This window comes from Antechinus flavipes, chromosome 3, assembly GCF_016432865.1.
Source record: "Antechinus flavipes isolate AdamAnt ecotype Samford, QLD, Australia chromosome 3, AdamAnt_v2, whole genome shotgun sequence".
In the NCBI taxonomy this organism is placed as follows: Eukaryota; Metazoa; Chordata; class Mammalia; order Dasyuromorphia; family Dasyuridae; genus Antechinus; species Antechinus flavipes.
This window is the reverse complement of record NC_067400.1, coordinates 9204844-9269409: the sequence shown is the minus strand read 5'-3', so window position 1 is coordinate 9269409 and position 64566 is coordinate 9204844. Positions and strand designations below refer to the sequence as shown.

General features: G+C 44.4%; 2 protein-coding genes and 1 long non-coding RNA gene across 5 annotated transcripts; 1 reads left to right on the top strand and 2 right to left on the bottom strand.

Moving 5' to 3' along the window:
- The first annotated feature begins 4041 nt into the window (after positions 1-4041).
- On the top strand, positions 4042-40418 carry ATG4B (autophagy related 4B cysteine peptidase). 2 transcript variants are annotated; one of them, XM_051991678.1, is made up of 13 exons: positions 4042-4124; positions 18454-18555; positions 18845-18916; positions 22142-22240; positions 23948-24049; positions 24725-24797; positions 26851-26930; positions 28443-28636; positions 29888-29966; positions 30538-30683; positions 35983-36039; positions 36518-36611; positions 38205-40418. In XM_051991678.1, the coding sequence occupies exons 1-13, from the start codon at positions 4115-4117 to the stop codon at positions 38276-38278; spliced, it is 1182 nt and encodes a 393-aa protein (XP_051847638.1). In that variant the 5' UTR covers positions 4042-4114; the 3' UTR covers positions 38279-40418. The 2 variants fall into 2 exon arrangements, with proteins under 2 accessions (XP_051847638.1, XP_051847639.1); XM_051991679.1 differs by lacking the exon at positions 4042-4124 and adding an exon at positions 6059-6172.
- On the bottom strand, positions 39016-51303 carry LOC127558345 (uncharacterized). The gene is made up of 2 exons (XR_007952768.1): positions 51051-51303; positions 39016-50750 (listed from the first exon to the last, which is right to left on the bottom strand). It is a non-coding gene; the product is annotated as an uncharacterized LOC127558345 (long non-coding RNA).
- An 847-nt stretch (positions 51304-52150) lies between these two features.
- On the bottom strand, positions 52151-59712 carry DTYMK (deoxythymidylate kinase). 2 transcript variants are annotated; one of them, XR_007952767.1, is made up of 6 exons: positions 59495-59712; positions 55913-56021; positions 55548-55638; positions 54265-54462; positions 53196-53374; positions 52151-52924 (listed from the first exon to the last, which is right to left on the bottom strand). XR_007952767.1 is itself a non-coding variant. In XM_051991677.1 (5 exons), the coding sequence occupies exons 1-5, from the start codon at positions 59622-59624 to the stop codon at positions 53264-53266; spliced, it is 639 nt and encodes a 212-aa protein (XP_051847637.1). In that variant the 5' UTR covers positions 59625-59712; the 3' UTR covers positions 52945-53263. The 2 variants fall into 2 exon arrangements, 1 of the variants encoding a protein (XP_051847637.1); XM_051991677.1 differs by lacking the exon at positions 52151-52924 and having other exon boundaries at positions 52945-53374.
- Between the last annotated feature and the right edge of the window lie 4854 nt (positions 59713-64566).

Here is a 64566-nt window from a genome sequence, read left to right as displayed (position 1 = left end):
GGTGAAGCCTCCGTCATCTCTGTCGCCGCCGGCCGGGACGAGCTCGGCCCTTACGGGCTCCCCTTTCCTCCGCAGTGCCGTACATGAAAATGGCTACCGCCTCTACGGAAATCGCCACCCCGCGTGAATAACTGCGCCGGACCTCCGCCCTCGCCCCACCCGGCCCCGCCCCGCCCCGCCCTGAACAATTAACCCCTTCGGCTGGAGGGCTCTGGGCGCAGCCGGCCTCGAGGAAGCACTTGCGTAGTGCGGGGCGCTGCGGCTGCAGAATCTCCGGGAAAGGCCGTCTGCTCCGAGCCTCAGGCCCTGGGAATCGGAGGCCCTTCGAGACTCCGCGAACAACGTGGACGCAAAAAGAATACAATGTAATTTCCTCTTAATGAATTGGAGGCACGAGGTCTCGTTGCGGCCAAGACAAATCAGCCCAGGCCTGTGAGGCGGGGAGCCAGCCGCTCTTGGGCGCAGGGGGGCGCTGTACTGATGTCAGGGCCCTGGTTCTCATTGACACTGTGGTGGCTGCAAAGGCAGGAGAATGCTCCTAATACATTGAGCAGACCCTGAGATAAACCGAAGGGAAAGCATGGAGGAGGGTCACCCGGGAGGAACCGCGCAGATGGCCGCGCTCCTGCATCTCCAAAGGGAACATTCACAGCTCGAGGTCCCAGATGCCTCTGAGGACGCAGTTGTGGGGGGTGTGGCTCCCGTCTCCGGCTTTGTAGTTCCCAGGCCAGGTGCCCGGGTGCCAAGTAGCACTTAATGAAGGCCCACAAATGAAGCTGATGGAGGGTTTTAACTGTCCCCTTCCTCCCCCGTGTGCTTCCAGAAGGCGTTGTACCGGAAGCAGAGGGCATTGATGTCAAGTCAAAAATCATTACCTAGAGCTAGAGGTACCCTGGTGGCTTGTGGGAGCATCACAAGAGAAGGAATCTCAGAGGTCATCTCGTCCAACCTAGCCACCCATTCACCGTTAAACATTTATTAAGCACCTACTATTAGCCAGGCTCTGGCTAAGTGCTGAAGATCCATAAAGAGGCAAAGGCAGCTCCTGTCCTTAAGGGGCTTACGATGTGTTGGGGGAGAGGGAGAGACTGCAGACAAACAAATACATACAAAGCACACTATCACTTGTTTGATAAATGCTCTTTTGGTCTCTGCTTGAAGACCAGCTTGACATTTTGCACAAGAGGAAACTTGAGCTCCAGGAAATGGTGACTTGCTCTAATATATACAAATTGTCTAATGCCAAATTCAGCATTCTTTTAATGAACCATGCCTGTTGCAATGGGCAACCTAACAAGGCCCGGGTTCAGTTGAATAAATATCTATTCAGGATCTACGACAGATCCCAGACTGTGAGATGAACTAGGGCTACAAAGGTATAGGAAATGTCCCTCCTCTCTGGAGACTACATCCTTCTGAACATGGACAGTATAATAGAGATGAATCAAAAATATGTACAAGAGAATACAAACTGATTTCAAGAGGGATTAAGACTTCACCATTTGGGGGATGAAATAGATACCATCTTCTGGGCACTTAAACTCTGTTTTCTTATCTTCAAATGAAGACAATGGGATTTGTCAGCCCTCTAACTTTTAGGAACTTGTGGGCTCACTCCATTTTTCTGGTTAGGAAATCAAGGCACAGTCAACCAATAAATATGCATTAAGCATTTACCAAGAAAACAAGAAAAAAAAAGGTTCCTACCCACAAAGGGTCACATTTTTACAGGGAGACAAGGTATACATAATGAAAAGAGAGAATGGGCCTAACTTACATTTACATGGTTGGTTGGTTGGTGTCCTTCGTTCTTGAAGAGGATCAAAATGACTTCATTGTGTTGAGTCTAATTACAATGTGTCTGACTGTGGGTGATCAGACCAATATGGGCTCGGAACGCTGTGCAACATGTCCAGCACAAAGAGTCCATGTGAACAGTTGGGGTGAATTGTCTGTTTTGAGCACCTCCCATGTTTCTTCTGAGCTACTGCAATTCTACTTTGCTCACAGAACACAGCGCCTTCTCCGATGAAGGCCGGGCGGTCCTGTGCCAGTGTCTTCCATGTCACACAATCAATTCCAAAGTTCTTGAGAGAACTTGAGTGTTCTTTTCTGACCACTATGTGAGCACTTGCCCTGTGAATTCTCCATAACATAGTCTTTTAGCAATTCAGTGATTCAAAGCAATTTCATTTGACTTGGATTGGAAAATGCCATCCATAGTCAGAGAGAGAACTATGGAAACTGAATGTCAGTTAAAACATAGTATTTTCACTTTTTTTGTTATGTTTAGGATTTTTTCCTTTCGTGTGTTTCTTTCCCTTTTGATCTGATTTATCTTGCGCAGAATGGCTAACATGGTAATATGTTTAGAAGAATTGCATTTTTCTAACCTATATCAGATTGCCTGCTGTCTTAAAGAGGGGAGAGGGAACGTAAAGTTTTACAAAGGTGAATGTTAAAAAATATCTGTACATGTAACAGGAAAAATAAAATACTATTGAAAATAGGGTCTTTTGGCAAGTTTACATTTGACATTCAAAAATGGCCAGCCCATCAGAGTTGCACGCCTTGCAGTAGAATTTGCTTGGCATTTAGTTTGAGAAAGGACCTCAGTGTCTGGTGTTATCCTGCCAGGTGATCTTGAGAAACTTCGGAAGACAATTCTAAAGGAAGTGATTCAGTTTCTGGCATGGTACTGGGCAGGTTTCACAGGCATCCAACAATGAAGGCTCTGCAGACCTTCACTCCGGTAACCAATCTCATACCATACTTTCCCTCTGAACCTCCCAAACACCGAGCAAGGAGGAGTCAACCTCATTATCAAGGTGGACATCTCTGGGAAGTATCCTTGCAAGGTAAGTGAACTTATCCACAGCTTCAAAACTTCTCCATTTGCTGAAACGATGGTTCCACATATAGATGGTGTGGTGCTGGCTGAAGGAGGTCCTGCGTTTTCTGGGTGTTCATTATTAGACCCAAATTAGCATTAACAGCAGAGATTCCTTCCATATTTAGTTGTCTCTCAGCTTCAGAGGCTGAATTCAGTGCAAGAGCATCTGCAAACAGACCAAAGACCCCCCTGCCCCAGCACTCCCTCCCCGTTAGTTTGGGCTTGCAGCCTTTTAAGTGGAAGGATTTCCCATCGGTGCAGGAGCTGACTTGGTTCCATGTCTGTCCATCTAGAGTTCTCGCTGAATGTGTAGGCAGCCCCTCAGTCTGTGGTCTCGGAAGCCAGTTTTCTAGCCAGTGCTAAGCTGTCTTTCTCCTCGTGTGTCTGTGCAGGTCCACACCAGACGCATAGAGACGGACCGTGGACGCTTAGAGAGGAAGCCACCCGCCTCTGGAGAAGGGGGCGCCTAATCTGAAGGGAGCCTGGGGCGGTGGGGGGGGGGTCGGAGCCAGGGCAGAGCTAGAAAGGCAGGAGGGGGCAGTTCTCTGAGAGGAACACAAAGGAGCGCAGTCTAAGTAGCTTCGAATTGACCCAACAACAACTAAGCGCCTCCGATGTGCAAGGAATTGTGCTAAACGATGGAAATACAAAGACTGAGACCAAGAGCAGGCTCAAGGAGCCCGCTGTCCAACCCCACCAGGCAGCAGCTGCTTCTGCCTTTGCTTGTGTCCCAAGGCCAAAGAGTAGACGCTTTAAAACAAACGTGCATTTATTGAGCACCAGGTAAGAGCTAGCCGCGGGAGATAGAGATAAAAGGAAGATCAGGTCCTGTCCTCACGGAGATGATGTTCTCCCGGGGGTGTGCCTTTGCCAGATATCCCGGAGAAAGTCTCCACAAGAGCCCCCTCCCTCTCCCTCCACCTGCTGCGATCTCTCGACAAAAAGACCACGCCTCTCCGCCTACACGCTCCACCCCTCTAGCCGTAGTTCCGTACGGCAAGATGGCGTTCCCCATTAATTCCTCCACTGGGTCTGCGCTCCCAACTTCCTAACCTGGCCCCCTTTCCGACCCCGCCCCTTCCTCTACGCTTCCTGCTCACGCGACCCCCGTGCACGAGGCCTCATCCTGATTGGCCCCGTTTCCGCGTGACGTCACGCTGCGTCGCGTCGCGGTGCTTGTGGTAGCGACGCCGCCGGTTAGTCGGTGGGCGAGGAGGGAAGATGGATGCAGGTGAGGAGGCGTCGTCCCTCAGCTCGGGATTCGGGTCTGGCGGTGGAAAGGTTGGGGGTCGAGACCGGGCGCGCCGGAAGCGGGGGAGGCCCTGAGGAGCCAGCCTCCTCGGCCCGGGCCTGCGGGTCGCGCTTCGGACTGGCGTGCTGGGAAGACGCAGCGGCCGGGCGGGCCGGCCTTGAAGGCCGGGAAAGGGCCCCGCCCCGCCCCCAGCTACGCGGCGTCCCTGAGGTCAGGCGGCCGGCTGGGCCGGGCCAGGCAGGGTCTCCTCGCCGCCCCGAAGGGTCCCCAAGGCCTGGACCAAGGTTACTTTGTGTCCCGTGGGGCTAGGAGCCCACGCGAGGCGGTCCACGAAGCCTGGGGGATGGGCCCCAGGCTCGAGGAGGAGACGTCCCCTTCCCCTTACTCGGATAAACACAAACGTCCCTGGTTTCCGTGCGGGGGGGGGGGGGGTGGCCCGCGGGTCCTCGCCGAGCTGCGAACTATCTCTCGTGGGTTCTAGGCTGGAGCAGGAGGGGACGCAGAGCGGGCGCGTCCTCGGAGCCGGGGCGGGGAACCTCAGTCATAGAAGAGGACCGGGTGCGTGGCAAGGCCCCGAATGGCTCCATCACCCCGAGAGATCTGGGTGCGAGTTCTGCCTCAGCTCCGGGGCCCCGGCTGCCGGGGGACCCCTCGTCTGGCACTGATTCTTGGTGCGCAGCCAGAGTTAGAGAGTCGAGCCAGATGTCCCCCTGGTGGGGCGGGCGGGCGGCCGGTGACTCCCATCCCCGGGGTCGGACGGAGCCCAGCTGTGCCTGCCCAAGGGCACCCAGCCCTGCCCAACTCGGTCTGCTGCTCCCCCCCACGAGCCGAGGAGGAGTGGTCCAGCCCCGGGTGCCTTTGCCAGTGAAGCCCAAGAAGGGGCTGCAGAAGCTGCTGGACAGGGTCACAGCCACCCATTCCCCGCGGCCCCCCTGCCTGGAGCTCCTCCCTACCCCACCTAGTTTTATCTTTACCCTCGATTTTGTGTTTTGGCCTTGTACAATGAATGACCTTATCTGCAAAATAGATTAATCCTGGCTACAGTTTTCTTTGTCATTATATGATATTATTTTGTCTGTTTCTCCTGGCATTTTTAGCTTAAATAAGTTTAAAATTATGCCATTTTAACTTGGAAATAGTACTTTGAAGGTTTTTTGGTGGTTGGGAGCCTATTACTTAAAGGAATAAACGTGAAGAACTTTGGAAAAAGAGAATTCCTGGAATTATAATCATTTGAGTTCAAAATGAACACAATAAGCAAATCTAGTTTTAAATTTAGGAGTTTTGATTGATTTCTTTTTTTAATATCACTCGCTTCCTAAAGAAGCTTTCTTTCCCCAAATTGAATATTTTCCAACACATGTCCCTATAATCCATTACCTCTCTGCCAGTTGGAATCCTTTGCAGTCAAAATTGGTCATTGCATTGACCAGAGTTTTAATGTTTTTCAGTGTTTTCCTAAACATTATTGTCATTCTGCTAATTATTTTCTTGGTCCAGCTTTTCTAAGTTCTGGGTTCATGTCAATGTCCGTAAATTTCTGGGAATTTTTATCTTTATGAGCCAGTAACATTCAGTTTCATGCCTATACAATAGCTGTTTCAGCCATTCCTTGATTATTGAGCATCCATTTTGTCAAAAGTGCTGTAAGAAGTAATTTCTCCCTTGTTTTTTACTTCCTTGGGTATTTGATTCTTTTTGTGGATGAGTTGGACTGAGGGACCCCCAGGTCCCTTCCAACTCAAACTGTGAGTGTGACCAGTAGTGACATCTCCGGGGTAAGGAGAACGCACCGCTTAGTGATTTCTTTATTGGAGTTTAAAATTGTTAGACTACAGTTGTAGTATCTTCAGAGAAAATATTTTTTATTTTGAGCATTGTTTATAAACTTCTGTAATAGGATTTTTTTATTTTTTAAGGTGGTCACTAAATTGGGCTGCGCTAAGAACATTGATGAGAAGGTGGTGTGGCGTGCGCTGAAGTCAGATCTGTGTTTAAGTCCTGACTCTGGCGCTCTGTGACTATGGGCAAGTATCTCGTGTTAGAGAGCAGTTGGCCAATCTAAAGCGATTGGATCAGGGACTCTGGAGTTTGCCCCAAATGGTGAATTTGTGGCTACGGACCGTCCAGCTTCTCTCTCCCCAAAAGAGCTTTCATAGAAGTAGTGGGATAAAGAAAGGAATTAACTGTCAAAGCATTTTCTTGAAAGAGAGGCTTGGGCCTGGTGAGACCTTGAACTGCTTCCTTAGTACAGTGCTGGGCTCAAGTCTACCTAGAGGACAGACAGAAAAGGTTGTTTGACACCTTGGGAACAAAGTTTTATTATACATCCTTTGGGCTTAGAGAAGGTTCATTTGTTTTTTCCAAGGTTATATACTAGAACTTAAACCAAATGAGCCGAACCCTGTATATCAAGCAACATTTTAAACAACTACCTGTTAAAATCCCAGGGGAATGCTACATATGTAGGGCTCCTTTTGAGGCCATGAATTTGTTTAAACGGGATGGTATTTTAGCTTTTCTTGCTAAAATTATGTAATTGTTTAGGAAGTACTAATATAGTCTTCTTCAGGCTGCCCTAGCTCAAGTCCTGGAATCCATTAGCATTTTGTACATGATTACAGAGTTCAGTGCTGCGTAGTTATTTTTACATGTGCTATTAGTACATTTCAGGTCAGGGTCTCTTTTCATCTCTTTGTGTTCCATTCAACAAACGTGTGACCTCTAACAATCCTGAAAATGTCATAGATAAATAATATATAATGAATAACAAGAATAAAAAATAACAAATAAATAAAATATTTAGTGACAGTGATAGACTTCTTTATTATTGTCTAGACTCCTAAATTTCATTTTTTTTGCATGTTGTATATAACATTGATCTAATATGTTGACAGAACATATATATAAATAAAATAAAAAGGACAAAATCAATCTATGGATTAAAGAGATGTCATTGAAAAACCTCTGTACAATTTCTCAGTTGCATATTAAACTAGTTATCTTTATCCTTGAAATGCACTCAGTAGTAATTTCCCAGCATTTTAATGTAAACTGTTTGGGTGTTCTTTAAAGGAAATCCATTTCATAGCAAATATTTAACCATGTTAGAAACAGTAAACTTATACAATTTTGTAAATTTAGATCGCATCGTGTAATCTTTTAGAAGTTTTTGTAGACAATCAGGGTGAAAATGCTTTTGAAGCAGAACTGTACTATGATTTATAAATACCATCAGTGTACCTTCTTCTTGTGTGATTTTAAATTAGTCCCAGTGCTTTATTGTTTTTCCATAAAATCAAGCAGTTTTAGAGATGAAAGGACCTAACAGCTCATCAAGCATGGACCCTAATGTTTACAGATGAGGCATCAGACCCAGAAGTGAGATGACATTCAAGGTCACACAGCTGAGAAGCTAGAACTTTTAAACCAGTGTCTTGTCTGTGATGTTTTCATTGTAAGAAAGGAGTAAAAAGGGATTTCTGAAAATCTGATATTGAAACCCAGAAAATATTTAGGCTTGATTAAAAAATAATGATTTGTGAGAAATTAGAAATGGTGCTCACTGGGAACCTGTATTAGTTGACCCAAGTTGGTCCAAACTAATCTTTTTTCATTTTTTAAATTAAGTTTAAATGGGCTGACTCTTCATGTATTTCTTAATTGGTACGACAACAAACCATACAGATTTGTTGTGGTCTATTTTCTACTTTTATTTTTACTTTGTAATGTCATAAAGTCAACTAAAGAGTCATGACGTGCTGTTGCTAGAATGTGGTTGAAAAAATGAAATTTGTTAGAATGTCTCATGTTCTTCAGTTTATTGGCAAGATCTTGCCCCTTACGTAGATATTCTACTATCATTCGTTCTATATTTGGCATCCCTCAAACTATAAAATAATTGTTTAAGAATTCAGGCTGCTATTAAAAATATTCATTTAAAATTTTTTAAAAATAGAAAAAGACAGAAAAGGAAAATAAAAACAGAAAACATTGTGTGTCCAGTGGAACATCAGGGAGGACTCAAAATATGTAACAATAAATTTCCATTTCGAGGAAGCATAAATAATAATAGAAGAGATTATATTCATGACTGTCCATCTTCGCTTTCTTATAGGTTATTTGTTTGTTCTCTGCTTATTCTCCCCTCTTCCCCATCTCTTCACACACACACACACACACACACACACACATCTTCTCTCCTTTGGCCATATGTCAGAATGCACAGATTATGAATACCATTTCATCTAAAGATCATGCAATTATAGAAGAGCATGATAGAAAAGATTTCTTTATTGTTAACTTATTTTAAGAGGTGAGAGAATAAAGTTAAGCTGGAAGAGTTAATACTTTTTTTTAAATAGCTGGTTTAAGTCAAATTTATTTAATTCTATTGCTGTGTGAATTAATATTTCCTTTGTTAGAATTGGGCAGATTGATAGAAATAATTTGTTCATATAAATACCACTGTTAATATTAGAAATTTTGCTTAAGGTGTAAGGAAGCTTCAAGCTCAGCAAGGCCACCCCGCCAGTGTTATAGATAAGAAGAGGTTGGGATGGGCAACTGGCTAGGGATGTAACTAAGCAGTAAACCCAGGATTTAGGACTCCTTGCCTCCAGTATTCTTCCTGCTGTACTGCAGTATCCACTTCATACACCAGAAGGCATTGTTTGGGACCCCATCTTCCCTGTGTCACTGAGATGAGTTAAACTGGAATTTTCCCAAGATATTCCTGATAAACCATCTTTTTCCTGAATCCAAAACCTTGCATAGTCGTGCATATTAAGGAAGTCTTTATCCTTTAATTATGTTCACATTGGTTTTTTTACCTTTTGAAATTTAATTTTGACTCAGAATAGAGCTAGTTGGGTTCACACATATAAATAGGAAAAATTCTCATGTCTAAGAAAAATAAAAATTTAAGTGGAAAATTAGATGACTGAGCACAAATGAAAACTTGCACTATGATGACATAACAAAGGTGATATTTTAAAGTGCAGCATATATATATATATATCTATTCCCAGTGCATAATAGTTAGAAAAACTGCAAATAGCAGGGGTCCCCAATCTACGGCTGTGAGCCCGTGAGCCAGATGCGGCAGCTGAATCCCCCTCACGCAGGGCTATGAAGTTTCTTTATTTAAAGGCCCACAAAACAAAGTTTTTGTTTTTACTATAGTCCGGCCCTCCAGCAGTCTTGACGGACAATGAACTGGCCCCCTATTTAAAAAGTTTGAGGGACCCTACAATCCATAGGTGAAAGGTATCCCTACTGTAACATGTCTGATAGGTGATTATCCCACCTAGGACAAGAATTCTGTCAGTTATTCTCTTTGAAGTATATATATTAACGTGAGTAAGATTATTGAGTCCCATTTTCTCTTATTTCCACATATTTATTCTCTTCCCTAGGATTGTTTCTTGAATTTTCATTCTTCATTTAACCTGTTTTTTAAATCTTAGTTCCATGTTGTCACTTTTCTTGGAAAGCAGAAAGTTTCCTCTACACCTACAACTTTTCCTTTTTGTACCTTGTCTTATTTCAAATAGTTGTAATTTTCCAGATAATCTTTTAACATGATTTTATAATACTAGATAACATATCTTAGGGATCTGGGCAATGGTTTTCACCAAGCTTATTATTATTAGCTTTAAATTATAGATAAGAGTTTTCTATTTGAGTTTTTATTTTCTATTACAACTCAGAGAATGGGTTGTCCAGTGTTGCTGTGAGGATGGAATACAGATTGGTCACAAGAGTGTAAGCAGAAGTTGGTCTTTGGAAATGACTAGATTGCTAGTGTTGCATCAGAAGCAAGCATATGAATAGTGTATTTGACTCAAATCTGGATGGGGGGGGAGGCAGGGAGGGCATAGAACCCTTAAGGTTTCAGTGGAGAATGGTTTTTTAAGACTGTAAGAGAGGGTGAAATCATCCTCGTGGAACTTTGCCAGCTGCCAGCTGTTTTCTGTTTATCTTACTATCATTATAGATCATTGAGATGTCTTGGACTGAGGTCTTTGCCAAGGGCTTGTAAAACATTCTGCCTGGTACTCAAGGAGTAGAGAAGGAGACAGCTAGTACCTAATATAGTTAAATCTTTTCATTAAGTAAAATCAAGTAAGTTGAGAATAATTTGATTTCATTTATTGTTTAGTTTGTTTTCATTAGTTGTTGCGTTCTCACCTTGAGTAGATGCTTTAAGGAAAAAATCTGTCTTTTATTCCTTTCTTAGTAATTCCAATTTTAATAATTCGCCAAAATATTATATTTGTCATTTTAATACTATGATAAGCTACTGAGAATTTGACCTTCATGATTTTAATTGGTTCATTTTAGTAGCTTTTCTCACATCTAGGTTGTCTTCATCTCTTTGGAGTCTTTTGTACTTGTCTATTTAAGTGGCTAAGTAGGTTTCAGTAACCCATAAATTTCTTAGTTACAGCAGAAGACAGGTGTGATAGATTTGAACTTATTTATTAAGACTGACTAACCAGTACTGTGCTGGCTATAAAGTTGGCTTCCTGACCTATAAAATTTCATAAGAAATATGTCTGCTCTGCATTTCTCTACTCCATTAACTTAAGTAATTTTACTTCAGAGTAATCTTGTTTTGTCTTTTTTTTTTTTTTTTTTTTTTTTTTTTAGGCACTTGGGGTTTAGTGACTTGCCCAGGTTCAGGAAGGGAATGGTAAATGCTGATTTAAACTCAGGATTTTGCGCCTCCAGGACAGTGTCGAAAAAATCTTGGAGTGACAGAGTTGGAACTTGGTTTAAAAATAAATATTTGCTCTGATAGTTGTATGCTTTTTACTTTTCTCTCTGATATTTTTCTTAAATGGAAAGCGATGACATTTTCTTAATGATTAACAGTTTGTCATCATTTCATGGTAATAAGCTCAAGAAAAATGTTCAGGTTCAAATAAAGCCTCTTGTCGAGAGTGCAATGGTTGTGTGTTTGCTAGGCCATCAAATAACTTCTCTTGTGAGCCCCTGGTCACTTTGTGATTCTGTAGGAAATGAAGCCAATCCAAAGGAGAGTCTTATTGATAATGGGATCAAATATTCTGAAATTAGAAATTATTATGCTACAGTGTTCTATAACTAAGGCTTAGGTGGTTTTTGTTCCTTTCAACAGCAAACTCTGAATTCAGGGCAGTATCTTGAATAAAGAGAAAATGGCATGCAGTTTAGTCACTTCCCAGACTCTCATATTGTTTTCATGATGGTATGAAGTGACAGGTACTATTACCAGGCTATAAAAATGGTCAACGAGGCTTATAATTGAGATGATTTGTTCCCAGGCCATATGGCAGGTTAGTGGAGATAAAAGAAAGCATTTAAGTGTGTGATGATTCTTTGATCTTTTCCTTCCAGAATGATCTGCAGGAAATAGAGAATTTCAAAGCTGGAAGGGACCTTAGAAATCACCTGGTTCGGCCCTGTCATTTCACAGATAAGGAGCTGGCCTAGAGCAGGGAAGTGACTCGCCCCAGTCAAGCAGCTAGTTAGGAGCTAGTCCTGGACTGGAACTGGGCTTTCTCCCACACAGGAGAAGTGTTTCTTAAGCACCCACCCCGTGGCAGACACTGTTAAGTGTTTTTACAAATATTATCTAATTTGATCCTCACAACATCCCTGGCAGGTAAGCACTATGATTTTTCCCATTTTACAGTTGAGGAAACTTTAAATAGATAGAAGTATACCGTGCTGGCTCACAGGGCTAGTGTCTGAGGCTGGGTCCAGGACCCCCGAGTGCCTCCAAGCTCACAGCGTTGTCTATGAACAGCCTCTCTGTGCACATTGTTTCTTAGGTGTTTCTTTATCTTTTTGTGAGGAGAATTAGCATGTTTAGCTAGGATTTGTAATGTAAATCACTGTAAAAAAAGAAAGATTGAGTTGTTGATCTAAAAATGTTTCCTTAGAGAGGTTTCAGGCGGAGACCGCATTGGGATGGTCATTGACAAAGACCAGACATGGATTCCAATATTCAAGGGCCCAGTGCGTACAAGTGTTAACACTGCACTAGCTAGAGTGAAAAGCTTAATTATACTGTGAGATTAATACCTCATAAAGGCATAGTATCATTCGATGCCATTGAAAAAGGAAGCCAGTCCAGCTTTTGTTGAAAGGCAACTGGAGAATATGGACACCTGTTGCAAAGAGTGAGGTTTACTTTCTGATGTTTCTGAAAGGAACTAATTTTTTTTTCTTTTTTTTGGCTGAATGATTCTGGGTTTAGTTACTGTTTTTGGCCAAATGATTGCTGTGTAAAGCATGTTGAGAAGCCAGCAAAGCCACTTTACTTTTTCTGTCCTTGGCTAAATGGTCTCCCTTGAATTCAAGGGAAGTGGGGCTGATTCCAAATGAGCAGTTGTCATGTATGCTTCCCTAAAAGTGGCGACCCTACCATTCCCCTGCAGTCTTTGCTGTTTCCTGAAGCTTCGCTTCCTTTGGGTTTTGCTTGAACACCACTAGAGGAACATCTTAGCCAAGGGAGGAAATGTTTCATTCGCCGGCTTTCTTGTCTTCCATAAACTTCATCTTCTGTTTGAAAGGCTAATCATGGGCTTGGAGAACAGCAGGGCCTCTTTCTGTGATTGATGCCAGTGGAAATCTGCTTTCCCCAGCAGAAGCACAAGCTCGTCCTCTGGTGTTCCTTTGCTGTCAGTGTAGATGGGTGGCTCTTCCTGGCACTTATGAGTCCAGATGGAGCTGAGATCTGCTTGAGGAGCGGGGAGGCTGAGAGTGCAGGAGTTCTCAGCCTGATAGGGGGGACCCTGCTTAGATTTCACATAAAATCTAACAGAGTGTAATGTGTGCCAGAGTGGGAGCAGCTTGGAGAGGAGATGGCCTTCCTTAGTTTCCAAGGACCTTTGGTGTCCCCCACCCCAGCACTCTTAGCATTGTCAGTCTCCAGTTGTTCGTATTGCTGCCGATGTCCTGTGCTGGCCTGGGCTAACTTGATCCCAGCTGAGTTCTTTTTCCCTGCCTTTTGGCACCTCCTGAGCTGCATCAGCACAGGGAACTTCCTTATTCATTTGTTCTCAGCCCCTAGCACAGTGTCTGGTGCCCAGTAGGAACTTGTGGATTGATAAATAGGGCAAACACTTCACAAGGTGGTTAGAAAAAGCAATGCAAGACATTCACAAGATCTTTCAAGAACATTAGAATTGGTTGTATAACATGGGAGACAGTCTCACAAAACTGCCCAAGGTGCTGTGCTCTATGAACAGAGCAAGATTGAACTAGCGCAGAAGCGCGAGATGCACAAAGTTATGAGTCCACCCCAAATGTTCATAGAAACTGTGTCTGACCGGGGCAGAGCACTCCGAGCTCGTATTGCTCTGATCAGCTCAATTGGACTCTCTGTAACTTGACTGTAACATAGTCATGCCAATTTAGTCCTCTTCAAGAACAGAGAACAGTCAACTGTCATATAAAACACATTTCCATGTTAATGTGAAAGAAGAAACAGATCAAAAGGAAAAAAAGAATAAGTGAAAAAAGTATGCTGTCTGTATTCAAGGTCCGTCAGTTCCGTCAGTTCTTTATTTGGATGTGGATATCATTTTCTTTTGTATTTGTCTTATATCTTTGTATTGCTGAGAACTGAGTCAAATCATCACTGAGGTTGATCATCACAAAATGTTGTTGATACTGTGTACAATGTTTTCCTCCTTCTCATTCATACAAGTCTTTCCAGGTTTTCTGAAATCTGCCTATTTATCATTTCTTTTTTCCTCAATAGTATTTTATTTTTCTCAATAACCTGTTTGTCATTTCTTACTACATAATAGTGTTCCATTACATTCATATACCACAGCTTTGTTCAGCCATTCTCCAGTTGATGAAAATTTCCAATATTTTGTTACCGTGAAAAGGGCTGCTATAGGTTCTTTCCTCTGTTTTATGATCTCTTTGGCATATAGACTTAATCAAAGGGTATGCACAATTTGGTTGGCCTTTGGACATAGTTCCAAATTGTTCTTCAGAATGATTAGATCAGTTCACAACCCTAAGATTAGTGTTCCAAATTTTCCTACATTTTTCATTTTCCTTTTGTGTCGTATCAACCGTTCTAATTGTTGTGACCTGGTATCTCAAAGTTGCTTTAATTTTCATTTCTCTAATCAAAAATGATTCAGAGACCTTTATATGCCTATAGATAGCTTTGTCTGAAAACTGCCTGTTCATATCCTTTGACTATTTATCAATTGGGATTTAGCTTGCATTCTTACAAATTTCACTCAGTTTTCTACATATTTGTGAAATGAGGCCTTTATCAGAGACAGTTGTATGTATAATGGTTGTTTGCCAGCTTTCTGTTTTCCTTCTTATCTTGGTTACATTTTGTTTGGGCAAGCCTTTTAATTTAATAAAAATATTTATTTTACATTTCTTGATGCTCTATCCCTTGTTTGGTTATGGACTTGTAATTAATTCATTTAACTTCTTTAAGAAATTGGACACCAGCCCTTTTTGTGGTGGCAAGGAACTGGAAATTAAGTGGATGTCCATCAGTTGGGGAATGGTTGAATAAGTTATGGTATGTGAACAAAATAGAATCTATTCTTGTCCTATAAGGACCGATCAGCAGGCTGGATTCAGAAAGGCCTGGAAAAACTTACATGAACCTAATGCTAAGTGAAGTGAATGTGGAACCAAGAGAACATTTATATAGCAGCAGGAAGATTATATAATCAACTGTGATGGACATGGCTCTTTTCAACAATGAGGTGATCTAAGACAATTCCAGTAGATTTGTGATGGAAAGTGCCATCTGCGTGCAGAGAAAACTGGAGACTAAATGTAGATCAAAGCATACTATTTTCATCTTTTTGTTGTTTGTTTTTCTCAGTGTTTTTTTCCCTTTTGATCAATTTTTTTGTGTGTGTAGCATGATGAAAAAGGAAATATGTTTAGAAGAATTGCACATGTTTGTAACATTAGGTTTCTTGCTGTCTTGGGGAGGGAAAGGAGAAGACTTTGTTTAGAACACAAGGTTTTGCAAAGGTAAATGAATGTTGAAAGCTGTCTTTGCATGTATATGGAAAAAATTAATACTGCTAATAAATTTTTTTAAAGTGTGATGATCAACTATGATAGAGTTAGCTCTTCTCAGCAATATAGTGATCCAAGACAATTCCAATATGCTTTGGAAGGAAATGCTGACCATCCAAAGAACTATGGAGACTGAATGCAAATTGAAGCATTTTTTTGTCACTTGTGGTTTTTCCTTTTTTTTTCTGATTTTTCCTTTCCTAACATGACTCATATGGAAATATGTTAAAAATTGATTGTCCGAAGCGAGTGCAAGGGATAATGTTGTAAAAAAAAAAAAAAAAAAAATTACCCTGGCATGGGTTCTGTCAATAAAAAATTATCATAAAGTAAAAATAAATAAATAAATAAATAAAATAAAAAATGATTGTCCATGTATAATCTATGTCAGATTTCCTGCTGTTTTTAGAGAGGGAAGGGAAGGAGTGGGGGGGAAATTGAAACTCAAAATCTTACAAAAATGAACATTAAAAATCATCTTTACTTGTAAATATACCACTAAAATAAAATTAAAAAAAAAAGAATTTGGATGTTTTACTGCTTGGTGCATATATATTTAGTATTGATGTTATTTCATTGTCTTGAACCTTTTAGCAAAGTGTGGTTTCCTTCCTTTTATTTAATTAGGGCTGTTTTTGTTTTTGCTTTGTCTGAGATCAGGATTGCTACCCCTGCTTTTTTATTTCAGTTGAAATAGATTCCACTCCAACCTCTTACCTTTTACTCTGTATTTTCTTGTAAACATTATATGGTAGGATTCTGGGTTTTGATCTACTCTGCTTTCTACTTCTGTGGGAGAGTTCATCCCACATTCACAGCTACAATGACTAAATGTGTATTTTCCACCATCCTCTTTTTCCTCCTGTTTGTTCTCTCTCTTCCCTTTCATCCTTCCCCTCTTTGACAACATTTTGCTTCTCTCTACCTCATTGTCATTCTCCTCTTCCTTCAGTCTGCCCTCTCTTCTTTCAGTGTCTCTCCTTTCCATCTCCTTTACTTAAACTCCTCTCCGTGTACTTTCCTGTTGGGTAAGACAGATTTCTGTATTCAACTTACTATGTCTATTTTTTTCCCTCTTTGAGCCAATACTGGTGAGAGTGCCCTTGCATCTTTCCCTTCACTGTAATGTTTTTTTATGCCTCTTCCTGTGAAATAATTTACCTTCTCCCTTTCTTCTATACCCATCCCTTAATTTTTTTTTTTTTTTTTTTGGTCATTCCCTTTGGTTCATCTTATGCCCATACTCTAGCTGTACTAATAGAGGTATAAATCTTGAGAATTAAAATTAACATCTTATGTAAGGATATTGGCAATTTAGCTCCATTGAATCCCTTATGTTTTCTTTTCCCCTTTTAACTTTTTTTAGGCTTCTTAGGTATTGATTTTGAAAATGAGGTTTTTTTTTTCCAATTCTGATTTTCTCTCTATGAAAGCCTGAAATACATCTACTTCATTGAATGACTATTTTTTTCCCCTTGTGGTATTATGCTTAATTTTGTCAGGTAAGTGATACTTGGTTGTAGTCTTAGCGCCTTTGATTTCTGGAATATCATGTTCCAATACCTCTGATCCTTTAATATGGCAGCTGCTAAATCCTAGGCAATCCTGATTGTGGCTTCTTGATGTTTGAATTGTTTCTTTCTGGCCATTTGTGGTGTTTTTTCCTTGACTTGTTACTTCTGTAGTTTGGCTATAATGTACCTTGAAGTTTTTATTTGGGGGTGTTTTTCCTGAGGTTATGGATGGGATCTTTTGATCCCTATTTTGCTTCCTGGCTCTAGGATATTGAGGCACTTTTACTTGATAATTTCTTAAAAGATGTTGTCCAGGTCCTCCTTTTGATTATGACTTTCAGGTAGTCCAGTGATTCTGATATTCTCTCTTCCTGGATCTGTTTTCGAAGTCATTTGTTTTTCCAATGGAGTATTTTATTTTCTTCCATTTTTTCATTCTTTTGAATTTCTTTGATTGATTCTTGATGTCTCAAAGAGTCATTAGCTTCCACATTTTGACTTTTAAGAAATTGTTTTCCTCAGTTAGCTTTTGTCTCCTTTTCCATTTGCCCCAGTCTACTTTTTAAGCAGTTAGTTGCTTTTTTTCCCCAAGCTGTTCTGTTGACTTTACTTTCATAATTCTCTTGCATCTCTCTGCTTCTTCTTCTCTTCTCTTCTTGTGTGATTTTTTAAAGTTCTTCCATAAGTTCTTTCTGGACTTAAAACTACTTCCCATTTGGGAGTAGTGGGGATATTTGCCCATGAGGTGTTTTGACATCCATTCTCTTCGGAGTTTGTGTTTTGATCTTCCCTGTCACCATAATAACTTTATATGGTCAGATGCTTGTTTGTTTCCTGCTCATCTTTTTTGGTCCTTTTCCTTTCTTTTAAATTTAATCTCTTCCCCTGGGGTGGGAAGGACATTGTCTCAGGCTTCTTGTGCCAGGGTCTGTAGAACATTTACCTGGTGCTGTGTTGATGTTGCGCTGAGGTCCTTGGGGTCCTTCATGGGGATGCTGTGCTGAGGGCTTGGGGTGGGGGTGTCTAGTGCTGCCAAAAGCTGTTGGTGGCTGGCAGCTTCCCTGGGACTGAGCCATGGTCCTAGTGCTGAGGTCTGTGGGTGCTTTGGGCATTTAGGGTTAGGGTCGGAAGTGCCCTGCCCTGGACGATGCTGAAGTGCTGAGCTGTTCTCAGAGCTGGAGTCTGCCATTCCCCCGGTTATGCTGATGCACCTGGGGGTCCTAGTGTTGGCCTTTGCCTGTGCTGGGGTTCGGGATCTTTGGCAGATTTGCTGAGGTGAGGCTTGATGCTGACTTTCTGGGAAGCTTCTTGTATTGGACTTTGTTTCCCATTAACTGAGTGAAACGGTCCTTTCAAGTTTCTTGGGCCCTCTTTTTGCTAGTTCTTCTATTCCAGGATTTGTTTTGGAGTACTATTTTATGAATGTTTACAGGTAAATATAGGAGAGATATAACAATTGACGACTTATTCTGCTTAGGTTCCTGAAAGTTCTAAGACATTATACTTTTTAAGCTAGGGAAAGGGAAGACTTTCCAGTGAGCTAGTATAACGTCTGTAAAATATTTGTAAAGTTTATGGTGGACTAGATGGACATTTCTCCCAGTTCTTTCTAAATAAACCTTTGCTGCACTGTATATCGTGTTATGGAAGTATTATAGACTAAGCATATTGTTTACTTTGTGATTTATTAAATATATTTATCATATCGTCTTTGATTTCAACAGCAACTCTTACCTACGATACTCTCAGATTTGCTGAATTTGAAGATTTCCCTGAGACTACAGAACCAGTCTGGATATTGGGTAGAAAATATACCATCTTCACAGGTAATAAACCATTATAGAATCTTGTCTGCCTGAGATAATGCTATATTTTGTAGAGTAGTTTCTAGCTAATCAGTTTTTGAATATCAGTGAATCATTTAAAAAGTATAGAAAGGGTTAATAAAATCTTTTACAAGCCAGATGTGTTAATTTTGGAAACTTTGTATGTAACAGAGTTGTAATTCCAGATAATTTGAGTTCAAACTAAACCATGTTACTCATGAAGCTTTATGGAGAACTTTGTTTTGTGGTTATTTTGGTTTTTTATTAAGAAATCATAATGTTCTTTCAGAAAAAGAAGAGATCCTTTCAGATGTGACTTCTCGGCTTTGGTTCACATATAGGAAAAATTTTCCAGCCATTGGTAAGCAAAGCAATTTAATATGCATACCTTAATATTGTTCATGCAACATGCTGGCAAGGGGAATCTTTTCAAGCTTCTAAATGTCTTAGCTGACACTTGCTAAGTGCTAATGGCTGTTGCTTCTGGGAGTTGCCTCATTGTGGGTTCCCTATTCCCATGAAATCTCAGGTGCAGAAATTCCCTCCATCTTTTTTCTTCCCCTCCCCCCAAAAAATTCATGTTCCTGCGTTAGTCTTACTTTATTTCTTTCCTCAAGAATATATTTTAAAATACATGTAAAACATAAAAATGTGATATTTTTATAAAGTATTTAATCTTATATTTTGGAGAACAAATATATACAAAGTACAGTGCCAAGTCCTGGCTGGGATGCTAAGTTAGGTAGTGGCCAGACTAGGAATGTATTTCACAGCTCCTCTAAAACTGTGGAGTTTCCCATCTCTGAGATGGAACATTCCTTGGATGTTAAATCATAGAACTTAATTTTCTTCTACAATTAATCTCCAAATTTCAGAACTGGAAGGTGCCTGAAAGGTAATGGAGCTCAATCCTTTTCCTTTTTAACAGCCTGCAACATCATGCTAAAAATGCCCTTTCTGCCTCAGAGTTCTAGGTGCCTTTAGATAGCGGGCTCTGCTAGGTGACTTTTTCAGTTGAGGCAATAAAAACAAAGCTGCCATTCTCCATATTACAAAATAAGAGAATGATAGCATCTTTGTGGTGCTTTAAGGTGTGTGCTCTACAAATGGTGCCTCATTTTGATCTCACACGATCCTAGGAAGCAACTGCTATACCCAGGGTTACATAACTAGTAAGTGATACCAGAGCTTTTCTGATTGGAGGTCCAGCATTCTATCCACTATGCTGCTTAACTGGAAATAATTCCCAGCTTATCATTGCACCTCGTAAAATGTTAGAATTGATCACAGCCCTCTAGATATGCCGGGGCCAAGACTGAATAAAAAGAACTATCACCTCTCTTGTCCTAGACACTTGGGTAAACCCAAGGAATCTTTATTTGATCAAGAGGGTATGGAGGGGAGAGCCTTTTTACCTGACTAGAAACCTAAATATCAGAAAGAATAGGCTTGAAGTGGCCCCAGGGAAGGCTCTGTCCATTGGATTGATTATGAACTCTACTAGAACTTAAACATCCAGAGAAGGATTGTTCCTTTCCAAATTATTCCTATGATGGACGGATTGGCTTTCAAAACAGTCATACAGCAAAGCCCATTTCAATATACGGTATAGCCATCTCTCTTTAAAAGTTTTATTCTTTTTAGTCAAGATCAATATTGTTGGCTCCAGTCCATCCTCAAAGGATGAAGATTTGCCATTGCTGATTTTCTTGGATTACAGGCTCTGAAATCACAATTATTCTAGAATTACAGCATCATGGAATAAAGCCCTCTAAAGGGGACTTTTGCTTAAAGTTCTGTTTTGCTTAAAAATTTAGTCTCTTAATTCAACAGTCCGATCTTTTACGACAGGTACAGTTAAGTTAGCACAGAAAGCCTAGACATCCTAGGCAGGACTTGAGGAAATGACTTCTTTTGGGGGAGGGCCTTCTGATAAAGAATATGTCTCTTTGCCCCCCCTCCCCCGCCCAACTGCTAAAGGAACTCTTGCTATTTTGTTTTTATTTGCTCTAATTTCTACACTGAAAGACATTTCAGTATGGAAAGCACATGCTTAAAGACATAACTAACCCACTGATGGCTTTAATGGGAGAGACAAAAGTAAGATTGTTAAGATAGAGGACCAGCCAGGTTGGAAGGGAGCGGGGATGTATTGAGGAGTCTTAAACCCAGAGATGGGGAGACCTTGAATGGCCCTCAATAGGATACTTGTACAATATAGTAGCATGCAAACTGCATTCACTTGGCCAATTTTGAACCTTTGACAGACATAGTACTCAGTTAGCAAATTTCTTCTTGATTCTCATTCCTAAGGTTACAAATAGTTCCTGACAGTTCTTGCCAGTGGATGCAGAATCCATAATATATTTTTGTTTAAATTGGTATTGTGATGTTCTTTAAGTATTTGACTTTAATCTTCTTTAAACAAAATATTAGTTAGTATATAAGTTATTATATTTATTTTAGCACTTGATATTAGTTTGACTAATTCTAGTAAATTCTCTGAAATTGATAAACACAGTTACTAGAACCTAGGATTGTGAAGCACAAGTTATTCACGTAATTCTTGGGAGCCAGAGAATTTTGCTTTCTTCCATCTATCATTACAGACTTTTAAAATGCAAACTGTTAGAAATATAGGAGACAAGGATATAACTGTTACTCAAACAGTTCAGACTAGATGCCCTCTGATTAGTTTTATATGTAAAAGTGTCCATCTCTTACATCTGTTTTAAATTACATTTTAATAAACAACACATTTTTGGTCCTTCTTGGAGCCTTTCTTCCAATTCCTGTAGCCACAAAGTAGTCATCATTATTATGTTAGTGATATACATGAGTGCATGTGTGCATAGAAGCATTTCTCAAAACTTTTTGGCCTTAGGACCTCTTAACACTATTAAAAAGTCACCACAGAGTTTTTGTTTATGTGTATTTTAGCTCTCGGTATCATATTAGAAATTAAAGTCCGTTAGTAGTTTTATTAAGAGTTCAAATCTGGCCTCAAACTTACGTGATCCCGGGCAAGTTACTTAATTTCAGTCTGCCTCAATTTCCTCTTCTGTAAAATAGGAATAACAATAACACTTAAATTTTTTTTAATATATTTTGGTTTATTTAATATTGGGAGAGAAAAATCAGAGCAAAAGGGGAAAATCATGGGAGAGATTAAACAGAAAAAAAGAAGTGAACATAACATGTATTGATTTACATTCAGTCTCCTTAGTGCTTTTTCTGGATGCAGATGGCATTTTCTGTCCAAAGTGTATGGGAATTGCTTTGGCTCACTGAACCACTGAGAAGAACCAAACCTTTCATAGTTGATCCCCGCACTATCTTGCTGTTATTGTGCACAATGTATTCCTGGTTCTGCTTGTTTCAGTAGCACTTGCTTAAAATAGTACAGTCTTCTGAGGAGTCTGAGTCCCAAGGGGTTCCCATAGCACATTATGAAAAGTGCTAATATATTATGCTACTAGAAGTACCTTTCAACTGGACAGAATACACAAAAGGAGCAAGATTCATTTACTTGTGTAATTTATCACTTCTACTGGGCTTATTGATGGATTTCTCTTTGTAATAACAGGAGGGACAGGCCCAACATCAGATACTGGCTGGGGCTGCATGTTGCGGTGTGGGCAGATGATCTTTGCTCAAGCCCTAGTCTGCAGACACTTAGGCAGAGGTGAGCTACAAAAATCCATGGTTGGTTTGGGGTTTTTTGGTTTTCAGTTTATATCTTGGGAAGGAGATACAGAGTTGTTCTAATGCTGAAAGAGAATCACTTGCAAATATGACAGATCTAACTTGGGGCTGTTTTTCTTACTAAGAAGTGTAGCACATAGTATCACATAAAATTTACTATGAAGCATTCGGAGATTTCAGATTAAGTCAGCATGTTTTAAAATTAAATTGATAGCTATTAATTTGTTTTTTAAGACATTCTAAACTGATAAAATTATGCACCTTTGGGTTTGGATTTGTTTTTATCTCTGAGTGTAAGTTTTGAAATATTTTCATGTTTGTGTAATTTTTTCTCTTGGCTGTTGGTATATAATTTGAATTTATATTAAAATTAGCCTATCTTTGAAGTACTAGAAGCTTTGTAAATTTTTTCTCATATCTGCTTGTCTCACCTCTGCTTTAATGATCTCCACAAGTGCTTTGTTTAAAGGAAAGTTAGATGCATATCACAGACAGCAACCATATCATAAGGTACTTGAAAATAAGGGTGGGTGGGCACGGGTGTGACTGAGCACATGGGTGTGACAGGGTGTGAGCTTGCCCTGAAGAGTCAGCCCTTAACTTCTGAAAAAGGGAGAACCCCCTGCCAGACAGCAGCCCTGGACCTTTGATGGTTTGGGTTTTTTTTTTGTTTTTTGTTTTTTGTTTTTTTTTAGTTTCCTTTTCAGAGACCATCTCTTTCATCTAGATATGCTAGTGCTAAAAGCAGTTGTGGGTTTTATATTTTGTGCATTGGGCAATCAACACAAATCAATGCTTGCTGTTTGTTACAAGCAAGTTACAACTGGTAATCAGGTGCCAGGGAGTCGCTGTTCATGATTAGAGGAAGCCTTAGGTGGTTTGGCTTGCAAGATCTACCTGCTTGTCTCTTTGTATCCATCAGCTGATGATTTTCACAAACATGGATATTGAGAGACAGAAAAGTGATGTCACATTTGACTCTGCTTGGCCCAGCTCTCTTTTGTCATGAAAAGTGCTCACCCTGGGCAGCTGGGTGGCGCAGTGGATAGAGCACCAGCCCTGAAGTTGGGAGGACCTGAGTTCAAATCTGCCCCCAGACACTTAATACTTCCTAGCTATGTGACCTGGCCAAGTCACTTAACTCCATTTGCCTCAGCAAAAAAAAAAAAAAAAAGAAAGAAAAAGAAGAAGAAAAAAGAAAAGTGCTTACCCTGTAGCCAGGCAGGCTTTTTACCCTTTGCCTTCTTCCTCTCCATGACCTGAATTTCAATTCTGGGCCCCATTTGTTGTCCCATAGAAATATTCTCACTATCCACCTCGGTTGAGTCCCTTCCTTTGGGTCCCAGAATTCCATGGAGGTGATTTGGGCATGAAGTCATAGGGTGAAGTCATCCCTATTTCTGGTGTTTGTTCTGCCTAGTGGTCATTGACCTCTTTAGGGACTGAGTGGCCAGTTTGCCTCTTTTTATCCCTCTTTCTCCTGTTGCTTCTCTTCTGGTCATTTTATTGCTTACTGATATTTTTGAGGTGGATAGAGGAGTTTGAGGTAAAATGTTCACTGTTTCATGTTCTTGTTATGTTATGGTTGCCCGCTGTTAATATAGCCATTTATAACTGGTAAGTGTCACAAAATGAAGAATCTCAGTCCATCCCAAGTAACTCTGACTGATTTGTGTATTTCTAATAGATTGGAGATGGAAGCAAGGGAGGAGGCAGACAGACAACTACTTCAACGTCCTCAACGCCTTCATTGACAAAAAGGATAGCTATTACTCTATCCACCAAATAGGTAGGAGGGGCATCCGGGGGATTGGTGGTATCTTGGGAAGGGCCAGCAAGTTTTCTGTCCTCTTCTAGGAATGTCTTTAACTTTCTGGGCTGGATGATGGGATTATTGAGATGGTGTAATGGAGGCGTATAGGATTGGAAGTTGTAAGACTGGTATTCAGGTGCCAGTTCTGATTGGTATTAACTTTGTGGCCTTGTACAAGGCGCAACATGCCTCTGTGTCTCAGTTTCCTCTTCTGTAAAATGAGAATATCTGTGCTCCTGTCTCATAGAAGAAGGAGGTTCTGATCTACAAACTCTCTGTAAATATTACCTCAGAAGGTAGAACCTTCTGGAGGGGGAGGATATTGCTATTTGAAAGGAAGACACATAGATAAAGTGCAGCCTTTGAGGGTGAGGACAATCGAGTTAATTTGGCTTTGTTTTATATGAGATTGACAAAGTCCCTAAGAAATTATGCTTTGCTACAACCTGTGCCTCCTGCAGGACAGCCTTTCTCTTTGAGTAGAAATAAAGCAGCTCTGGCCTGTCCCTTTCTTTTGCCTAATCGTTTTTGTATGATGTTTGTTATTTCCTCATTCCAAATAAGACTAGATGTGTTCTTAAGAGATGATATAAATAAGGTTATAAATGTGAATAACTTGATGGGCTTTTTTTGTTTTGTTTTTTGATACAGCTCAAATGGGAGTTGGAGAGGGCAAATCTATAGGCCAGTGGTACGGACCAAACACAGTTGCACAAGTACTCAAGTATGTATTGCACTCCTAGTTTTTCATTTCTTTTAGGAAAAGCAGTAGTAAAACTCAAATTTGGAAAGTACTTAAGAGCATCATAAAACAGGCTCAACTATTAGTATAATTTGGAGATGATTTTTAAAAATGATTATCCTTAACATTTTTGGAAAGGTCCCTTTCTATGCTTTTTAAAGTGATAAATCAATTATTCCTAAAAGATTTTCCAGTGAAAAAATAAAAACAAAATTGAAATTCTACAATATTTTGTCTACTGGCTCTTGGTACTATGATTTTCTCCCCTCACCACAGATTCCCCCCCTCTGTTGGCTAATATCTAAAATTTCATTGTTAAAACTATATCTAACAGCATAAAACTTTTCAAAGCTAATTTGGTCACGGAGCCCTTGGGTTTGGACTTTATTGAAATTACCCACAAATACAGGTTAGTGGCAGGAGGTCTAAGTAAAGGGTAGGAACTATATAAGTGTCATTGTCATATATGTTCAGTGTTTGTCTTTTGTGTTTGTGGACACGAAGATTTTGGACAAAAAGATTTGAAAGGCAGAGAGAACCACTTCAACTTAGCCTGTGCTGAGAGCATGAGTACCGAGTGAGATCCTATTTGGTTTCTGTAGAAACTGGCCTGAGATTGTTTGTAAGCAAAGTCAGTCTGGGCTTCTTCCCTTTCTCTGGAATTGAATTGCCAGTAAGAAGTAGAAGCAAAGAGGATGTTGAATTCACAGGCTCATAAGGAGGCACAATAATTCTCAAATGGAGTCAAGAAACTACATCTACTTTTTTTTTTTAATCACCTCCTTTCCCCCAACTTAATCTATTCAGTCTGACCTGGCCCTTCCTCTCTGAAGCTTTTCTTATTCATTCATTCTCCACCAAATCTTGTGCTTTGGATCCTGTTTACAGACTGTCTGCTCTGTCTACTGGTGTTATGAGCCAGAACTTTGAAACAAGGATTCTTACAAAATGCTAACTGGGTGGAATTAATGAGACAGTGGTGATCTAGTTTAGCATGGTTCAGTATGATAGATTTAATCTTATAATAAATAATGGTTTCCCAGTGATATAATGATTAGTTTATACTCGGTGTAGAGCATATAAACTGGGATTGAGAAGACAAAGGCCTGGAGACTCAAGCTCTTGGAGCCAAGGAGAGAGATTCATTCCATCTCGGTCAGGCTCCTGATGACTCTCCTGGGGGACTGAGAGACAGATTCATTCATCCCATCTCACACCGTGTGGGGACAAGCCTGTCCTCCTGCATTTTCTCCACTGAAACCAAGTTCCCTCTGAAGGCCACGAGAAAGCTAATAAGACTGGTATTCAGGTGCCAGCTCTGATTGGTATTAATTTTATGACCTTGTACAAGGTGCAACCAAGGTGAAAGAGACAATAAAGACTTTTGGACTTTAACACCTGTCTATTCTTGTGGTGATGACTACTGAAATGAAGGCTGCAGCAATAATTACCAGGAGAAAGTAAATTTAAAAATTGGGGGCTTTAGAAAGTGTTGCAGTTATCTGTGAAAATTGTCACTTCTGCTTAATTACCATGCAGTAAGTGATTTTGCATGTCATTGAAATGTGTCAAGTTAAATTTAAAAGTAAAACAGTGAGTCTAATTTAGGTATTTGACTTAGGGCTCAGTCTAATGCCTCATGGCCAACTCCATATGTTCCTTTTTCACCATTTTGCTTCTGTGATGTGATCACTTACTTATGGCCTGAACAGGGTTGGAAGCCGCCGGTCACTCCTACAGCAGTGATGGGAATGGGAATTGGCAAACAGGTTGTGTTAGGCTGAGGGAGGCTGAGTTCCAAGACAAAGGGGGCTCGAAAAGGTAAAGGCCAGAGACCCAAGCCAGATACTGGTGGCCCTGCCGGCAATGGGGGCCACCCCGAAATATAGAGGGACTTGCCGCATGGCGCGTTTTTGTCTTCTGTTACACTTGGTCATTCCGGCTTCTCGAAGCTTATAGAATTGAAGGGAAGAGAAACACGATTAATGGTGAACTTCCAAGAGCCTGCTGACCTGCTTGTTTCTCTTACTTTTAGGAAACTTGCTGTTTTTGACACGTGGAGTTCACTGGCTGTCCACATAGCAATGGACAACACTGTGGTGATGGAGGAGATAAGTAAGTCATTGAAATGTTGAGAGAGAGCAGAGGGGAAAGTAACTGCAGGAAGCCTCAGATTAATCAGAACCAAATCCGTGTGGTTGACAAATCTTAATTTCATCTTGGAGCCTATGGATTACAGAACATGAAGGGAAAACTGCTCTTTGCAGCGCGGGGTGGGTGACCAGAGGAGGCGGCGGTTACTTTGGAGGAATATGGGTCAGCAAAACAGGGGTGTGAGGGTGGCAGCCTGGGGGCCCCCTCCCCCAGCGTGAGAGTAAGGATGGGATCAGAGTAGGGCATCTGGGTAGTGGAACTCTGCGGGGTACCAGTGATGAACTGTGACAGAGAGAAGTGCCCATGGCTGCCCGAGCCTCCTGGGAGAGGAGGCAGGACCTGTCCATGGACCCTCCTTATAAATTATCTTTGAAGATTAGGGAGGAGAGAGAGTGGAAAAGGATAATTCAGAGTGGCCTGTGCTTTGTTGTATCTTTGAGATACTCTGTCAGAGAAGAACACCTGGCCCAAGGTTAGGCCACGTTCTATCCAATAAATGTCGGAGGTGGGGCGCCTCGTTGGCCACGGACATCCCACTATAAACGTCTTCAGTCCCTCACAGCTGTCCTTTGTTTCCCAGTGCTCTGAAGGGCAAGTTTCCTAAAAAATAATTTGAAAATACAGAGTGCCTCCTTTGCACGGACTTAAAGCCTTAAATCTTGAAAAGGGCCTAGATGAGTGCTTTTCATGGTTGCCTGAAGACTGTTGTTTGTGCTTCAGACTCCAGAAGCCACTGTCTGAGACTCTGGCATGTGGGTTGGCAAAGCCCGTGGAGGCGATCTTGTGTGCTCGGTCCCGGCAGGTCAGCGTCTGACCTTTGGTTGGACACCTCAAGGGAAGAGGAGCCCAACTCATTTCCCTTTGAGTAGCTCTTAAATTATGTCCATTTTAGGCATTTAGGTCAGTTTTAGGGAATGGAAGGAAGAGAAAGTAGCTGTGCTGAGGCCCGAGGAGCTCTCCACGGGGATACCTCATCTCTTGGGCTGTTCAGTGTTGACCTTTGCCTTAGGAAGATTATTTAGTAAATAAGAAGTGAGCAGTGTGGAGATGGGAGAGACTGGACACAGGCAGAGCTCGGCCATGGCTGTGGGAAGAAGGGAGAGCCACTAGGGTGTCCTGGATTGGGTGCCTTGGAGGCTGATGGGTCATAGAGAATCGGCGGAGAAGAAAGTTGGGGGGGAGGGGTCAGAGCTGTGGGAGGAGCACAGGACGATGGATGTGGCCGTCCCTGGTCACTAAGCATGTGTCATGACCAGGTCTTGGGCTGGGGACCTGTCCTCTGGGGGCAGATGCGATCACCAAGGGGGACAGTGAGTCAGAAGAGGCAGACAAACCGCGGGCAGAGGCTGGGTCAGGAGGCTTGCCCAGGAGGAGTGCCCTGAAACAGGAAGCTCGTCCAGTGCTTCAGACTGACTTTGGGGCTCCGAGACCCTCACCTTCGTGCTGCTCACGTGGCGATCTCCCCTTCTCCAGAGAGGCTGTGCAAGGCCGGTTTCCCGTGTGCAGATGGTGCCGCCTTTCCTGCAGACTCGGAGCCGCTCTCCAATGGGTACCCCCCTGCAGCCGAGGTCACGGACAGGGCATCACCATGGAGACCACTAGTGCTGCTGATCCCTCTCCGCCTCGGACTCACGGACATCAATGAAGCTTACACTGAGACCCTAAAGGTAGGCCTGGAGCCGGAGCCCCGGAGGTGCCGGCGATTTATGCAGCTTTCCTGCTGTGCTTGGAGCAGAGGGCGTGGGTCCGTGTGCCATGGGACGCCTCGTCCTGCTCACTTCCCTTACTGGGGTGACCTCACAAGAGGAGAGAAACACGGGGTGAAAGGTGTTCTCTCTTCCCATCCCTCATTTTGCAGAGGGGGAATAGGGGGAAGTGACCCCAGGTCACACTGAAAGTCAGGGATAAGTGAGGAGCGCAGGGCTGCATTAGGAAGCTCCTGCCTGGTCAGCTTGGGGGCAGAACAGCACAGGGCCCAGGCCCGGGATTCACTGAACTTGGAAACAGTCTCTTCCTCTTCCCCAGAGCCAAGCCGTCCAAGCTCAAGACCTGGGAGGGGGTTTGGAGTGTTCGTTTTTCTCTTTGGGGAGTTCTGCATCACTTCCCACTTGGGGGATCTTCTCTCTTCTCTGTCCTTTTGTCTCCAACTTCATTCCCAAACATGGAGCCCATCTTGATCTCAGTGTCCTCAGGAGGGCCATGCTCTTTGTGTTCCCCCCACCCTGGGCCAAACTAATAGCACTTTGGTCCGGATCCCCAAAGGAGCCTCCCAATAAGTCACAGTCACAGGGAGCCTCTGGTGCGGCCCCCCTCATTTTTACAGATCAGGAAACTGAGGCTCAACGAGGCTGCACCCCTTGCCCACAGTCTGTATGGCTTGAATTTCTTCCAGTTCCAAACCTCTTACATGTCCTGGACAGGTGGAGGTTCCCCAGATGCCACCTTGTCGTGGCTGTCCTGAAACAGAGGCTGCCCATGACCTGTCAGGAGCCTGTGCTTCTCCCCCAGCTCTGCCACCTTCCATTGGCTGCTCACTGGGCTCAAATCCCTCTGCCTCCAAGTTGGGCTGGGCTCCAGGTCTTCTGTGTCCGGAGGGTACGGGGGGGTGGCGGGGAGGACTTCTTGTGCTGCTTTCCTTCCCTCCATTTCTCTCAGGCACTTTCTCCAAGGCTTCCCTTTTCTAGGAAGCCTTCCCGAGCTTCCCCTCTGGATCTTGGTCCCCTGATAGGCTGTGCCTTCCCCTTAGCGTGACCTTCTTGTGATGGTCTCGAGGTGTGTGTGTGTCTATGTGTATATCTGTGTCTGTGTGTCCGTCCTCCCCCGGCACTGCCGTGTCCGTGTTCGTGTCTCCTCCCTGACGCCCATCAGCGTATCGTGTCTCAGTGGTTCTCTCTCTCTCCCCCCTGTTTCTTCTGCAGCACTGTTTTATGATGCCCCAGTCCCTGGGAGTAATTGGAGGGAAGCCCAACAGTGCTCACTACTTCATTGGATATGTAGGTGAGTCGTCCACAGTGCTGGGTTCCTGTGGTATCCAAATTGCCTTGAAATTTAAAATGGAGAAAAAAAGTGCTCAGTGTGTCCCCGTGACTTGAACTTCATCCCATGGAGCAATGCTGCAGTCTTTTCCCTGTCCTCCTCCCACAGGCCACGCCACACCTCTCTCCGTCCTGTTCCCTTTGGAGCGCTCGGCCTCCACGCCCTTGGCTTCCCTGTGAGGGGGTCACCCGGGGTGGGTCTGGTTCAGGTGGGCAGAGCTGGGACACTCGCTCTGCCTTGAACTTCTGAGAGGAGACACTTCCTTCTGCATTTCTGTCTCCCTATTTTGGGCCCCGCTTTGTGTGGGGCCTTCTTTTTTCAGTCCAAAGCTGCTTGCCCACCTATCAAACAGTCTGTAGTTGTAATGGCGTGTGCTTTCTTACCCCCGTTCCATTTCCACTGTCTTTATTCTTTCCCCTTTTCCCCTTGAGTTGGTTTTGTTGGATCAAGGAGGGCAGGGCCCTTGCCCGCTCCCTTCCCTCTTTGTAAGGGTTCTCTACTCACTCTCGTTTCCCTCTCTCTGCTTGCCCAGGGGAGGAGCTGATCTACCTGGACCCACATACAACCCAGCCTGCCGTGGAGTCGACCGAAGGTGGCGTTTTCCCCGATGAGACCTTCCACTGCCAGCACCCTCCGTGCCGCATGAACATCGGGGAGCTCGACCCCTCCATCGCAGTGGTGTGTATCCAGCACCCCGTTCCGTGTTCCTCCTGTCCAGCCCCGTTTTTGTGTTTTGTCTTTATGGGTTACAGTTGTTATTATTCTCCCCCCATCCCATCCCTTTGCTGAAATCTTATGTGGAAGGTACCTCCAGTTTATTCCTGGTGGACCCCTTGACTCCCTGCTGTGAAGTAGGACATATACTTGCTTGCATCTTTGACAGGTCCCACTCTAGGTTTTTTCTCAGGAGGTCAGTTTCCTTTGGGGATCCCATTGTGTTGTTGGATTCCTCCCCATCTGCTTCATGTCACTGAATTCCTCTTAATCATCATTTTTGATACATAGTGTCGCAATTTTCATTTGTTCCCCAGTCAATGATTCTTGGTTTCTTCTCAGTCTTTTTTTTTCTTTTTTTTTTTTTAAGCTTTTTATTTTCAAAACACATGCATAGTTTTCAACATTCTTTCTTGCAAAGCCTTGTGTTCAAATTTTTTTCTCTCTCCCCTAAAAGGCAAGTAATCCAATATATGTTAAACATGTGCAATTCTTGAGGCAGCTAGGTGGCTCAGTGGATAGAACACCAGGCCTGAAGTCAGAAGGACCTGAATTCAGATATGGTGTCAGACAATTAATACTTCCTACCGGTGTGACCCTGGGCAAATCACTTAATCTCTCCAGGGCTTCCCTTTTCTAGGAAGCCTTCCCGAGCTTCCCCTCTGAATCTTGGCCCCCTGATTGGCTGTGCCTTCCCCTTAGCGTGACCTCCTTGTGATGGGTCACAATTGCCTCAGCAAAAACCAAATCATGTACAATTCTTCTGTACATATCTCCACAATTATCTTGCTGCACAAGAAAAATCAGATCAAAAAGGGGGAAAAATAGGAGATCATTATATACTTTTATACTTATTTATGTACTTATATACATTATATACAACGGTACTATATGATGATCAATTCTGATGGACGGACCTGGCCCTCTTCAACAATGAGGTGAACCAAATCTGTTCCAGTAGAGCAGTAATGAACTGAACCAGCTACATCCAGCAAAAGAACTCTGGAAGATGACTTTGAACCACTACATAGAATTCCCAGTCTCTCTGTTTTTGTCCACCTACATTTTTGATTTCCTTCACAGGCTAATTGTACACTATTCCAAAGTTTGATTCTTTATGTACAGCAAAAATTACTGTATGGACATATATACTTAGATTATATTTAATTTATACTTTAACATATTTAACATGTATTGGTCACTCTGCCATGTGGGGGAAGGGGTGGAGGGAAGGAGGGGAAAAATTGGAACAAAAGGTTTTGCAACTGTCAATACTGAAAAATTACCTATGCATATATCTTGTTTTTAAAAAAAAAGTGAAAAAATGAGAAAGAAAACAAAATGCAAGCAGACATCAAAAAGTGAAAATGCTATGTTGGGATCCACACTCGGTTCCCACAGTCCTCTCTATTGAAACTTAGGGTGTTCTCTCTTCAGATATGTAACTGGAGTCTTACCTCTTGATGTAGTGGTGGTCTGGAAGATGATTCTTCCCTTCTCTTAGATATTTTTCTTTCTTGATGGTCCTTAGAATCACTTTGGTCCAGAGTACAGTTCTTTTTTTTTTTTTTTTTTTTTTTTTGACATTGATAACTTTTTATTGACAGAGCCCATGCCTGGGTAATTTTTTACAGCATTATCCCTTACACTCACTTCTGTTCCGATTTTTCCCTTCCCTCCCTCCACCCCCTCCCCCAGATGGCAAGCAATCCTTTACATGTTAAATAGGTTACAGTATATCCTAGGTACAATATCTGTGTGCAGAACCGAACAGTTCTCTTGTTGCACAGGGAGAATTGGATTCAGAAGGTAGAAATAACCCAGGAAGAAAAACAAAAATGCCAGCAGTTTATATTCATTTCCCAGTGTTCTTTCTTTGGATGTAGCTGCTTCTGTCCATCCTTGATCAATTGAAATTGTTGAGGTATATAATGATCTCCTGGTTCTGCTCATTTCCCTCAGCATCAGTTCATGTAAGTCTAGCCAGGCCTCTCTAAAGTCATCTCCTGATCATTTCTTGCAGAACAATAATATTCCATAACATTCATATACCACAATTTACTCAATCATTCTCCAATTGATGGGTAACCATTCAATTTCCAGTTTCTAGCCACTACAAACAGGGCTGCCACAAACATTTTGGCACATACAGGTCAGGATACAGTTCTTGCTAAAGCATCTTAAAAGTAAAAGGAAACCCTTGAAGTTGAAATGAACGTGCCTACTTAAGAATGGATCTGACTGGAATGCCTTATGCTGTTGTGGGGGTGACCCTGGATTTCTTAACCTTTGCCTGTTGTAGCCTTCCTTTGCCTGGAGACTGAGACCAAGGCAAGCTTAAAAGCTCCCACAGGCTGCTCTCCCGGTCCCACAGGACAATCTCCACACCTCTTAGCAGCCAAAAGGTGTCCACATTGCCAAAATCACAGGCTGAGATTTGCTTTTCTCTTACTTGGAAATTCTTGCAACTTTTGTCTTAAATTAATTTCTGAACCCAGAGATTGTCCTTGCCCCTGACCCCGAGAGACCGTTCCTTACAACAGATGTAAATTTAAAAAACAAAACCTAAATTTAACCAAACCAGGTACATTCTCCTCTCCTGGCAGCACGGACAACATTGTCCCCTTTTCAGTTACAGGAGAAGGCACGTTTTTGGATCTGTAAGGCCAGGCTTGGTCACTTTAATTGTTTAGTTGTTTTATTCATATTTCTTTATACATTATATGATATATGATAAAATGTCTTTTTCCTAAACCTGCTTGCTACCACCAGTTTTGCATAGAGATTATAGGAAGAAAAACACTTGGCTACTTGGTAACTCCCTCATTGAAGTGATTCCTCTATTTCCCTGACTTGGAACCATGTACATAGGCATTTAGGGTAATTCCTAGTTATACTTTAACCATCTTTTGGTTCCTAGACATATTGATCTTTTCTGAGTCTAAGTTGGTAAACACCATTATTTCTTAGACCTTTGGATTCTCTCTGATAGTGACAATGCTTTCCATGGTGTTCTCTCCTTTATCATTTGTCTCAGTGAGAGATTAGTTTTATTAGGACAGAATATGCATGTGGAATCATTTCTAATTAACTTGCCCAAATTCCCCTTGTCACCAGATTTTTTTAGATAATTTTAGTGTTATAATCAAGCCAATTATAAACAATATAGGAAATAGTAGTCCACTAATGAGAATCATAGAAGGAAATGTTCCTGCATGAGTGCTGTGCACATTCGATCTCCGTGCTGGGCTTTGCCAATCAGCTTAGAGATTGCGGCTTCCAACACTTGTGCCTTGCAGCTTGGGGCCAAGCAGGAGCCCAGTCCCTCTTTGCCATGACAGTCTTGCAGACATCGGGCAGCTCTCGTGCTTCTTTTCCTGTAGCCTGCAGGTATATTAGGGACACTAATAACATGGAATTTGAGAGTTCACAAGAATTATTTGAGTTTTTTTCAGTCAAGGATGCCTCCTGATCATCTTGTATTTGAGGAAGCTGGATTTCAACATTAAGCCTTGATTTCATTAGTTTCATTAGTTTTTTTCTTAAGTTGATCATTGACTACCTGGTATATCCAAAGAGACAATTCTCCTTTTTCTTTCTCAGGATTGTTCATCATTGTCTTCAGAATTTAATTGTAGAGAGTTTCTTAAGCTTCCTTCTTTAGGCCACAGAATTGTTCCTGTCCTTTAAACCTGGAAGAATCTGGAGTCCCCAAATCTCAGGACATAGATCACTTTTCTCCTTTCTGTCACTCTCTGGAATGATCCATCTTTTTTCACACAAATTTATCAAGCACCTGCTTTGTTTGGTAAGGTGTTCAAGATCTATGGTAACAAAAGCCAAAAGTTCCTGCCCTTTTAGAAACTTCTATTTTACTTTAGGGGGTGATTCCCATTTTGTCCAGAGACATAAATGAGTGATGGGGAATCCCTAGTGAGAAGTTACCATGTGCTTCTGGTTTGGAGCAAAGACATATGAGATCAAGATTGGATGTTAAAATTATTGAGCTGATAATTAGATGGGGCCTGACTGAGGTCCCTCCTCTCTGAAGGAATTTGAGAAAGTTCAGAGAGCTAGCAGAGGAAAGAGATAGAAGAAAAAGGGTGTCCTGAAAAGGGGATATGATCTGGCAGAGCTCAGCACCCAGAACAGAGAGAGGATTAGCTGGCCCTGCCAACTGAGCTGCCCACTGCTGAAGAGACCATCCCCCTCTCTAGCTTCTCTCCCTTCTGAATAATGGAATGGCCATTGAGGCAAGGCATTTCTGCTTCATGACATCGTCTCGGTGCCATGTTTGTGATCTGTTTAGTATTCAAGCTGAGATCCATAAAGGTTTGAGTTAATTTTGCTAAGTTGAAGGATTATTTCAAATATTTTGTCATTGAAAAGCAATATTTGCTCTAATAATTAATAGAAATGAAGTCTAGATTCGTAAAATAATTTGTGTAGTCAGCCACCATGTTTCTTCTTGAGTTTTTTGTTTGTTTTTTGGGCAAGATAATGAGGATTTAAGTGACATTGATTTACCCAGGGTCACACAGCTTAGTAAATGTTAAGTGGAGTCCTCTTGAGTTCAGGCTTCAGAGCAGATTTTTTTCCAATTACACGTAAAAACCATTTTAAACATTTGAGTTAGAAATTTTTCCCCTTCCTAACATGCTAAGCTATTTGATAATAAATTTAACACATGCAGTCATTGACATCTATTTGTTAAACATGAACTGTGTGTCATGCACTTATGTTGACCCCTGAATTTAGCTTCTCATTAATGTTTTTTAGATTTTAAGTGAAATGATTTTGCTTGATTTTTCTTTTAGTTTTCTCTTTTGATGCTGTTTCAGCTGTATATGTTAATTAAAATATTTGTAGGGTTTAAGATTTTGATTTGATTGTTAGTAGATTTGAAAAACCATTCATCATTCATAGGCAGCACTCATTTAAGAAAGCAAGTTACCAAATTTTAATCTTTTGGCTTTTGTATTTTAGTGACTTTTTCCTTAAAGCATTTCAACTAACACAGTTGCTGGAACCAAAACCTGGGTCCTCCCTAAGTATTTCAGTAATGGGTGCAAACAAAACAGAATTGAGAAAGGGGAAGAGTCTGAGGTTGTTTAAGAAGGAAGAAGGGAAAAAAGAGGGACTAGAGGGTGGCAAGACTGACTGTTTCCACTGTTCCTTTTGCCACATTGACCAATGGGAGCCATTTCAGTGCCGTCTTGGTTTGTGTTTGCATATTTCCATTTAAAATAAATTTATCTTTTAGGGTTTTTTCTGCAAAACTGAGGAAGACTTCAATGACTGGTGCCAACAAGTCAAAAAGGTTTGTCTTTATTCTCTTCAGTCCTGCACAAGACAAGCCTTTTATAAAATTAGAATCTATAGTTCTTAAGAAATGGGGAATACTGGGAACAGCTTTTTTGCATTATGTTTTAAAGAAAGTTTCAAGATGGTTTTGAGTCTTGGGTTGATTTAGAGATGATGGTGATGATAATGATGAAGATAATTACATTTGCTCTGAATTGGGGTTATATTTTTACATTAAAGTTTTGTCTCAAATTTATAGTGTATCATATTTTTCTTTCTATATTCAAATCTATAAATTATAAACATCTGAAGAGATCTGACAAAAGATTGTCCTTGTGCAAAACAATGAAGTTTTTCCAATGGGAAACACCACCTAGAACCTTTCCCTCCAGGTGTCGGGTGGCTGGTATACCTTTAGCTTAGGAGTGTTGTGGGTGGGACTGTTATGAGCACCGGGTTTATCTTCAAGCTGCTTTGTGGGGTTTTCTTCGCAGTTATCTCGAATCCCAGGAGCCCTGCCGATGTTTGAGCTGGTTGAGCGGCAGCCTTCCCACTTCTCGTGCCCAGATGTGCTGAATCTTTCACTAGGTAACATCCCCGTTATCTCTGGAAGAGACATGAAATGCCCCCTTTTCTATTCCCTTTTTGCTTTCTGATAGTAATTGCCCACTTGAGTTTCTACTTGAACACTACAGCCAGGAAGACCCAAGACACTGAGAAATTTGAAAGCTTAAGCCCATATTCTTTCCTAGTTTCTCCCTGCATATTTTTTCTTTTCAATATTCATCGTGTTTTTTGTCCAGAAGTAAAAGCAGTATCTTTTTTTTTTCTTTGTCTAGTCTTATATAAATATTGAAGAAAGTTAGATCTCTAGTAAGTTTTTGTGGGATTTTTGGTTTTTTCATTTTATTATAAACTCTTCTATAGACTCATTATTTTGTAGTCTGTGTTGTGGCCCATGATACCTGTTGTCATTAAAATTTTTAACTTATCCAGACACTTGGAGTAATTGACTGAATTTAAATACATGTGTTGGTAAATGCATTTATTAATCCTAAACTACTGCTGGTGTTTTCACATTAATCTATAATGTCTAAGATTATCTGGCACATTATGCTTTAATTCAACCTTGGGTCTAGTAGAGAACATCCATAAGGTTACCATATGCCTCTTTTGTTCTATTTAGTTAGTGGTGATACTTATATCAACTATTAGAATTAGGGTGGATTGTGTGTTTTGGTTTTTTTTTCAATTTACCTTTTATTTCTAGATTTTCAAAAAGAGAGATTTTGCTGCTTCTGATTTTTATCAGTTCCCTTCTGTACTCTTTCCTAATCCTTCTCAGTCTTAGCATTTCATCCCTTTGAACCCTGTCAGAAGCAGCACAGCCTAGTGCACAGAGGTTGTAGTTCGAGAAGCCCCCCGGGGCCCTCCCTTATTAAATGAGAGGGCAGTGAGCCAGCCTCTGACCATGGCTAGCAGCTTTCCCACTGCCTGCCCCTTAGGCTCATGCCAGGACTCTTTTAAGTTCTGGCCCAGCCCTCGCCGCTGCCTTCGGGCTTCTCCTGACTGCCATTCAGAAGCCCAGGCTAGTGCCGATGGTGACGCTCCCAGGTACCCGTGGGCTCGGTCCCCAGTTTGGGAAGCAGTTGTGCCCCGATCTGTCAGTTTGAAGGGCTTCTCTGGGGGTAATGATTGCAGATTGGGTGTTAGGCCCCGGAGCTGGGGGCACAGATTCTGGGTTCTCACGTAACCGCAGGAAGTTAAGTCAAGGCCCTCTCCCCGTGTTTTTCCTTGTCATGGTGACCAACTCAGGGTGCCAGAGGAAGCTCCATAAGTCCTTCCCTTTATTTTTAAGCCCCTGAATCATTCTCTGATGGTGGCCATTGGTCACTGGGGACTCACTGTCCCGCCAACTCGCAGACTTCACCAGTCTCAGTGCCCAGAAGAAGGGGGCATCTCCACTGGGGAAGAGTGCCCAAGAGCCACTTCATAGGGCACTGCTTCGGTCTCTTACTGGTGCGGGGCGGTTTTGATCTTGCCTTAAGGCAGCCTGGGTTTGAAAGTGGGCACCCCTGGGGTGGCCCTTGACCCATAATGAGGACTCAGGGAGCACCTGTTGGCTTTGGTAGGACTCCTCCCCGAGCATTCCACTGACACAGCTGCTTTTCTCTCCCCTAGATTCTTCCGACGTGGAGAGACTGGAAAGGTTCTTTGACTCTGAAGACGAAGACTTTGAAATTTTGTCCCTTTGAAAAGGCTAGGCGGCGGACTCGCCTGATCTGTGTTGCGTGGGGGGTGGGGGGTGGGGAGGGAAGCCCCTCTGAGAGCCCGGCTCCGCGGTTTTCACAGGCGCTTGATGACATCCCAGTGTTTCATCCATCCCGGCGCGCACGGCCTCCGAGCAGAGGGGGCACTGCCTGCATTCGGTCCTTGGATCAAGAATGTTTTCATGGAAGCCTTAATGCTTGGAGTCAGGATCCTCAGCACAAAACACTTTTTCAGGAAATGGAGACGGTGTCGCCTCAGTGTCGAAAGGTCCCGCGTGAGCAGCGGAGCCAGGACTGGCGTGCTTCACACCGGGAGGCCAGGCCCTCCACCTCCTAACCCTCTAGGCTTTGGTTTGCTTTGGACACTGGTTCTTTTTAGTTACGCAGCGGGAGCAAAGTGGGCTGGACATCCTCAGGTCCAAGTGGGGGAAGCTGAGCCGAGCCTGTGGTACGGGAATGGCCTGGACCCTCCCACCCAGTTCACCTCCTTCTCCACAGGGGGTGCTGCTCGTGCTCCATATGCAGTGCTTTCTTGCAGACACGTGATTGTCTTTCTTTGTCTTCTTTCAGTTCTCTGCTACTCCTTCATTATTTTTAAGGGCTACCCTCGGGGGCTGGGAATTGGACTGACTGGATTTTACCATGACAAGGTTTCTCATTTAAAAAAAAAAAAAAAAGTAAAATTGGTTCTTTAAGACCACTACACACACACATTTTCTTTCTCTCTCTCTCTCTCTCTTTCTCCGCCTCCCCCTTTCCCCTTCCTTCCCTCCTTCTCTGCTTCTCTCTCTCTTACACACACACACACACACACACACACACACACACACACTTTCCAGAAAAAATTCTCCATAGTTATAGACAGTGTATTTAAACCAAGAGAAAGCAAAAAAAAAAGAAGGATTTTGCCCCTGGTATGGTGAACATGCCCCGAGGTCATATATATATTTAACGGGTAAATTTTCTGAGTGGTTGATGGTGTTATAGGAAGTGTTCAGTGTATAAAAACTCAAGGACTGCCCATCTCTTCAGTAATACTGCATCATCACAAATCTAGGACAGTACAACAGGTTGTTTTTCTAAGAGGGGGAAGAGATTAAGAAAGAATATTTCTCCCAATGAACCAAGAATCAAACACTGGCCTTTGACAGGCAAGAACATTAGCAAAAAGTCTTTGAAGTTGTGTCCTACCTTGGGCCCGGTCTCTGCCATTAGCGGTGTGAAAAGCCATGAAGGAGAAGAGATGGGCTTGAGAGTAATGCGTTGGGTGATTTGACTTCTAGTAACGGCCCACAAACAGGATTTCCTCCGTGGTTTCCGCGCTTGGTGCAGCATTAGCTGTGACGGCCCTGGCTTTATGCTAGCTTCAGCTGGAGCATTGGGAGGTTGGCTGTCCGGTGCAGGGATGGTCTTAGAAACCAACGGCAGGTCACCGTTGTGATGATCCACTTAGGCCGGCCTGGGATGTTCTCTGGGCCCTCAAAAACCGCCTGCTTGGTTTTCTTTGGCTGTTGGGTTCTATCATTGTACCCTAATCTGCACTGCTAGACCAATTCAAATCATTTTAGTCCTTAGCTGACTGGCTCTTCAGCCCCATTCAAGTATAAAGCTGCCATTTTTCCTGCAAGTGTTGTCAGTTCTTTAGGAAACATTTAAAGGGAGAGGGATTTTTGTGGACCATCTGTTAATCATGCATCTAAGGAATATGGGTGAAGAAATGGCCCTTCTCCGACAAAGAACATTTCCTATACTTCGTTCCTAGGAAAGAGAAATTGGTATTTGCCAAAATACTAAGGGCCAGCGTTGGCCACTTTTTTGACTCCCGCTTCTGTCCTGGCAAGTAAAGGAGAGTAAACTGTTAGGAAGGAAACACTTGAATATTCAGTTCTGTAATGGCAAGTGAAATGGATTCGGTGGTTTGACTCCAGTGCTGTGTGTCATGCCGAAGAGCTTCCAAGGCACCCTGCTGAAGTCGAGAAGAAGCAACTACTCCATTTCCTTTTCCTTTTCTTATCCATTCCTTGTCTTTCACATATATTTGGGGGTGGTTAAGGAGAGTGGGGATAATTCTCCATTTAGTGCTTTATGTTTTTATCTGAATAAATAACTGACAAGCTTCTTAAAAGCCCTTTGATTTCTGAAACATCACTCTGAATTCCAACTGAGATTGATTTGTCTGCCTAAAGTGGATGGCTTGGGTTGAAGATGGTTTCTTTGAGATCAAAACCTTAGCAGGAAGTGCTTTATTTAGGTGTAACTTTTTCCCTTAATGGGTGGATTTATATCCTGAATCACTGAGTCTCCATCCTCTATTTCTCTGTGGAGTGCAGCAGCACACCAAATGATAATGGGGGTGTTCTTGGGCCATTGATACTGTTGAATGATGTTGTGTTCCCCCTGCTACCAGAGTCTGACCCACGTGACAGAAAGCTGCTTGTAAAATCAAGGGAACCAGGATGACGGTGCCCCCAAATGGGGATTTTTCCCCTGTTCTTCACATTCTCTTGCCCTTACTATGTATTACGTCTCTTAACTGGGAGGAACAGTCAAGTATTCTTCATACATTCACTGACTTAATCCTATTTGGAATATTAACTCTCCATAGGGTCACAGAGTCTTCAGGCATAGAACCACCCAAAGTTGGGCATTGAACCTTTGTAGTGCTAAGTTGGTCCTGGAGTGCTAGTTAAATTGCCACTGTACAGATCCCACAAGTGTGTTATATCCCTCACTCGCTGATACTGTCTTGAAATAATGGAAATGCTTCCCCCAAGTTCAAGAAAAATGTGACAAGTTTTGTACATTGATGGCATTACATATGCAGAGAATATTCTCACCGCTTGTATGCAGGATGGTGGTTTCTGATTGGTTCTGTTCCCTGACTTTATGTTGCTGTGTCACCAACTTCTTGCAGTACCTCGTGGAGCTCATCAGTGATCAATCTGATGAATATTAATCTAGGACTGTCCAGATGGAAGAGTTCCCTCCATTCCAAATCCATGAAAGCTCTTCCAATTTTCAGTGAGTTCTTGGGTTTTTCAATCCCCTGTTTTCTGTTATCTGGATGGGTCCAAAAAAACAACCCAACTAGTGCAGAAATATATATGGCATCTTGGGTGGAACTTTTTAAAATGGAGAAGTTAATTAGGAGGTAATTGAAGTATACCTTCTTTTGAGTTCAGTGTGCCTTGAACCCTTGTCTGACAGCAGCATAAAAATGAACAAAACAGTTTGGCCTTTGACTTGTCACTATTTGGATGTGCTTTTTATGGGGAATTGAACTTTTTAAAAATTTTAGCTAATAGCCTTAAAGAATAGTTATCTAACTAGTTTATCTTGAGCTTAGGTATGTGTTGTCTCAGGTTTGGGGACATTTCTGTAGTTCATCTATATTTTACCCTGCATTCTATGTGCTTAATGAAAACTTTAGCCTAGAAAAATATAGGAAAATGATCAATATATTAATTTCTTGAATAGCAGAATGTGCAATTCATCTGCATTAAGAACTTAAAGGTTTCTAGAGAGAACCTCCTAACAGCTTGAATGTACCTTTATTCTTTAAAAAAAAAAAAAAAAAAAAACGCCTTCTGTTTCTGTGAACGCCCTCATTAAATTTGCGGTGTTGGTAGGTGGAGGACAGCTGGTTGGGAGTTGGTCTGAGCCTACTGTCTCTGGATCTGGAGATAAAAAGTTAGGCTCCTGGTACATCCATATCCTTGTTGATTGCCCTCTTAAGAGTGTGACATAGCAACAAGCTATTGGGCAAAGTAAGCTGAGCTTAGCTGATTATTGCCATTAAGTTTGGCCTTGTTCTGTAAGGCTTTTTCGGTGCGTTTGCTGTCGGTCCGGTTTGAACTCCGTCTGGTAGATGGCAACTCTAAGAATAAAACTCTGATGTCCAATAGAGACACAGAAGAGGGTTTCAGTGAAGCCTTGATGTGTTCGACTTTGTTTCCCCTCCTGCTTCTCTTGCCACTTGGGCCCTTTGCTGGGTGATGTTTTGTTTTCGGTGTTCTTCCCCTGGTAGAGCTGCATGTAAAGGAGGAAAGGGCCAAATGGGAAAGAGGAATAGAAAGCTTAAGTCTCTGTGGTTTCTCAAAAACAGGGAAGAAACATCACAGAAAGGCAAAGAAATGGGCTGCTAGGAAGGAGGATGCTGGGAAGAAACGTCACAGAAAGGCAAAGAAATGGGCTGCTAGAAAGGAGGATGCTGTTCTTTCATGCTCGTTATGTTTACTGGGTTAACCTCCGTGTCTGGAAATGGCTTAAAGGTGTTACGTCTGTTAACTGGAAACAGAACTTAGTTTCTACACGTGCTTTTAAAAAAAACGTGGCACGCCAGCAGCGTTTGTGACTGGAGTGTCGGGCTCCGGATGTGCCGTGAGTGCTTGGGGGAACCGGCCCTTTCCTGGTATGCTGTGACAGCGGCCTGGTTTCCTGTGGCTGTTGTCCCTAGCCCAGTTTTGCCGAGGGTTATCAGTGGCACATGTCAGGAACTGGGCCATCCGATAACTGTCATTGGTAAAGCCCTCCTGTAACTGTCATGCTGTGGAGGGGAGGATGCAGACAGGGTGCCTGCTGGCCCGGGCTCCTGGCTGGGTCACCTGTACTGAAGGCCAGGGAAGAAGTATTTCCCAGGTGGGGTGGGTCGCCTCCTGCAGTGAAGAACAGTGTGGAATGGAACAGCCTGGGGGGAAATCTAATCTCTGCTTCATTGCCTGACTGACTTTAACCTTCCTAGCCTCAGTTGCCTCATCTGTAAAATGATTCCGATTCTGATGACTCTTCCAGTTCTCAGTCTGTTGTGATCCTATGACTTTTTCAAAATGAAGTTTATCAGTGATGAGCATTTTGGAAAGTGGTGATCCCATTTCGGAAACCCACCCCCTCTAAAAGATGAGTGATTCTGACTCATTCCCCCCTTTCCTCCCTGTCAAGCCTTCTGGGTCTTGTCCGTCCTCCCTCCCATCTCTCTCTCCCATGCTGAGTTGAACTAATCTGCTGTTCACGGTCTTTATTACCTTGGGGACTTGGGTGGATGTGCTCCCATGACCGGCTGCCTTTTACAGCCTCATTCTGGGTGCCTGGGTCCTTGCGCCACATGCAGTGGGCATGGCTTTGGCTTTGCCCATTCGATATCCTTGCATTGCCCTGGAATTGTTTACGTTCTTGTTTGGAGAACAAGAGCCATGATCTTCAGGCCCAGAGCCTCACTTCAGAGAGATTGGGATTAGAGATGGGCTTCTGCCTTAGAAGGCCGTTGGGATCAGGCCCCGGCACTTCGTGGTGTCCCCTTGCAATCTGGAGCATCCCTTCTGATGGATTAGTGGCCCTTGGGAGGAGGGTGGAAAAGCTTTAGGTAACGATCTTTATCTTGGTCTGGGATATGGGGAGTCTTGGAATGGCTGCCAACCTTCTCTAGCCAAGTGCACCTTATTGAATGAGCTCTCTTGTTGGGGTTTGGAGGTGTGCTCTTGGACAATGAACTCCTGAGGCCTCTGTGAAAGAATTGTTTGTTCCTGAGATTAGCTGCTTAGGTCAGTGTGATGGGACTGACTAATCTGTATTGATTGAGAAAAGTAATCTGTGCTTTTCTGAACATCTTATATGTGTGCTCTTAAGATGAACAACTGTTTTCAGTTTTGTGAGAGCACAAGACTTGTTTAGGGAAAAGTCCTTTTATTGCATAATAAGGCATCACTCTTTAATACTGGTTCTGGCCCCAAGATTTGTCTTTGCAATTCAGTTAGCAATGGCAGAGAAGCAGATGGATTGTTGTTGGCGCCCTCAAATGACCAAAGCTGTGAGTATGTGCCTCTAGCTCCTCTGATGCTACAGGAAGCCTTAGTTAAGCTAAGAGGATGGTGTAGACCATTCTGGTTTCCTTTCTAGCTTTTAACTCTTGGTACTGGCAAACAGATTTTTAATAAGTGTTTTTCAGCTGACTGATTTTTGCCTCTGACAAAGCAAAAGCCAACTTCCTTCTAGAAGCTTTTTGTTTTTCCTTGTGTTCTTGAAGCCTTGCATTTCTCCACATTGCGAAAGGAAAATGTCCAGGTCTCACTTCCTTCTTAATTATCTTAGTCTTTTCATCCAGTAGAAATCTTCATTTTCACTTCTGTTCTGACTGTCTTGAGCCATGAAATCTTAAAACTGTAAGTTTAGAGATGGAAAGAACCAAAGGGAATTAGTCCAGTTGTCTCATCATTCAGAAGTGGACACAGGAGTGAAGGGGCTTGTCCTGGGAGACACAGAGTAGTACCTCTGGGAGTTGGACCTTGGAGGCTTTGGTCTTGTGAGTAGACGAGCTACGATTGCCGGTAGTGGTTTTGTGCAGAAAGCACTGCCTTCACTTCTCCAGTGCGGATGGGATGTGGGACTGTTTTGGAAGGGTTGTTTTCAGCTCTCGTGAATGGTTCTTTGTTCTTGGAGTGACAACTCTAGTTTACCTTTGGATTGTGTGAAAACCAGAGGTCTTTGCAGATAATAGTTTGCACACTTTAAAAGGGTTGTGTATGTCAAATCATCATTGACACCTGCAATATTGCAGTCTCAGAGAGGTGAGACAACAGTATTCAGGTTTAACATTTTAGTTTGTGGATTTGGCTTTTAAAGGATTCTTGAACATTACTTTTTTTTGGGGGGGGTTCTTATAAAGTAGGTGAAGTCACTTTCATTTTGTTTCTGCTAATGGCTAGTTTGTTTAGCTTTATCTGTACTTATAATTACAGTCTGAGACCGTGAGAGTTGAGAGTTTGCTTGCTTTATGTTGCAAGATACAGAGCAGATATTTTAACTTGAAATCCTTGATAGTCATGGAACAGACAAGGAAGCAGGTAAAAGAGAATGAAAGTGATGTACAGCAGATCAACCAGTTGTCCAAAACTGGCAAAGCCAGAATTGGATCCTGACCAACTCCAAGTCCACTCTTCTACCTCCCTCCATTAAGTCACTCTGTGTATGCCTTTCTACAGATTTATTTACCCAAATTCTCTTTGGAAAAAGTAGTCAGAAATAAATTTTGTAGAATATTTGGGTTCTTATTGTGAAGGGCAGATAATTATGATTTTCTTAACTGAATTATGTTAATACGGGGGGGGGATCTTCATTAAAGAAAAAGGACATTATGGAAATGAAAAAAAATGTTATTTGCTTACAGAATATGTTGTGTTCAGGGTCCAGTTGGAGTTGGTATAAATTGATGAATATGAGTTTGTATTCATACTGAAACCTTCTGACAACAGGATGTGACATTTCTTTTGAGGACGTCCTCTGAGACGCTCCCGAAGTGCAAATGAACTCGTGTTGGGCAGCACCTGGGTGACATGCTTTCCCACATCTGGAGCTTGGCTGGCTTCTTGGCCCTGTTCTCTCTGGTTTCCAAGTGAAGTTGAGCTCACCGCTTAGAGCTGGTGCATTCCCCACCCCCACCACTGTCCAGTACTGACCTTGTTTTCTGTCCTATGTCGCTGTAATATTGAACAGATGTTCACATTAGGTTCTTCAGCAGGGGGTGGGGAGGAAATTGGCCAGGAAAAGATGCAAATAACGGCCTTGTTATCCAGCCTCAAAATGGCGATTTCACATTAGGCCAAAGATTGCCATTTTTAGATAAAGAAACATTGCGATTGGAATGACCTAAGGACTTTTGTTTTAAAACTGTAACCTAGAACTTAAATTTGTGAGGTGATTGAGAGTAAAATAAGGACAGTCTATGGGATAGCTTTATAGCTTTTTGTATGTTTGTTTTGAGTTGATTTGTTTAATCAAAATCATAACCTTAGTCCCTTTTGTGCCACAATCTGATTGAACCATCTGATCACGGTCTTCATAAGTATCAAGATGAGGATCTGGGGCTTATGCTCCCAGAACACTAGGAAGATGGGGAAGTCTTCCCAGGTTCCCATATGATCCAATGAAGAGAAAATGATGGAATGGCTATCTACTATCCTCCCTGATTTCCCCATTTCGTTCCCCAAATTCTATTGCTCTTGTTATGGCCAAGAAATGACTCATGGGGGAGCCTCAGTATCCCTTCCCTCGCATGATAGACTGAGGTATCTAATCCAGATTCTTTGAACTTTTGTGCCATGGACCCTTGAGCAGTCTGGTAAAAACAGCTAGGTTTTTGTAATGTTTTTAAATTTTAAAAATGTTTTTAAATAAAATACTTAAGAAACTATAAAATCTAAAATTCATAGACCCCCTGATCTAGTCGAGCACCTCATTTTACAAATGATTTCCCACTTAAAGAGATTTAATAAATTATTTTTTTGGTGCACTCTCAGTTTTCCCTGTTCCACAAATCTTTCACTTTCCTGTCTTTCCACACCACTGTGCTTGCCTTTGGCCACCATCCTTCCAGGACCTAGGACAGCTCTGAGGGTTTTCTAAGGCACTTAGGAAACCTTAACCAGCTCAGAACTGACATCTGTCTCTACATTCTAATCTGTAAAAAATGGAAGCCCCTCGAGGGCAGATCTGGCTGAGCCCCAAGTCAATACAATTTTTTTTTAATCTGACTCTCCAGCTCCTCAAACATTTAAGTTTGTGAAGAGTGGCAGTTCACATATGATCCCCATTTCATGTGGGTTTCATTCAGTGACGGGCTGTTCTTGAGCTTGTTCTGTTCTGCAGAACCCAGAGAGAAATTGGATCCTTTTAAGCTTAATCCCATTAGACTAATTAAGTAATTAAGAGTAATCCCATTAGAACAAGTCAAGAAACTAGGTCTGTGTATATAATGCCTAGGCACATGCTTACCCAAAATCTGCTTTCACTTTGTGCCTTCACAGTGTAAAGCTTTCAGGGAGAGATGGGAGTGTGGGGGGGCAAGAATGGCAAGAGGGATGGGCCCAGTGTTGGTGAGCTTGGTTAACTCCCCCCCAAATGTGCTTTCTCTGTAATGTGATGGGTTTCCTGTCTCACCTGACTTCTTGGGACCTTTGGAAATTCTCAGCTAAATGCTTGAGGTATAAGGACAACTTCTGAGATCTTTTAGATAGCTGAGGATGGGCTCTCGTCAGCTTTGGTGAGCCTCCATTTTCTCCCGTTAGGAACATCATTCTCATACATGGTGGCTGTAGGGAATATATTTTATGAACCACATGCTATTTATAAGGTCCCTGTTCTAAAATTATGACTATGGCTTTAACATCCAGACTTCCAATCAAGTCTCAGTGGTTTGTCTGAGGGTGTTTTAAAAATAGATGTATTAAAGCCCTCGATCTTTTATGTATCTTGAGATTTGATTTTTTTTTTTTATTTTGTTTTGACATCGGGTGTCATGAGATGATTTAGGGCAGGATAAAAATCTGTTTTGTGTGTTCAAGAGACAACACATGGCAGGGGCTCAAGAAAGTTTGCAATAAGTTGAAATATAAAACCACATGAGTGAAATAGTTTGGTTTGCCTTCCACACTTACTCTTTGGAAAGAAATTTTCTTAGTCCACTTTTCCACAGAAGGTTGTTGGGTTAAAACTAGAGTAAATATAATTGGAAAGGGAGCAGGACAGCTCTCAAGTGAGAATCCTGTATTCCTGATTAATCATTCCAATATTAAGGGCAGCAGCAAATAAATGCTGCAGGCCTGTGCCTCCAACAGATCTCCAGCCTGATTCTCAGACTCTTCTTCCTAACCAAATTGAGTCAGCAGAAGCTCATTCTGCCTGGTGCTCAGCTAGCCATGGTTTCCCAGAATCCAAGAGATGGAGGAAACACGTAAGCCACGTGTGTTAGATGTATCACATATAAGGAGCACTGTGTATTGTCTTCCTAGGAGGCCCTTCTGGAGTGACGAAGGACCGGGAGAATGGGATCTCCATTTCCGCCTCTCTCTCCAGTGTAAGCCATCAGAACTGGAAAAGCCTGGTTTTTAAAAGTTTACTAACAATTCTGCATTTTCTTGGTGGAATTTTCTTGTCCCAGTTTTGTTATCTATAAAGTGGGAATAATAGCCCCTACTTATGTTAATTGATCATTCTTGTCCCAGCTCCACCTCGTGGCTTAGGCTAATTCCCAAGTTGGTAAGTCTGACCTGTTTCTACCCCAACCAACTGACTAAAAACAGGACGCTCAACTTTGTGACTGCTGGGCTGATGCCCCACTGCCCCCTCGTAACCAGAGGGGCCTTCTCATTCTGGCCTTGGCGCCATTCATGTTGAGTCATTTTGATCACATCCAACTTTATGACCCTTTTTGGGGTTTTCTGGGCAGAGATTCTGAGTGGTTTGTGCAGTTTAGTTCTTTGGCTCATTTTATAAATGAGCAAACTGAGGCAAACAGGATTCAGTGATTGGGAAGTGTCTGAGGCCATATTTGAGCTCAGGGAGAGGAGGAGTCTAATTGCTCCTGGGCTCCTTTACACTTCTCCAAAAAGGGCTCATGAATGATCTCTTTCCGCTAATACCAAAAAGCCTGGACTCCAGTGAGCCTGTAAGAAAGCTGGGCTCCAGTGATGGAGGGGCCCGAGGTGAAAGCTTGTCTGAGTCTTGAGCTAGAAGGAACCAAAATGTCTCTGGCGTGGTCTTTATTAGCCAACAGCCCGGGGATCCTTGAGGGATTCTTGGGCAGAAGTCGGCTGGAAGCACAAACGGTGGCCATCTGCACATCCACAGCGGAAAGTCCAATTTTCAGGGCTGTTTTCTGACGAGGTGAGTGTATCGGCTAAGGGGCAGAGCCCCCAGAGACAGAGTGCTGAGATTCCCAAGGAGAAGGGACTCCGATGGAAAGGCACTTCTCAGGAGCTCTACCAAAAATCGGTGTTAAAGTCCCTCTAGCTGGAGCTTCCATGAATCAAGTGCACCCAACACTAGGGCCGGCCCCAGACAACATTACCTCAGATTCCTCTCTGCTCTGGTAGCTCAGGGTCAAGGTTAGCATTAGAAATCGGCCATTTCTGGGGAAAGACTTAGTGTTCTGTGTCCAGCAAACTATTTTAAACAAGCTTACGTAAACGGGGGTGGTGATGTGCTGCCATTACAAGACGCCACGAAAGATTTGGGGCTAGTAAACATGGGTTATTTTATGTGGATAAAGCACTTGTTAAGCATTGGCTGGGTGCACTGTTCTAAAGAAAACGCTTCTTGGAAGAGTTCTGGTTGGCCCTAACATTCTCACATCTGATCTTCAAAGGTATTTAGAAATAGAGTTCTTTGCGTAAAGTTTTCTTAGTTCCAGGAAGAGTCTCCCCCCAAATTTTATTTGTTATGGATATATAAGTTGTTTTTCCAAAGATTCTCCTTCGTGGAACTTATTAAATTTTCAGATAATAGTGTTAATCACTTGCACAGCCTTATTTTTTCTTAAGGCAGGTGATAATCATCCCGAATGAGGATAGAAGGTGTGTGACAGGGGGTTACTACTATCAAGGGGCAGTTTCAGTACCAGTGGGCAGCCCATCTCAGGGGCTTGGAGAGCATTTCTTTTCCAACAAGGACCCCACAAGTACTGCTGGAACTCTGAAGGGATTGCCCCAGGTGAGAACAGGAAGAAGGAAGCAGAACAAGGTCCTGGGAATGGGCTAGCAGAAATGGCTTCAAAAGTATTTCCCCTGCGGCTGTGCAGCTGTGCAGCCAGTCACCAGAACCAAGCAGTCTGCTGGAGAAGGGAAGCAAAAGCAAATGTTCTCATCTCGGAGCGATGGGGGAGAGCACTTGGTAAGGATCAAGGGATTGTGGATGCCCTGGTGCTGTTCATCTCCCTTAACTGAGCTGTCACACTGGCAGGCCCATTGAAGCAGCAGCGTCCAAGTCCAGGTTTGGTTCTGTGGAGCTGTGGGGACCAGTTTTCCTTCGGTCTCGGCCACGAGTGAGTCTTTGGCCGGGGTCTGGAGCCTCTTCCTGTGTGGCTTTAAGGGGTTCCTGATGCCAGAAACAAACACTGATCAGTCTGTCTGGCCCTACTTGCAGACTTCTCACAGACAGCCATCGGTTCTGCTCATCCCAGTGTGGAAAGGTACCGTTCTGCCATTTAGAAAGTTGGACCAGATGATTTCGGACCCCCCAACTCCCAATGTGTCTTTGTTCCCGACCACCCTCAGGAGCCGGGCTTTCCTGGGCCGTGACTTTGTTTCAATCACTCCACGTTTCCAGGACTGGGCTTCGTGGGGCCTTTTACTACTGTAAAAGTTCTTAACAGAACCCAATTCCTGTAAACCAAAGCCAAACCTCCACACGCTAAGTTCCTGCTTAAAAAACTGGCGCACTCCCTTTCTGAGAAGAGTCGTCGGTTCACTCAGAATTCAGAGTATTGTAATCAGGCTACTTGGGACTTAATTTTTAATAAGGACACAAAAATCCGATTTCATTTGATGTCGGTGTGGGGGCCGCGTTGCCCTTTCCTGCCGACCTTGCCTGGATCTGTCAGAGGGTCCGTGAACATTCAGTCTGCAGCCGGTGCCCCCCCGGGTTCTGCCCTTGTTTCTTACTGTCCGGGCCCGTGCTTTCTGGGCATGGCCTGGAAGCAGGAAAGGTTAAGGTTTCTGGGGGCTGCCCTTCCAGAGCTGGTGCCCTAAGCAGCAGCTTGTCCCCCAAAGCAAGGGGGCGGTGTCCCTCCTTTCTGTAGCAGGGCCGTGCAGTGGTCAGAGCTCAAGCCCAAGACCTGCAGAGGTCTGTGGGCCCCTGAGCACATTAGCTCGGGGTTTCGTCACTGGCTGAAACCAGTTGGGAGCTTTTTAGTAAATGAGCCATCAGCACACGGGCTGTTGAAGGGAATCCCAACGTTCTTGTAGTTCAGGTTTGTAATTGGTACAATTACCTACAAAATGTCAAATTCTGCAACAAGACCAGATGCTGGTAGAGGGGATGGCCCGAAGAGGGCCACAGCCATGGCATTTCTGGAAATTACCGGCCACCCTGAGGTCGGCTAGCACCAGGGTCCACAAAGAAGGGGGCTGTTATCAGACTTTGAAGCCCCTGTAGTTTTTTTTTTTTTTTCCTTTAAAAGGGGGAAAAAGTGAAAGGTTAGTCTTGATTTCATCCTTAAAACTATCACCTGCTGAATTTAGTTGTGACAAAATTTTAATAAATTTATAAAATAGATTTTTATTATATATTAAATTAATAAAATAAAAATTTAAAAATAAAATTATGTAATAAAATATAATTTAAAAATGGTTCCCATAGTGGACTCCTCACCCTAACAGGCCTTTTGTGGGCCCTGGACACTTCACTGCCTGCAGGGGCCAAAGGTGAAGCCCAATATCCCAATGAGGAGCTAGGAACCAGGGGATAACAGGTCAGCTCGGGGCCAGCCCCTGGTTCTCCTCACAGTCCAAGTCTTTTCACATTAATTTCCAACTTAACAGCCTGATGGGGTTTGCACACAACAGTGGGAGATTTTCCATTGAAAATGCCTGTGGTCTTGGTCCCCAGCCCTGCTTGGCCCAGCACTGCCCTGACTGACCAGAGGCTTTCTGGAGGAGGTAAAAAGGTGCTGGTTCCTGAGCCCGTTACCCAAGTCGGCAAACTTCAGAAAAGCTGTCGCTAAGGTAGCAGTGTCCTGCAATATCCGCTTCCACCCTTGGGAAATCTGAACAAATTATGTGTTTGTGTGTGTCCATCATAAACTGCAACATGTGGATGGTTGAAAAGGAGCACTCCTTATTCAAAGGGGATCCCTGTCGTTCCTAAAGGAAAGGAACCATCTCCTTCCCCATGGGGGATCCCGTTGCAGTGGCCAGCTTTGAGTTCCTCCCTTCTAATTGTGGCTCCATTACCTCAAGCCATTTTCTTCCTCCCTAGTTTTCAACCCAGAGTCAAGGAGAGTGTTTCATATTCAGGCAGAATAAGCCAGCCTCAGTGCAGGGCACATGGAACAATGAGGAGTTTCAGGGGCATCAGTAGCCACCCTTCTCACCAAAAGCTGCCTGATGAGTTTCTTGAATGTCCAGTCACTGCAATGTTTGGCTAGCTTCCTACTGAATGCCAGTCACGGCATCTCTCCTGCTTGCCAACTCAATTTCTCTTTTCTCTACCCCTGCTGAGAGAATCGTGAAGAAATAACCCTTGACCTTGAACCCTTGACAAGTTTTCAGCCTAGCATGAAGATGTCCATCCCCAATAATTAACATTTCCTGAATCCTAATGATTTCCCTGTGAGCCACGGATCCCAGCTTTCTCCTCACTTTTCAGATACAGATACAGGTCACAGAGGTGACCTAATGTCACTTGGCCAAGGCCAGCTCTCCCACCGTTCCCAAGAGTCCTGCAGGCTGCTCTCCTCCCTCGTGTGGACAGTACGTTTCAAGTCACTTTTCATTCTACTTAAGAAATCTGGCCCTGCTGGCGCGTTCCCAGTGGAGACAGGTGGTTGTGACTGACACTACCTAATAGCAGCATTCAGGTGCTTCTCCTTCCAATTTAGGGTTTAAGGGTCCTCATTTTGACAAAGGGGCAGGACACATTAAGTTTCTCACAGCTATTTTCCCAATTGATTATACATTTTTACTGAAAAGAATTGTTTGTAGGTCTTCCTGTTGTTTCTATTTTAATAGAAAGGATGAATTTTAAATGAGGACACCAGAATGGAAAGTTAAGACAGCTGAGTTTTTCCAAAAGAACACCATTACATTTCAGGTTAACAGTGGGGCTGAAGTCGGCCTAGATGATTATGCACATTTAGTACCAATCCTAAAAAACAAACAAACACATCAAATAATTCATTTATTTTTGCTGATATTTCTATGATTCCATTTAAAAATAAGGCTGAAAAAGGAAACTGTAGGGTTAAAAAGAAAGGACAATGGGTTTTCTCTAGTCCTAGAAAAGGGACAAAATCTGAAATTATTCTTCTGGCTCTGCAAAAACCTCTTTCCCATCCACTGGCCTGAAAGGTGATTCTGGTTTCCCGAGGCGGCTGCGGCCCCCAATGCCTTGGTCCCTTTCCGCCTCCCAGACACACCGTTTCCTTCCAGGGCTGGGCCGAGGCGCTCTCCCGCTCCCTGTGTGCCAGAGGGACGGCAGCCGGCTCTATTTCCACAACTCGCCCATGGGCCTCTCCTGGACCATCTGGATCGTCTCTTCAGCGAGGGAGTAAATCTCTCTGTGTAAGTCTTCTATGCTTTGGGAAGCATCGATGGTCTGATTCCCGGCCAGGATGTGAAGAAGCAAAGAAGAAATGGGGTTAGATTTTCCCAAAAGGACGGTCCAGAGCGGGGGTTGGGAGGGGAACACCCCCAGGAAAGGAGCCAGAGTCGCTCACTGAGTCGGGGGCTCCCTAGTCCATCATGCTCTGGCAGAAGAAATACCTTCAGGGTGGGAGGAGACTAAAATAGCCCCGCCCTCCCCAGCACCCCGTGCTCTCAGGCCTCTGGGCGAAAGGCCTGAACCACAGACACGCCCCCGGACCACAAGGTCACAGAAGGAACCAGGACAGGGAACCTTGTCCTGGGAACAAGATATTGCTCCCCTCTGCATGCTTCACACACAAATATGAGAGAGTCTATAGTTTACACATTCACGTGATAGACGGCATTTTCCAGGTGGGGAGTGGAATCTAGGAAAGAGGTCAGGGCTTGATAGAACGTCCGGGGAGTCCTACACATGGAGACCTAACGAGATCACCGAGCATTGACCCCTGGGGGGACCCACTCAGGACAGAGACGAGAAGGACGGTGGGACAGAAGGCTGCAAGGAGGCTGAGAAAAGGGCAGGAGTCCACAATTAGAACCCGCCAGCCCCCTGGGAACAAGCCGTCTCCCCCAAGGTGGGTGGTTGGCAGCCAGACGGAAGGAGGTGGGGAGGACACGGGCCGAGGAGGTTCCCGTTAAGTGTCGGCTGTAACAGGGAACAAGGGGGGCTGGATGGGGTTGAAGGGAGAGCTTCTTGTTTTGTTAATGCCAAGGAGCGGGCGCACTCACGGACAGGATGGCCGGGTACCCCCATGAGAGCGGGGAAGCCGCGGCCCGAGGGAAAGGGGGAGAAGCGGCCACTCAGACCGGAGGGCGGCCGGCCCCCTGTCCCCCGCTCACCTTCCAGTTCAAGGAGTCGTCTTTCATTAGCTGGTAGAAGCGCTGCAAGGCTTTCTCCTGGAAGGCGTTGTTCTCGTAGCGCTCGGTGCCGAAGTTGCCCCGTTTGGCGGCTTCCAGGGAGCTCAGCTGGAGGAAGAGGATCAGGTCCGGCTTCGGGAGCCCCACATCGGGCTGCTTGCACCAGTTGAGTGAAAAATTCTGGCGAGAAAGGGAAAACCCAGAAATCCCCACAGACACAGGGCCTGGGCCTTTTAATCCAAAAGAGAAGCCAGGGAGGGACGCTTCCCTGGGAAAGTCACATTTTTATGACTGATAGAGACTTCTATCAAACAGACAGGTCCCCCTCGAGCCCTAATTCTTTGAAGAGGGCTGCCATTCAGCCATTCTAGGCTTATCATCCTAGTATCTGGTTATCTAACAGCCAAAATATTGTGCAAGAAAAACCGGAGCAAAAGGGGGAAAGTGAGAAAGAAAAAAAAAAAGCAAATCAAAAAAGGTGAAAATGCTCTGCTGTGATCCACCTTCTATCTCATCTCTTTGGAGGTACATGGCTCTTTCTACCCCAAGTCTTGGAATTCCCTTGAATCACCTCATTTGAACCTGCTTCCTTTACACCTTTTTTCTCTGGTTATTTTAACGTTCCTGTCCTTTTGTTCTTCCGAATTAATTTAGGATTTTTCTAACTCAATAAATAAGTTTTTAGTAATTTAATTGGACTGACTTTGAAAAGATTAGTTAGGTAAAACTGACATTTTAGAAATAAGGTGTTTTACATTTCTGTTCACATAGTTCCAGTGTCTGTTTTGGTAGTCTGCATGGGATTGCTGACACATGGTGGAGGAGCTTTATTTTTTTCACTGTGGATTAAATCTCTTTCTCTTTGTCAGAGATGGTTACTACCCCTGTTTTTTTTTTTACATATTACATTCTACTCCTGCCCTTTATTTTATCATATCTCTCATCTTCATAATGTTTCCTAAAAGCAACATATTACTGAAATCAGATTTTTAATCAGCTATCCACTCCGTTTTACAGGTAATTTGTCCCATTCTCATTCTGAACTACAATTACTTAGGTGTTTTCCTTCTTCCCATTTTTCCTCCCTAAGCTTCTCACCCATGAGTACTTTGACTGTCCCCTCTAGGCCCCGTCTCAGGCAGTTCTCAGGAAGCTCCCGGCCTGCCCAGCCCAGCTTCCTCGCCCCAGGCCGGTCCCTCCGTCTCTACAGGGAGTGTGTGTGTGGGGGGGGTTATGTCCCAATGTCCCCCAGCCGGGGCACTCACCTCCTTGGCGCTGGTGAAGGCCACGCCGGAGAAGGCGTACCTGTCTACCACGAGGGTGATTCCTTGGCTTAGCTTCTCCTTGATCAGCGGTCTAGATGACAAAGAAGGAAGAGAGGGCTCACTTTCTGTGGCAAATGTCCGCACGGACGCCCGGAGGAGGGCACCCTGAAGGGGATTATGGACAAGTCTTGGGGGAGGGGCTGCCGGGTCCAGGCGGCCCAGGCCCAGATCCGAGGCCTTTGGAAGGCCCGGATCCAGACTAATGCGCAGAACAGGACATGAGCTCTCCTGAAGCTGCGGCCCAAACAGGGCCCGCCAGTCCAGCACAACACCGGGGGGAGGGGGAGAAGGTCCCTGGGCCTTACACCTGCTCCCAGCGGTTTGCGGAGAAGAGGAGATGCACCGTGTGGTCCTCCATGTTGCTCTTCTTCTCCAGGTAGGCACTCAGCAGCTTGCCGATTTCTGTGGATCTGTCTGCCAGGAAGAGAATCGGGGAGAAGGGAGCTCAGCCAGGCCCAGGCCGCCGGACGGACTCTGCCCCGACAGGCCCTGCTCCAACGGTACCAGCCTTGGGAGCCGCCACGAGAACGTGGGAGACAGGGGGAAGGGTTAACTCAGGTGTGGGAAAAGCGGCCGAGCCGTGGGCGGTCAGGCCAGGGATCGTCCTCTCCGTGAGCAGGTCGTCCTGAGCGCCTGGCGAGGTTCGAGGCACTGAAAAGCAACACGCGCTCTGGTGCTCCGTCCCAGAATCTTCCCCTCCACGTGGACACACACACACACACACACACACACACACTCTCACACACTCGCAATACACTCACACACACTCACAGACACAATACACACATGTGCGCACACACATACTCACCACACACACATACACAGTACGCTCACACACTCACACATACAGCACACACACAGACAGACACACACTCTCCCCACAAAACAACAAAGGCGAAACCTGGCACAAAACGAACGGTACAAATAAAAGATATACCATTTTTAACAGCCAAGCCTGGCCCCGTAGGAGAGATGGGAGGAGACCCCTCCTGAAACTTCTTGGTCTGCAAAGTCAGATTGTTTAATAATGTGGATTAGTTTTGCGAGATCGTTTTCCTTCTTTCCGGCCCTGTACTATAGGGGACGGCCTGCGGAAGGGAGTGGCGGGCGGGCCATAATCATGAATGAGAAACCAGAGGTTTCTGGGAGATGCCCGAGGACCATAAAAGAGGGCCCGGCCTCGGGAGAGACACATCCGATGGGAATTCACAATTCTGAATCTGAGAACTCTGGCTCATACACTCACACACACTCACAGATACAATACACTCCCATATACACACAATACATTCACACACACACTCGTTCACACAATACATTCACATACACAATACACACATGCGCGCACACACATACTCACCACACACCACTCCCATCCCGCCCGCACTCCCTTCCGCAGCCGTCCCCTATAGTCAGGGCCGGAAAGAAAGAAAACCATCTCGCACTCAACACTTCCACAAAGCTCTCTACGCGTGGCAGCTCAGGCCGGCAGGGAGCAGGTGATCTCACGGGCAGGCGGCGTCCACGCAGGAAGGCTGCCCTTTACCAGAGCCACCCCGAGCACAGAGCTGGCTTGCAAGGGATCCTCAGGCCTTCCCGACCGAATGCTGAAGCTGAAGGAGAGGAAGAGTCCGGGACCACCCCAAGGTTTCACAGCAAGGGAGGCTGGCAGTACAGCGGAGGCTTCAGGAGGCGGGAGAAGGCAGCAGGGAGAGTCTGACCATATGGAAAGCAGCCACAGTGAGGACAGAACCATAAATATATGCCCCCCACCCCCTCCCCCCTCCCTGACTGACTCCAGATTCCTCTGCAGAGCTCGACATTAAAAGGCCTGAGTCAAGCCTGGGGAGCCATTTTGTTCATGGTCTAAGGATAAGCCCAGAAAGGCTCATTCTGTGAGAGACAATTTTTTTGCTTTAGAGAGGCTGTAATTTCTATTCCTGTTCAGTGTGAACCCCAACTAATAACACCGTAATTACTTGAAAGACTGATGTAAATATGTGTGTACATACACATAGTAATTAAATGTGCCCATATTTGGTGCCTTCCTTTGATCATAGACTGAATTCCAGCCAAACTTTCCAGAATCTGGCGGCTCCTAAACAAAAGGGGGGCACGGAAAGGGTGGGAAGGTCGTGTTCACAGTGCACCTGCCTCGGCATATCTGCTATGACAAAGGGCTGGGCACAGTGGCATGTACAGCACCGAAAGCCAGATTTCTCCTAGGGGTCTATTCCAACATCTCTCTTTGGAAAGGCCTAAGGCCCAAGGGTCTGACCCGGCTCCCACAGTCTACCAGGGGAAGGGAGTGGAGGGTCTCACAGGACCCCCAGCAGTAGCGCTACAGCGCCTGCGCGGAGCCCTCCGGGGATGGAGCAGCCCATCCTCCACTGGCACAGCCCTGTTGGGGAGTCTTTCCTTCCACGGAAGGTCACTGCCCTCCTGGTTCTGTCTCTCTCTGCTGATACTTTCCATCCTCTCCCTGGCCCGCCTCCCTCTCTGTAAATTATCTGAGGATGGAGGAAGGAGAAGAAAGGGTTAAGACCGGAAGGGGAGAATGCATTTCGCTCCTTCACAGAGATGCACGGGCGGGGACGCGGCTCATTTTGCTCAGTTGCTGGTCCCCTTTCCACAACTGCGCTCTCTGGGAAGTGAAGGATGGACCAAAATCTAAAATCAGGGAGATGAAACCATGCGGGGAGCGGGGATTCCAGGGAAACGAATGTGCTGCCCTCCTGCCAGAGGCGGGAGGCGGCGGGGAAAAAGGGCGCCAGGACCCAGCATCCTCTCCGGGCTGGCACCTGTGGGCGTTCACCTTCCTGGGCCATTTCCTGTGCTGCAGGAGGAAGCTCCAGCGCTCCGAGGCAGCCCCGAGGTGCCCGAGCCCCAGGAGCCTGCCTTCTCAGGGGGGCTGGGCTGCAGGAGCTTGTTCTCCTAGGGGCGGTTACTCTAGGAGTCTGTTTTCTTGGAGGGCTGCCCCCGCCCCCAGGAGCGGGTTTCTGGGCTTTGGGAGCACGGTTTCTCCAGGGGGCTGCTCCCTAGGAGCTTGTTCTCCTAGGGGCGATGACTCTAGGAGTCTCTTTTCCTGGAGGGCTGCCCCCCCCTGCCCCCAGGAGCGGGTTTCTGGGCTTTGGGAACACGGTTTCTCCAGGGGGCTGCTCCCTAGCAGCTTGTTCTCTTAGGGGCGGTGACTCTAGGAGTCTGTTTTCCTGGAGGGCGCGCATGTAGGGGTTTCTGGGCTTTGGGAACACGGTTTCTCCAGGGGGCTGCTCCCTAGGAGCTTGTTCTCTTAGGGGCGATGACTCTAGGAGTCTCTTTTCCTGGAGGGCTGCCCCCCCCTGCCCCCAGGAACGGGTTTCTGGGCTTTGGGAACACGGTTTCTCCAGGGGGCTGCTCCCTAGCAGCTTGTTCTCTTAGGGGCGGTGACTCTAGGAGTCTGTTTTCCTGGAGGGCGCGCATGTAGGGGTTTCTGGGCTTTGGGAACACGGTTTCTCCAGGGGGCTGCCCTCTAGGAGCTTGTTTACTTGGGGAGGGGGTCTGCGCTCCAGGAGCTGCTTTTCTGAGGGCTGAGGAGGCAGATCCCAGGGACAGCCGCCACTTGGCGGTCTGCCCAGCGCCTTGGCTCCCTTCGCTTCTCTGCGCCTCCCAACAACCCTGCGGCGGGAGCCATTACTATTCCCAACTGACCACGGCGGAAGCCACTCAACTACCTACTGGCAGCCCCGGAGCTAGAACGCGAGTCTCCCTCTCCCCCACGTGAGGAAGGCCTCGGACCAATCACGGCCCTGGTGGGCGTGGCTCTGCCCCTCCTCCTTCTCATTACCGCCTAATACGCAGGCGCGGTATCTCCCGCCCCGCCTCTCTCCAGGCCTGGCTCTGCCCCCTACCCGGGAATCGGAGAAGTTCTGCACGGTGTCCCGACTCCAGCAGCGTCGTCACGAGCTTCCGGCACTGGGTAGTCTTCCCAGCGCGATCCATGCCTTCCAACACGATGAGGGCACCACGCCGTCCCGCCATGGCCTCACGGCTGTGTCTTTAGCTCAGGGACGTCTGTCCTTCCCGCCAAATAGCAATCGCCTGACGAAGGGGCGGGGCGAAGGGAATGCACATGCTCAGTGTTCTGCAGGCGCTTGGGGGTCGGTGGGGGGTAGGTATCATTGACTTCGCGCATGCTCACGACTCCTGCTCCTCCCCTCCCCTGCCTCCTAAGGGGGGGGGTGAGCTGAGAGAGTCGGCACATTGTGCACATGCTCGGTCCCTCCTTTCTCGCCTTGGGCGCTTAAGGTTTGAGAGCCCGGGGATGCAAAGGACAAGTAGATTGTGCGCATGCTCCCTCCCTGAGCCCCGGGGTCACCCAGAGGGAGTTGGCGAAAGTGGCTCCAGAGCTTTGGAAACGTGAGGGTGCATTTCCGTGCTGCCCCGCCGCCTTCCCCTTCCCCCTCCCGGACGTCTCTTTGCTTAACCGAGACAGAAAAAGATAGCCCCTCAGAGGCGGCGGAAACGCCCCAGGTGGGGGCAGCTGCGGACATCGTGTCCCAAATGCGGTGACTTCCGGGAGCCGGTCAGGGAGCCGGGCGGCGGGGTCACCTGGCAAGCCGAAGAACAGGGCCTGCCTTCAGGGAGCTCCCCTCTAATGGGGGCCGGCCCGCAAAAGGAGCGGCAGGGCGGGATGGAGGGGCCAGAGCCCGGTGGCAAACGAGCCTCTAGCCCTCGGCGGCGGTGCCCCCGTGGTCCCCTCCCTCCCCTCACTTCCGCTGCACGGAGCGGCCATCCAACCTTGGCCTGAGCACGAGTTGCGAAGCCTCTAATGGGCAGATGGTCCATCCTAGATTACAGCCGCCCTTTAGTGTCTCCTTATTAGCGCCCTCGGGGCCCGACACCGGGGGTGGGAAGTCCTACCTCCTCTTCCAGATGGCAGCAAATACTTGGGGAAGCTTTGGGATCTTCCAACTCTTCTCCAACCTCAACTGCTTTGCATCTGAAGAGAGGGCAGAAGCTTCCTTACTTGCAGACACTGTTAGGAGCATTGCCGGCTCGACCCGGTTCCACGTAGTCTTGCTCTTGCCATGGACCCTGATTGGTAAAGAAAAGGACTTTTTGCACAGTAAATCAAACGTTAGACTAAGCTCAGGATGTGTAGGTCAGGCAGTCGGTCAAAAAGCGGTTCTACAGCATTTTTCAAAGAGTTGGGGATGTTGGTCATTTTTAAAGAGTCCGGATTATACGCCTGCCTCAAATCCAATTCCTGAGCAAAGAGCTCCTGGCCCTCGAGTAACTCGTAGGCTACTTGGGGAGGCCCCAGATCAAGGTGTAATTGCTTACCCCAGGAGTGTCAAACTCAAATAGAAACTGGGGCTGCTGATCCCCACGTAAAGGTCCTTCCCGGCCTCTCGTGGCCAGTTTTAAAATGTAAATTATTTCTGAATTTTTAGTTACTTTGTTAAATATTTCCCAGCTACATTTTAGTCTGGTTTGCTGCACTTGGGAGTGTTGCTTTGACTGGTGGGCCTCATGTTTGGCACTTCCGGCTAACGTCAATTGGAAGGAGTTGAGAATTGAAGGATTATAATGATTTTTGCTCTATTTCTGAAGTATTTTTTATTCCCCATGTTTCCCTTCACAGCGCTTAAATAGCTATGCTATGAAGGGACCGATATTTTAGCTAGAACGCACACAGATGCTACTCTATTGTAACAGCAGAGGTGTAGATACACACAGGATAAACTGAGGAGACGCTGGAGGTGAGTCATGAGTTTTGGAAGGAGGGGAAGGATGCTGGCAGAAAATGGAAATTGAGCTGAATTCAGGGAGAATCAGAGGAATAAGAAAGACTGGGGAGCTTGGGAAGGCTAGGGAAGCCTGGAGTTTGAATCACAAAAGAACGAGACAGCCTCGAGCCCAAATGCTAAAAGAACCCACGCTACCCTCCTTCCCCTCAGCCCAGGTGGGGGGCGGGTGGAGGGAAAAGGGGAAAAGGCTGCCGAGCAGCTAAGCTCCAGCAGGTGGCAGCAGAGTAGTCCAGCCCGGGAGGCTCCTGAGATGCCCAGAGAATGGAGAGCAGGGCCGGGCAGTGCCCACAGCTGTCTGCGGACCTCCACGACACGCCACCTCCCAGCTCTGGGCATGTTCCCTTGTCTCCCCTGCCTGGGATGCCCTCCCTCCTCACGTGGGCCTCCTGGCTTCCCCAGCTTCCTAAAAGCTGACATCTCACCTTCCCCAGAAAATCCTTTTCTGGCCTCCCTAAGTTCCAGGGCCTTTCCTCTGTTGATAATCTCCAATTTCTCCTGCCAGCGACTTCCTTGTACAGAATTGCTTGCACGTTGCTCTCCTCTCCTTTAGAGTTCAAGCTCCTTGAAAACAGGATCTGTCTTTTGCCCTTCTTTGTACCCCTAGCACTCAGCTCAATGTTTGCCACACAGTCGGTGCTTAATAAAGGTTTACTGTCTCTGACTGATATTAGATATTTAAACAGCAATGACCCAAGGAAGATTCTATCTGGGATAAAGTCTGAGTGTTATCCTAGCTACCTTGGGGTGGGCCTTCCACTTGCTCTCCCTAATCAGAGGTATTCCTTAAATAAGCAGAGCAATTGAAGTCAAGTATCTAGTAAGTACCTGCTGTATACCGGCCAAAGGAAGAAGTGCGTCCCAGCCCTACACAAACACACAAAAAAAGGAAGAGAGAATGTCTGATCTGATGGATGGCAAATGACCACTATTACTCAATGGTAAGAATACAAAATGGTCAGCTGGAAAAGATTGGCTGGAGTCATATTTTAAAGGGGTTTAAACACCAAACAAAAGGTTTGTATTCCATTCTAAGCAGGGAAAGAGAGCCGGCTGCACCTTCTTGAATAGCAGTGGGATATGGTCCGAAGCGTACTTTGGAAATAGGGATTGGGCAGCTGTGGAATCTGGATTAGAGAGGAGAGAAGCAGGATGCAGGGAGAACCAATCAGGTCATTGCAATAGTCAAGTTGAGGGGTGATGAGATTCTGGACTAGAATGGTGGTGCTTTGAGTAGAGAGAAGGGACTAGATGTAAGAGATGTTTTAAAGGAAAAAGGATTAAGACCTGGTGACTAATTAGCGATGAGGGATGAGGGAGAGTGAAGAGTTGGGGGGGACTGACAAACCTGGCTGATTGTGATGTTATGCCACAGTTGTCTTTAACTGTCCTGACTCAGTTTCCCTGCACTAGTTTCTCTTGTCTCCGTTTCTTTAACTGTTCTTTGTCAATCCCCTCAGTTGTAAAGCCCCCCCTCTGGTCCATTACTGAGGACCAATTACTCTAAGGTTATAAATTGTTAGCCCAAGCAAGATAAACAAGAGAGTAGGCCTTCTGACTCTTTTCTGTCCTCAAGAATTTACAATATCCCTCTAAAATATTCCAAGATATTTCACTGACATCTTTATCTCTGTGTATTCAGATATCCTGTCTCTGGGTTTTTGGGGGTTTATGGCCTTTTCCATCCTGACAGTTTTCCTGCGCTTCTCACCCCTTCCTTTGTTCAGAGAAAAGGTATTTAAGAAGTTGGGGTTCCTCCATTCATTGCTGGAGGATGGCGGCTGGCGGCTGGATGCTGGAGGCTGGATTCTTTGAGGTGACAGTCTCCTCCAGCCCTGGGACCAACATGGATTCCTTCGTCCCAGTATACTTATCTCTGTCTGACTGGATAATTTGAGACGAGAGTCCTGTCCAGTCAATCTTACTCTCCCATTAATAAAATATTAAAAACTCTCTAATCTCTCCCCTGCCTCAGTTTCTTCGGCATTACAATGTGAGAACCCTGAAACTGAAGGGGGTACCCCGAAACTCAAACTCCTTCAAGGACAAAGTCTCCTTGAATTCTTGCCTCTGTAAAAGACCCCACGGGAGGGAAACGGGATAAGTAGCTCCATTCTGTAATCCTCAGGGATCCACACCATCCCCATTGATGACACTCACTACTGATTAAGCTCTCTATTGAGTTGAAAATTAGTCTAGGACTTCTCATTCAATTGAAAAATTATCTATTCAAATAGAAGATTCAGGTCAGATTACAATTGTCCCTAGCTCTAGAATCTGCCCATAAAACTAAGTACCATCAACAAACCTCTTCACAAAACGTCCTGATTGAATTAAGGGCTTTTGTCTGCTAAGAGAATCCTTTTCTTAGTGAAATCAGAAATAAACTTTCCTAATTTTTGGCCACAGATAACTCGGGTTCATGAATTCTTGTCACATAGACTCAACTCTCTCTCTCTCTCTTTCTCCTCCTCCTCCCTCCCCATCCCTTTCTGTCTTTCTTTTCAAAACTCTTCCAACGAGTCCAGCTCCACACCTCATCAATTGGAAGAATGATGGTGGCCTTGACAGAAAGAGGGAAGTTGGGATTGGAGGTGGGGATGGGAGAGAAATAAGTTCTGTTTTGGATAAGTTAAATTTAAGATGGCCATGGGACTCGTAGTTGGGATTGTCTATAAGCCAACAAATACTTCCTGATGAAAGACAAGTTCAGGAGTGAGGAGGGCTAGATGGATAGATCTAGAAGTCATCTACAAAGATAATAATTTAACTTCTGGCAACCAAGTAGATCAGAGTGTATGCAGACAAGGAGAAATTCACTCTGTTCCCTCTTCTGCAGTGGCAGGAAAATTGGGAGGAGAATATACATCATTGTATATGGATACAGTTTCTTTGTAATCAGTTTTGCTAGATTGTTGAATTGTCTTTTGCTTTAAATTAATATGCCTTCTGGATGGTCTGGTAAAAAGAATACTAATCTGGACTTAATAGCTATGATTTTGATTGTCGGGTCAATAAGTTTATTAATATGTAAGGCACTGTTCTAAATGCTGAGAATGCAAATATAAGCAAAAAAAAAAAAAAAAAAAAAAAAAGATCTTGTCCTTGAGGAGATCACATTCTAGTGCGAGAAGGTGACACATAAAAGGCAGATGAAAAAGGAGGGGAAGGAA

Excerpts from the sequence above, each read along its gene's own strand:
- ATG4B (XM_051991678.1), top strand. Across the intron at positions 24,798-26,850 it reads ACAGTTGCACAAGTACTCAA|GAAACTTGCTGTTTTTGACA; the intron begins GTATGTATTGCA and ends TCTTACTTTTAG. Across the intron at positions 30,684-35,982 it reads TCGACCCCTCCATCGCAGTG|GGTTTTTTCTGCAAAACTGA; the intron begins GTGTGTATCCAG and ends TTTATCTTTTAG.
- DTYMK (XM_051991677.1), bottom strand. The coding sequence starts at position 59,624 with ATGGCGGGACGGCGTGGTGCCCTCATCGTGTTGGAAGGCATGGATCGC. Across the intron at positions 56,022-59,494 it reads AGAACTTCTCCGATTCCCGG|ACAGATCCACAGAAATCGGC; the intron begins GTAGGGGGCAGA and ends TCTTCCTGGCAG. Across the intron at positions 53,375-54,264 it reads ACGACTCCTTGAACTGGAAG|ACCATCGATGCTTCCCAAAG; the intron begins GTGAGCGGGGGA and ends GCCGGGAATCAG.